This window comes from Crocuta crocuta, unplaced genomic scaffold, assembly GCF_008692635.1.
Source record: "Crocuta crocuta isolate KB4526 unplaced genomic scaffold, BGI_CrCroc_1.0 scaffold184, whole genome shotgun sequence".
NCBI lineage: Eukaryota > Metazoa > Chordata > Mammalia > Carnivora > Hyaenidae > Crocuta > Crocuta crocuta.
Genome location: NW_027530006.1, coordinates 4,810,430 through 4,882,518, shown reverse-complemented (window position 1 = coordinate 4,882,518; position 72,089 = coordinate 4,810,430). Strand labels below are relative to the sequence as shown.

General features: G+C 38.7%; 2 protein-coding genes across 3 annotated transcripts in view; one reads left to right on the top strand and one right to left on the bottom strand.

Moving 5' to 3' along the window:
- The first annotated feature begins 21,200 nt into the window (after positions 1–21,200).
- Positions 21,201–32,055, top strand: LOC144231285 (histone-lysine N-methyltransferase SETMAR). Of its 2 annotated transcripts, none has more exons than XM_077763720.1 (2): positions 21,201–21,384; positions 30,571–32,055. In XM_077763720.1, exons 1-2 carry the CDS (start codon positions 21,268–21,270, stop codon positions 31,354–31,356), a joined length of 903 nt encoding a protein of 300 aa, XP_077619846.1. In that variant the 5' UTR covers positions 21,201–21,267; the 3' UTR covers positions 31,357–32,055. The 2 variants fall into 2 exon arrangements, 1 of the variants encoding a protein (XP_077619846.1); XR_013335029.1 differs by having other exon boundaries at positions 21,293–21,569; positions 30,571–30,657.
- A 22,179-nt stretch (positions 32,056–54,234) lies between these two features.
- The window catches only part of SUMF1 (sulfatase modifying factor 1), a 97,076-nt gene continuing 79,221 nt past the window's right edge, over positions 54,235–72,089 (bottom strand). Inside the window, exons 8-9 of the mRNA XM_077763747.1 lie at positions 65,898–65,957; positions 54,235–55,348 (exon numbers count right to left, since the gene is read on the bottom strand). Of these exons, the coding sequence (XP_077619873.1) occupies positions 55,238–55,348; positions 65,898–65,957 (171 nt within the window). The 3' untranslated portion in view covers positions 54,235–55,237. The remainder of the gene's footprint in view (positions 55,349–65,897; positions 65,958–72,089) is intronic.

Sequence of the window (72,089 nt, the reverse complement as noted above, 5' to 3'; positions counted from 1 at the left end):
GAAACAGAACATGAGCAGGGGAAGGGCAGAGAAAAAGGGAGACACAGAATCCAAAGCAGGCTCCAGGCTCTGAGCTGTTAACACAGAGCCCAATGAGGGGCTCAAACCTACGAACTATGAGATCATGACCTGAGCTGAAGTCGGATGCTCAACTGACCGAACCACCCAGGTGCCCCTCAGTTGATATCTTAGACTATCTGTGACACGATGCTTTTAAGTGGGAAATAAAATGATGGAAAAGGAATTGTTTAATATATTTTCCTATCAATAAATACCTTAATAAGCAAATGCCAATTCAAATACAAAGATTTAACTGACAACTTTTATGTGACCTAGTAGATGTGCTAAGATTTCACCTCTCATGTGTAATGTCTTTAAGAATCAGCTGACAGTCCTTCTCTTCTCTGAAGAGAAGGTTCACTTTTGTTCCTGAGTAGAACCTATCACATTCTTACAACTCCATGATTGAAATTCTCCTATCCCTAAGCCAGTAAGTGAGAGAGTTGCATTCTTTTTCAGATGTCTTGGGCACAAATGTAAAGTTAAACCCATAATCATGGCCAAATCACTACTGTCCATAAAACTGTGTATTCTTAAAGTAACTTGTCTTAACAGCATTTCCTCTTCCAAAATCACTAATAGCAAGGGTGATATGTAATATTTGCATTATTCCTAGAACTGTACCTGGAATGAGCACCTTTACAAAGCACTTTTCAGAACAGTCTACTTAAAATAATGAAGTGACTAAAGCCAAACAACCAAAATATTAATGATGGTGGGTGTTATGTGGAAACTAATTTGACAATAAACTATTTGTAAAAAATTAAAAAATTAAAAAATTAAAAAATTAAAAAAATTTAAAAAAAACCAAAATATTAATGATGGTAATAATTATGTGAAATTTAAAATTACAAGCAATTTTTCTTCTTTGTGACTTCCTAGAGTTTATGAATTTTCACAANTGAGCACTGGGTGTTATATGGAAACCAACTTGACAATAAACTACTAAAAATATTAAATTTTTTTAAAAATAAAAATAAAATAAAAATTAAAAAATAAAATTCTTTTCTAGTACTTAGCATTTTCTTCCATATAATCTATTTTCTTGTGTAGATATGTCATAGATTTCAAGCTCTCTGAGGACACACTCTGGGTAATACACATGTTTGTGCCTCATATTTGGTAAGTGAGAGTACCTCATATTTGATAATTAGCTATTTGAGGAATGAATGCTTCCATGAACTGGTAAAATGTTGAAATACTTCTATACTGATTAGTAAATACTATAATAGTAATAAAGAAATCAGAAAGATAAAAGTATCAATTATAACTTAATTTCTTTAAGGGTGTCTGGGTGGCTCGGTCACTTGAACATCTGACTCATGAATTAGGCTCAGGTCATGACCCCAGGGTCATGAGATCAAGCCCCACTTGGGCTCTGCACTGAGCACGCTGTCTGATTAGGATTCTGTCTCTCTTTCCTTCTGCCCTTCTCCCCTGCTCTCTCTCTAAAGTAAAATAAATATATACAAATAATTAAAAAGTAATAAATAATAATTTAAATTTATTAATTCAAGACAATTCTCAAGGTACATCATGAAAATAAATCCTAAATGGTCCTCCCATACTAGTGAGAGATAAGAAATATAGGCAATAACCACCTGTTTGGCCCACACCACAGTATGCAGCAAGAATATACTGCACAGGGCACCTGAGTGGCTCAGTCAGTTAAGCATCTGACTTCAATTCAGGACATGATCTCACGGTTTGTGGGTTCAAGCCCTGCATCGGGCTCTATGCTGACATCTGAGAGCCTAGAGTCTGCTTTGGATTCTGTGTCACCCTCTCTCTCTGTACTTTCCCCACTCAGGCTCTGTCTCTCCCTTCTTTCAAAAATAAATAATAAACATTAAAAAAATTTTTTAAGAATATACTGCAAAATCTTTACAAGACACTATAAGATTATCATTATCTTATGATATAGATTATCATTCAGTGTATTATATTCCCAAATTATGTAGTTACTTCTATTTTTAAGTTTAGTTTTTTCCTTTGGTTTTGTTGTCAGTACTTCACTCTTTTTAAATAATAAGTGTATAGTTTCTTGGTATTTATACATGCAAAACTTTATAATAAACTATTAGAAACAAGTACTCAGAATTAAAAGACTATAAAGTTAGGATAGTTTCACAATGCTCCTTTTGATTATTATAAATATCAATTTTCTGAATCTATAGGAAAATAAAGCAGAAATCAGATTAATAAAGAACATCTTCACATACTGTACAAAGTGATAATAGTCTAGAATGTCTTTTGATGCTGAATATGAATCAGTGAAAAGTAAAAAAAATTTACATCTGGAATGAAAAATGGATTCCTTGAACAAAAATATGACCGGCTTATTTTCTTAACAAAATTTTGAATAAAAATGATGCTCAAAAGTGTTATTGTTTATAATTCATTTTTATCAGAACATTAACCAAGTTCCAAAAAAGTTTCAAAAAAGAAAATGCAATCAATTAAAGGATACTACGTATAAATTTCACACACTAAAGCATTTAAAATAATTATAAGTTCAAAAGACATTTAATCAGTATCAATAAAGAAAATAAAAAATATTGAGATCTAACATCACATAACACTATGCACAGTAAGTAAAAATCATCAAGCATTTTTACTTATGAAATATTTATACAAAACTCTTAAAAAAAGAACATTGCTATTATATATCGCTACAATCCAAATTTAGATTTTCACTTATTGTAAAAACATATCTATTGCAAATGTCCTCAAAGTATGGCCCAGGGGTCCCTGGGATCTCTGAGACCATTACAGGGAGTCTGGACAGTTAAAATTATTTCATAATACTTGGATGTCATCTGACTTTTGTAACTATCATGCCCTCATTTTCATAAAAGTGACCCCTCCCATCCTTGCATGTCTAAATAAGTCAATATGCATACATTTCTTATAGAAGCATATCCTTGACAAATATAAAAAGATATATGTTAGGTTGCTAATGAGCTACCTAGGAGGGAAATTGAAAAAGTAGAAGGAAGAGTAAAGCTAGCAGAAATAAAATAAAATACATTCTAAAATAAGTAGATGTTTACATTTGCACATTTAGATAACATGATGGGGAAAAAAAATACAAGAGCTTTTCAAAAGAAAAAAAAGCCACCCAAACCAGTTTTTAAAAAGAATTTAAACTATTGGTTGCCAAGGGCACCTTGGTAACTTAGCTGGTTAAGCATCCAACTCTTGATTTCAGCTCCAGTCATCATCTCATGGTTGGTAAGATCAAGCCCCATGTTGGGCTCTGCACTGACAGCACGGAGTCTGCTTAGGATTCTCTCCCCTTCTCTATATGCCCCTCCCCCATGAACCTGTGCACATGTGTGTGTGCTCTCTCTCTTTCAAAAACAAACTTAAACTAAGCTAAAATAAAATAATAAAATAAAATGAAACTACTGGTTGCCGAACTTTTTCGTTCATGGTAACCTTTAATGTTACCTTTAATGTCGTGACTTAATTTTTCATGACATCCTTTGTCCAGGAGAAATACATAAGAGTTCTGCTAGGTACAAGCAACTTAATAACTATTTATGTCCCAACCACTCAATTGCCATTTAGAAGGACAATGAACATAAACTGAAAAAAAGAGTATTTTAATTTTAACTGCATTTACTTACTAATGGGATGCATGTGTCTACTGATCACTGCACAACTTCTCAAGCCTTGGAATCAGGTAGAAAACTGTCACTCTCATTTCCTGTCACACAACGACTGGCAACGGCACTTGCTTTGTAAAACAGTAATCACCAAAAACTCAGCTTCCCGAAGACACTACCTAATCAGAAGGGACATAGGATGATCTAATGTTGAAACTATGAACCATCCCAGGGAAGTAGTTTGTGTTTCACTGTGTTTCCCTTGAACGTTTAAAATATGCTGCGGTACCTCTGTGAGTTGCCTTCAGTGCCCCAGGCACTTCGGCGCATTTTGTGAACAATGGATTTAGAGCTTGAAGTGCTTTTCTTTGTCACCATGGTTAGTTCTGCATTAGCCAATTGTCTATGGTTAGAAAATTCCATTATTAACAACTAAGCAAAGTCTAAAGTAAATTAGCAAATCTTCCAGCACAGGGAAACATGATGTTTGAGAAGATTTTTGATCGCTCATGAATTTGGGTAATTAATTCATGCTGCTTGTTCTGATATACATGCTTGCTTTTCTCCTCATCTTCTGAGATCCCTTTCTCAATTCCACAGTGGTATGAAAAATACAAAGATGATTCCACGTAAAACAGAATAATGACCCCGGGGAGTTCAGCCACCTACTGTCTTCAGTACAGGCCTATGACCATTTAGAACTGCTGCACCAGAAAACACCTAGGGAAGGTGAAGAATATACAATGATATAAACCAAGTTCTTAATTGCTTCATTGTTGATGCATAATTCCAGATCCCCAATCCCAGTGTATATGAGTGAGCAGTACACAAATAGTACTGACAAGTAGAAACACTATGTATACATGGACAGAATTTCCCTCTTGGCATAGCACAAAAATATCATGAGCTTTAGGCTAGGAATAAAAAAGTAGAAATTATTGTTTTGCACACTTTTCCACTAAAAAATACATATTTTAAAGCTTTGACTATGTGGAGGCATTCTGAGAGATTTGCTATGATTGGCTTCCATTGCAAAACAGTTAACTGTTCCTATACGGTTAACATTTGGTTACCCCTCTAACCTGGTTTAGGATTACAAAATAATTACCTCACTCAAAAACTACAAGTTATGCAGCCATCTATCTCTAAAAAAAATTTTAATTTCCACCAACCAAAGAAGGTTTTAAAACTGCAAACTTCCCTTTATTTTGCTCCTTTCTTATTTATTGCTTATCTGTAAGAATCAAGAAGGATCCCAGGCTCACAGAGTGATACTGTTCTATCAACTCTATCTCATTCTTCATTGCTATCCAGCTTTTTCTGCTACAGCATATAGCACAATTTTCTCCTGGTGGGATGTAATGACATTACAATCAGAGTGAGGGCTATTTTCACCTTATCTCAGTCAAACCAGAACTGAACTAGATTAAAAACAACTGGAGAGTTGGGGGTAGAGATGGGGAGGAGGCTAATGACAGAAAGGAATCCTAGGAAACTCCAAGCAAAGGTTGGAAAATTCCAACCTTTGGTAACAGAATAGCTGAAAGCTAAGACAGGCTCACTTGGGGATGGTGGCAGGAGTCTACACATCCCTTTCTCCTCTTTGTGCTTAAAAAGCAGTTTCCAGTTCCCATGTCCCACATCTCCTTCCTAGTTAAATCTTCAGGCCTATCCTATAAGACTGAGGAAACACTCTGTGAGATATTGTGCCACTCTGGTGTAACTGATCACTCACAGATTGTGTGTTAGGGGCCTGTTCTCACATTACTGTTCCAACATTTAGAAACTTGCAATAAGACTGAAAGGAACCTGAGACAGGGCGTAAGCCCTTGCTTTCAAGCAAGTCTGTGTTTTAATCACGCCACTTCTGTTCTTGAAGATTTCCTCGAAGCACTACCCTCCACATTAACCCTCCATCACCCATCCACTACCGTTTCTGCTACTGGAGAATGGATCTACCATCTTCATTAATTTAAACCCATCTTCTTTGGAGCTATCATCCATGTGGGATAAAATGTCTAGCTGTAAAGTTTCCATCCGGAGCACTCTGTGAACTAAATGACCATTTAAAATAGCACCTAGGACAATGGATAACACACAGCAGGTGCTCAATAAACGTGTATCAAATAACCAGCTAAAAAATGCTAAAAATAAATATTCATTGTAAATAACTCTAGTATCAAATAAACTGTGTTCTTGATAAAAACAACACACATTTTAAAACTTGTACTGTATTTGGTTAAGTTACATTTTTGCAGCTATTAGCAGATCTAGACACAATGAGATTCAGATTCAAAGCCTAACAGGTAAAACCATGTGGCATAATGACTGGTACACTTTAGCCATTCAAATCTCGTGAGTGAATTTAAGTTATATCAGATTGGGGTGTTTAATCACAGTGAAGCTTAGACATTAGCAATTCTTAGCTCTCAGACAAAATGCATTCCCAAGGTTAATACCTCTGGACAGTACTTTGTGTCTTTATCAAATTTATTCAGTCTGAATTCCATACCTACTCAAGTTATATCTTGAACATGAAATTCTCTTAGATTGTATAGAAATGAGCAGAAGACATGAATAGACACTTTCCCAAAGAGGACATCCAGAAGGCTAACACACAGATGAAAATTTGCTCAACATCACCCATCATCAGGGAAATACAAATCAAGGCCACAATGAGATACCACCTCACACCTGTCAGAATGGCTAAAATTAACATCACAGGAAACAAAAGATGTTGGTGAGGATGCGGGGAAAGGGGAGCCCTCTTGTACAGTTGGGGGGAATGCAAACTGGTGCAGCCACTGTGGAAAACAGTATGGAGGTTTCTAAAAAGTTAAAGATAGAACTATCCTATGACCCAGCAACTGCACTACTAGGTATTTACGCAAAAGATACAAAAATACAGATTCAAAGGGACACATGCACCCCAATATTTATAGCAGCATTACAATAGCCAAGCTATGGAAAGAGTCCAAATGTCTATCAACTGATGAATGGATAAAGATGTGACACATATATACATATATGTATATATATATATATATATCCAATGGAGTATTACTCAGCCATTAAAAAGAATGAAATCTTGCCATTTGCAATGACATGGATGGAGCTAGAGTGCATTATACTAAGTGAAATAAGTCAATCAAATAAAGACAAATACTATATGATTTCATTCATATGTGGAATTTAAGAAACAAACACAAAAACATATTTAAAGGAAAACAAAGAGAGAAAGAAGCAAACCATAGGATACTCTTAAAGATAGAGAGCTGAAGGCTAATGGAGGGAAGTAGGTTGGGGTTGGGCTAAATGGGTGATGGGTATTAAAGAAGGCACTTGTGATGAGCACTAGTTATTGTGCTCACTAAATTCTACTACTGAAAAAAATATTACACTATATGTTAACTACATAGCAAAAGAAAGTATTTCTCTGAAATTCCTCATTGTAATTCCCACAAGGATTTTTTAACTCTTTCCTTACTGTCAACAGAGAAAAACTTCTTCTGCAGTTATGTAAAATGGATTATTGTCATTTGCATTTAAAATGAGCAAAGAATAGAGTTATCCCACCACCTTGTGGACTGTTAAGGTATTGCTACTTCAGAGCCAAAAGCACATTTTAAGAATGGGAAACATGTGAATACTAAATAGTGGTTTGCTCATGCTTTTCCAAATGCCTGCAGCTGTGCTGTCCCTGATTCCACATCATCAAACCTTCTCATGCCTCAAAACACAGTTTAAATGTCCCCGAATACAGCCTTCCCTAACTGCAAATTAAAATGACAAGAAAACAGCTAAGTAAAAATATATCTCTGCTCTAAATTTCCGTATGACTTATCTGTTTCCTCTTATTTTCTACTTGTATTACATAGTCTTATCTTCCCTACCGGACTTTAAGTATTTTGAGAACAAGTAGACAATACCCTTCAGTGGTGTACTGAAGCCAGTTCACACCTGCTCTTATGAACAGTTTAATACCCAGAAATATTGCAGGCCAGTTGCTAAACTGTTGAAAGCTTGAAATAATCCATGATAGGTATATTTATACAACAGAAATCAGAAAACGAAATCAGAAAACATAACAAATAATGACACTTTTAAAAATTTTTATCAGCTCTAACTTCTCCACATCTCATTTTCTCTACATATAATACATAGTGAGAAGCAGCAATAACTCCTACCATATAGGATTGTTGTAAAGATTAAACAAAACCCATAAAACCTGGTGTAGCAGCTGGCATAGAGTATTTGTTCAACAAATATTATAATTATTCCCCATATTCCATCACAGTGCCTGGCAAGAATAACTCCTCAATATATACTCAATTGTTGAACGACAAATAAAATCAAGAATTTCAATGGGAAATTTTAAGAGACTTAGATAACACTGTTAATAGTCTCAGGTTAACGATAGGACAAACCATTACCAGGAACATAAGCTCATGCTTATAAATAACCCAGACACTTTCTTTCTTTCCTTCTTCTTCCTCTAAATCAATAGAGAGAGAGAGAGAGAGAGAGAGAGAGATCCTTATTTCCTTCGGCATCTCTCCAATTCTCATTTACTCTAAAGTGCCTTCCTTTCTCATTTCTCTTTTAACTTTATTTCATAATGCAAAATAAATAATTTATGCTGTACTTTGTTTCAAAAAAGGTTTGTGGTGAATAATAGATAACTTGGTTTCATGTTTAGTGAAGAAGCATTTTATATCTCTTGAAGGGAAGAAAATGAAGTAGGTTTTTAACCACCTCTTTCATTGATCCCACACTCCTGTTTGGCTCTTGTCAGAAAATGGGTTCTTTATATTGACCTTTGGGGAAGGACAGAATTAAGTTTGCAACTATAAAATTAAAAACCAAATTACCATGAATTCCGGACACTCTCCAAAAGAGGAAGCAAGAAATGACCCTGTGTTTTAAGGTTGATGTCACTCTCTTATCTCTAACCTATCTAATCCCAATCCTAAAATGGTGTTTCTTTAGATATAAGACCAGTAATTAACTCTGCTCAAGGATCGGCCGTAGCTTTACTTGCTTATGAAAATATAAAACCAAAAAATTGAAACAACCAATTAGTTGTAAAAACAAAGAATATTATTTACTCCAGATGGTTTGAAATAAAATTCCAATTGTTCAAATATAAATTTATTCACCTAAACTAAAATTTCCCTTACTTAGATATTATTAACTAGCATGGAATTTTTTAATGGAGAAAAACTTAAAGTCTTAGAATACTACCACTAAGATGACCATTTGCCCTAGAATATATAAATTCTGTCCATGATCATTTCTAGTTTAAAAATACACATAGGTTGAAACAAAAAGCAGGTCCACAAGGCAATGCAAGGCCCTCTCTTTAGTGGAATACCTACGTCAGTGTTGGTCTACATAGCGCCCTTGTCCAAGAACATGTGATTGACAACGTGTGACAGAAAGGAGTTTCCTCCAAGAAGTGGAAATAAGATGGCTGAGTCAGAAATTAAAACTCCAACTAACCTGCAGTCATCTATATTTGAGATAATATATGTTGTTTGACTCACCTCCCAGATTGTTTCCAAAGGACACTGTCAAACACAAGGATTCTTTTTTCCCACCAGCTGTCACCACCAAGTTGGCTATACTTTGTGTTCTCCCTTTGTGTTTGAAAGTCAGACCTAAAGCAGATGGCTGGATTCAGTGCCAGAGCAAAAGTAAAATTGGTTGTCTCACCTCAGGAGATACTGCCAGACTTCATTAAGACAGAACTTCTAGCAACAAACACCTACAAAATCTAGGGTCTGGAAAGCACAAACTGAACCTCCTGTCTAACTTACTAAGTAAAAACAAACAAACAAAAAACATGTGGGGGAAAACTATAATTAATTTGCTAAAAAGTGGTAAGAAAACTCACATACTTCATCTTCAGTGAGATGCAGTTCCTGTGTTCTCAACTCTATAATTTCCATGCTCTGTAAAAAAAGCAAATTATTTTCAATGTTCTTCTAAGCTGAACTCACAGATAAATTCTAAAACATAAAATATAATCTTCCAGAGCTGAAACGTTACTAAAGCAAATAGATGTGAAGCTATTTGACTAAAAAAATACTGCAAATTAAAATTACGGGGGAACTAAATGGAAGGTGAGACTGTACAACTGAGGGTATTAAAACTAGAATCAGGATTAAAGAGGGGAATTCAGAACTTCAAGAAATGACCTGTTATTCATCAACCACAGTGTAATTATATAACTGAGAGTTAAAGAGTTAGGATCAGAATAACACTGAAATACCCCTCTTACAACTGCAAACAAAAGTTTGATCTCCCATAAAAATAATCTTCTGGCCTTCCATTATGAAGCTGAGGTTCCTGAGTTCAAAGAGCCACCTATTTGGCCTCTCCTAAGTGGCAAAGAAATAGACCAATTTGTTGTTCCCATTAACTTATTAAGAATGTCTAAAAGACAAGAAAGTAGAACTAGAAATCACTTTGACAGCCATTCATAAATTGGTGATCTTCTCTGCATTTTTATTACTACCAAGAGAGATGAAATCATATATGCAATAGATTTCTCTTATTCAGCCCCCTATCTCAGGTTACTCAAGACTAGTAAATTTATATAATAGCAGCTGACTGTGACAAGGCAGAGACCTCAGTGGCCTAATTGACCATTTTCAGTAGTCAAGCTTCAAGACTAGGACACCCAGCAGTAAGATAAAGGTTTCTTTTGAGGCAGACTAATTAACCTGATTGTTTAATCAAAGCTCAAGGTCAACAGCCCTTAAAATAAAACTTTTTTTTTCCAGCCCTTAAAAAATGAATCTCTCAAATTACATGGGGCCCTTCACTACAGAAATTACTATACAATTAAACAATGTGAGGGTTGGAGGCACTGACCCCTCGCACAGTTGAAAATCCACACATAAATTTTGATTCCCCGATACTTAACAGTATACTAATAGCCAACTGTTAACTGGAAGCCTTACTATTAACACATATTTTGTATGTTATATGTGTCTTATACCATATTCTTACAATAAGCTGAAGAAAAGAAAAGTCTATTGAAAAAGTAATAAGGAAAATACATTTACAGTACTGTTCTTTAAAATATCCACGTATCTGTGGACACATGCAATTCATATCTATGCTGCTCACGAGTAAATTTTACTTTCAAATAAGATGAAATATTGTATATATTTTTTAATTTCATGATTTCTAAGCCTTTACCTCCTCCACAGAAGCTGGGAGAAAGATAGTCTCTGAATCTGGCTAAGACTTGGCAACACAAATAGTGAGAAAGTCTGTCTTCAGAGAGGCAGCTTCAGATCTGGGCCCAAATCCCACTCTACCACTTGTACATATAGGATACACACAAAAAATTACTTAGTTGATCTGAACTTCGGTTCCCAGATTTTGTCCAAGACAGCAAATATTGCCTACTTCTTGGAGTTGTTGTGAAGATTAAATAAGAAATGTATAGGGGTGCCTGGGTGGCTCAGTTGGTTAAGCATCCGACTTCGCCTCAGGTCATGATCTTGTGGTTCATGGATTCGAGTCCCGCATCGGGCTCTGTGCTGACAGCTAGCTCAGAGCCTGGAGCCTGCTTCGGATTCTGTGTCTCCCTCTCTCTGTGACCCTCCCCTGCTCACGCTCTCTCTCTCTCTCTCTCTCAAAAATAAATAAAACATTTAAAAAAAAAAGAAATGTATAATGTTCAGCATAGTAGGTAGAAATGTAACATCCAATAGAGTAGTCACTGACTATATGTGGCTATTTAAATCAAATTTAATTAATTACAATTAAACTTTTTAATGTTTATTTATTTTTGAGAGAGAGAGAGAAAGAAAAAAAAGCATGAGTGGGGGAGGGGCAAAGACAGAGGGAGACAGAATCCAAAGCAGGCTCCAGTCTCTGAGCTGTCAGCACAGAGCCGATGCAGGCCTCAAACCCACCAACTATAAGAACATGACCTGAGCTGAAGTTGGAGGCTTTACCAACTGAGCCACCCAGGTGCCTCTAAAGTAATTAAAATTAAATAAAACTTAAAATTCAGTCCTTCAGTCACACTAGTCATATTCCAAGTAATCAATAGTCACATGTAGCTCATGTCTACTGTACTGAATAGCATAGATACAGAACATTTTCATCATCATAGAAATCTGTGGACATTGCTAGAGAATGTAGTAAGTGCTCAATAAATGTCCATTTAGTCTGCATTTTTTCCTTTTCCTCACCAATTCCTCTAAGTTCTCAGGATGCCCAAAATATTTCCCTATCAGGAAGGAAAACGGTATGATAAAACAGATATGTGTTTATGACTTCTTTCACTTCCAGGAATATTGGAGTTCTAAAAGAACACCACAGGGAGAAGACAGTGCTTACCACAAAAGGGAGTTTACTTATGGAGATTTCAAGTCTTGCAGTCAGATACTAGAGAAGGTCTTTTTGCAAAAAGAGTATCCACAACATTCAATTCATATCTAAAAATCTACCTATTCACAGCAATGACATTAATTTTAACACATTAACATTTATTGAGATAATGAAAAAGAAAGGAGCTTTTTGCCTTTTAAAATTCATTTCACAATATTTTTTCCTGGTTAGAATATCTAAAAATAAGTATAAATTATCGGCATTTTCCCAGAAATACTTTAACCATGCTTGTTTGGGCATTTGAGTAGAATTCTTTGCATTAGTCTTTTTGTTTCTTTGATTTAATTTCCTTTCTCCTTCCAAGTAACCAGAATTGGAACTGGGAAGCTACTAGAGTGAACATACTGACAGAGATATAGAAAGTTGCAGGAATGTAGAATTATAAAACACTGAAATTTAATAAAACTCCTAAGAAAAATCCTGATGTCAGATGATACTTGAGGGTATCTGGTGAAATTATCTTTAGGTCCTTGTAGACATGGGTTTAAATGTTCTAGGTAGAACATCTCTGCAACACATTTGTGACCTAAACTTCAAAGGATACATGTCTTTGCTTTCAAAACTACAAGTAGAAGAGGCTAGCCTTGTGCCTTATAAATGAAGAGAAAGGAGATGTACTTTTTTAAAAATCATGACCTTCACTTATGCATGGCATCCTTCTAGGTAATATGCAAAGCTACATTCCAAAGTCAAAATGAAAATGTGTAACCTAACTGCTTGAAAGCCTTTTGCAAACAAGGCCAATCTATTCTAATAGCCTTGGTCATAGTACTTGAATACACCTGGTAATTCTCTTCTTTCACATAATTCTCTTCTTTCATCTTTTTTATCTATTATCAAACAATCGTTATTTGATTGTATACCATTATGAGTTATTATTCTATAATCATCATTCCTGGATAGTTACAACTACAATGTTCTGATTGTGATTATACCTTGGTGTTTTTTGTTGTCAATATTAACAAGATGTGGATTTCATTAAACTACAATGTAATGATCAAAATAAAGGACATGAGCAAGTTCTTTATTCTTCTGAAGCCATATATTTACTAGCAGTCTAAACACAAAAACATAAGCCACTGTCTTTTTAAAAGCACAAATAACACAGGATCATAATTTTATAAACTACAACTCTCAAGTTATTTTAATCAATAACCATAATTTTTCTTACTGCAAAATGATCCACATGCCATCCACTTTGACATCAATTTCAGCTACTAAAAAGATACATTTTCTGAACAATTTACTTTCTGTTCTGCAATCATTTCACAATATTGGGCACATATTGTGTACAGTATAACTCATTACTACCCCCTTCCACTAGGTGTAAAATTTATGTTTTTTACCATTGTTGGATATAAATTTCTATTCATGTTATCTTGGTAGGCATTCTTTAGTGAAAACCCATCAGAAAGGCAAAGTATTAAAAATAAAAAACACAACTTACTAACTTATAAAATGAATACAAATTCATAAATATCTACTAGCTTCTGTACAAAGCAAAGTAGCTGATTATCTGGCCTGAACCTTCTAGTAATGATAATGGTAATAATAATGCCATCGTCTTCATGTGGTCAAATTATTTGCCCACAGTAAAAGAAACCACAGTGACTTCACCTAAATCCAAAGGAAGAATTCATTATAAGAATAAAAATATGCAGTGTGGATTAAAAAGGGATTAGAACCAGAAATAGCCTATTAGGAACTAAGAAATCCTCTCTCTTTGACATTTATCTGCCTTATCTCTGCATCTCCATCAATATACCAAATAAAGCTACCTCTTGCTCCCATATTATACATATAACTTTAGCTGCGTTTTGGTCTCAGCTACTCACAAAAAGAATCTTCGTGTCCTAGCCTAAATCAAGTCCTGCATCAAAAAGTCAAAAGCATGAGTTAAGACTTAGGGGTTGTGTAATATGCATATGACTACCAGCAAGCCCATTCCTTGGGATGAGATGGGATGGGATGGTGGGGAGGGGCATGTTCTCAGAAAGGAAAGAGTCAATAAGTTGGGCAGAAACCCCCAGAAGTACCAACAATTCTGCTTTGTCCTCTTCAAAATGATTTCATTTACACAATCTTATTTGATAAGAGGATCCAGGCACCTATACTAGGCCTACTTAACATTTGGTAGCAATAGTTATTATTGGAAAGTTAAGATTTCCAAATTATTCTATTCAGGCTGTCATTAACACTAACAAATATATAACTTCTGCTTACTTTAGGCTTTTCATCACTGGCTATAAAGTATATCCCAGAGTAAACTCAGATAATGGTAGTAAGACTTTAAGGAAAGAATGGCTTCTCAATACAAAATCATGCAGAACTTCACTAAAGCACTGCCAGTATATATATATATATATATGTACATATATATATAGTAAAATTATCTCAATTACAGTCCATTTTTGTTAAAAAATAGTTAAGATCGTATAGTCAAACTCCATAATTTAGCCAAATATCATTCATCTTATATAATGTTAGAGTTTTAGTATACTGAATTATTTTTTATTACTGATCCAAGACTCATTTTTCTTCTGTCAATGAAAAAGCCAAATGAAATTTGAATAATTGGTGTAATATTCGGATCTAAGTCTAGTGATAGCAGTCAATTTGAGCTACTTATTAATGTCCAGGAATACATTTCTTTTTTTACCAAGTAGTTATAATAGTTTTCAGAATAAATTTTGAAGATCATGTTTCTGGTAGTGAAGAGCAGGTGTCTAGAGAAAATAAGATACATTTTTAGACCTGAAAAAGATGAAAGACTGACTGCTTAGCACTCTGAAGACTGAATATATCAGCCTGCAAATATTCTCTCATTATTTTAATCTCACACTATATAAAATACTTTTGGATCCTTTGCTAGCAAGATAAAAACAAATTAAACTGAAGGGCTAACATGAGCTGAATATGTTATTCAGGAAGCACCAACACCAACAGCTTCAGGAAAAAAAACAAAGTGGATCCTTCAAAATATCATTCCAAAGGGCAGATAATACTACGAAAAAAGAGTAAGAAAACAAAAACAGCATGATAGTCACAAATACAGGATAGTGGGTCTTCTCATTGCACCTATAATTCCTTCTACATAACACTCTTATTGTTATAAATTTCTGGGTATATGCAATTATTTGTTTCCTGGAATTGAACTCTCCTTGGGCATCATGGGTACGTTCCCCAAATTGATAAACAGACACTGTGCATATAATCAGTCTTCAAAAACTTTTCTTAAAATGAAAGAATAGCATGGTCTTTAGGTATTTGCAAAATTCTTTGTTTACAATTCCTGAAAAATGAAATGAACCAATCTCCAGCCCATCTGAAGTTACTCTTTTCTAAACAGATCTTTCTCTTTATTCCTTTACTCCTGCTATTCTTTTGTTGGGAATGTTCTCTCCTAATCTTCCTAAATCCTATCCATTCTTCAAAGCCTATAGTAAATAGACTTTTCTTCGTGAAGCTTTCCCTGATCTCCCCAGCTAAAAATAAGTTTTTCCTCTGTTGAAGTTCCATAGTATTTTACCTAAACCTTCCTTATATCCCTTATTTATATTATAGCCAATTGCGTTACATAAGTGAATATCTCTTAAGAGTGAGCAAGTACACAGCCATGTCTGATGAAATATTTACTAGGCAGCTACCTTAAAGCCTATGGCTCTTAGTGGGTGTAAGGCTTCAAATTCAGGATTTTCCCACACTCTACTAATGAGGTTCTCTCCTACTTGGATTTGAGCCATCCTCCAGGAAGACAAAGAAGAATGCTCTAAGGCACCTTTGTAACCTATTGTGTGACTGATTACATGCACTATTCCCACAAAACATCTGAACCCTCTCTGATGACAGGCTGAAACCTTATGAGTGAACCTAATGCTACATGTGGCCTGTGAGAGTCCTGTGAGTCTGAACATGTAGTTAAATCTAAAATGACCCCTGGTAGGCCATCTTACTAAGGTTTCAAATACCTAATTATGGAAATTAAATGAATTAGTACATGGAAGGTTTTTAGTGGTGTCTGGCACATAAAAACAAATAAATAAATATTAGCTACTGTTTCCCATGGTCAGAAACTGGTCCAGTAGAACTATAAACTTAGGCATGCCTGATTCCAGATCCTATGCTCCATTTCTGTGGGGCATTTTCCTACACAGAATCAGTTTCTTCTTTTCTCCTCTAAACTTGGCTCTCAAAAACGAGTTTTTCTGGAAATGCAAACTGGTGCACCACTCTGGAGAACAGTATGGAGATTACTCAAGAAACTAAAAATAGAACTACCCTATGATCCAGCAATTACACTGTTAGTTATTTACCCAAAGGATACAAAAATACAGATTTGAAGGGGTACATGCACCCCAATCTTTATAGTAGCATTATCAACAATAGCCAAACTATGGAGAGAGCCCAAATGTTCATTGACTGATAAATGGATAAAGAAGATGTGGTATATATACACACATATACATATACATATACATATACATATACATATACATATACACACACACACCATGGAATATTACTACTCAGCCATCAAAAAGAATGAAATCTTAGGGCATGTGGGTGGCTCAGTCAGTTAGGGGTCCGACTCTTGACTTTGGCTCAGGTCATGATCTCAGGATTTGTGAGATGGAGCCCTGTATTGCGCTGTGCACTGAGAGCACAGAGCCTGCTTGAGATTCTCTCGCTGTCTCCCTCTCTGTCTGGCCCTCTCTGACTTGCCTTCTCTGACTTGCCTTCTCTCTCTCAAAATAAATGAACTTAAAAAAATGAAATCTTTTGTAATGATGTCTTTTGCAATAACGTGGGTGGAGCTAGAATGTATTATGGTAAATGAAATAAGTGAGTCAGAAAAAGACAAATACCATCTGATTTCACTCATAAGTGGAATTCAATAAACAAAACAAATGAATATATTGGGGGGGAGAAGGAGAAGAGAAGCAAACAAATCACAAGAGACTCTTAACAATACAGAACAAACTATGGGTTGATGGAGGGAAGTGGGAGGAGGATGGGCTAGATGGGTGATGGGTACAAAGGAGGGCAGTTGTTGTGATGTGCACTGGGTGTTGTATGTAAGTGATGAATCACTGAATTCTACTCCAGAAGCCGATATCACACTGTATGTTAACTAAATTTAAATTTTAAAACTAGCAAAAAATGCATTTTTATATCACATATGTATATTTAAGTGCAAAACTAAGTGACTTTCTTATCTGTTCATGGATACACATTATAAGTCTGATTATCTATTCCCAAACCTATTTGGTATGGACTGAATGCTTGTGACCCTCCAAAGTTCACTTGCTGAAGTCCTAACGTGATGGTATTTGGAGGTGGGGCCCCTGGGGGTAATTATGTCATGAAAGTAGAACCCTGATGATGGGATTTTATAGGAGATGAAGGGAGAGCTAGCCCTTTCTCTCTTTCCTTCACATAAAGATACAATGAGAAGAGTAGCCACTGTAAACCAAGAAGAGGGTCTTCACCAAGAAATTGACCATGTTGGCACTCTGATCTCAGACTTCCAGCCTTCAGAACTGTGAAAAATGTTTGTTGCTTAAGACACTCAATCTATAGTATTCTGTTATAGCAGCACACACTAAGACACTATTAATACCAACGGAATAGTGATGAACTATGAGTGTAAACAGTTTCTTCCCTCCAGAAAAACTAAGTGAAACACTCTGGAAAACATGAAAAAAAAAAAAAAGGCAAGTCACCAAAAACTTTTTTCCACAGTTTCTTAGAAATGAGTCTAAGAAAAGTATAAAAAAATGGGGGTGGGAGGGTGAGGCACAGATCATGAACTCAGATTTCTTTACCATCTCTTAGTTCCTGCCCCATATTAAAGACCCAGAACTGGAATTGAGAGTGAGCATGACATGGATTCTAATCAGTATACCCCACACCATCCCCAGGACAGACACTCATACACACACACACACACACACACACACACACACACAAAGACTTTGGTCTTGTATCAAAAGACATGCAAATAAGTGTACCAAAATAAGTTAAAACAAAATGATTCTCTCTCCCTCCTTCTTTTCTATATCTCTATCTCTTCTGTGTATATGTAATTCTTATGACTTTAATAGGACAGTTTCGCCTATAAGCATACGAAAGAGTTTCAGAAACCAAGAGAAATACCTTATAGAGTAAAATGGGAGCACAAAGAAAACAATAACCAATCCTATAGAAATCAGGGTCAGGAAAGATACAGAAATGAAGACACTTGAACTGAGTAAACAGACAGTATGGGGAAAAGGCACTGGAGACACAAGAATAATGTGAACAAAGGCACGGAGGCCCAAGTAGCATGGCTGGTTGAGAAAATGTAAGTAGAACAAGGGGTTATAAATTGAGTCCAAAGAAATAGGCAAAGGGCCTTCTAAGCCAGGATACAGAAGTTGGACACTGAAAGAAACATGGAACAAACACGGGATTTTAATTTTATCTTTTAATTTATTGTCAAGTTAGCTAATATACAGTGTATACAGTGCGCTCTTGGCTTCAGGAGGAGATTCCCATGATTCATCGCTTACATACAACACCCAGTGCTCATGCCAACAAGTGCCCTGCTCATGCCAACAAGTGCCCTCCTCAATGCCCATCACCCACTTTCCCCTCTGTACTGCCCCCAACCATCAACCCTCAGCTTGTTCTCTGTATTTAAGAGTCTCCTATGGTTTACCTCTCTCTTTGTTTAAAACTATTTTTTCCCCTTCCCTCCTGCCCTGGTCTTCTGTTAAGTTTCTCAAATTCTACATATGAGTGAAAACATACATCAGTCTTTCTCTGACCGGCTAATTTCACATAGCATAATACCCTCCAGTTCCATCCACATTGTTGCAAATGGCAAGATTTCATTTCTTATTGCCAAGCAGTATTCCATTATATATATAAACCACATCTTCTTTATCCATTCTTCAGTTGATGAACATTTGGGCTCTTTCCACAATTTGGCTAGTGTTGATAGTGCTACTATAAACATTGAAATACATGTGCCCTTTGAGTCAGCATTCCTGTATCCTTTGGGTAAATTCCCAGGAGTGCTATTACTGGGTCATAGGGTAATTCTATTTTTAATTTTTTGAGGAACCTCCACACTATTTTCCAGAACGGCTACGCCAGTTTGCACCAATAGTGCAAAAGAGTTCCCGTTTCTCCACATCCTCACCTCCATATCTGTTGTTTCCTGAGTTGTTAACTTTAGCCTCTCTGACCAATGTGAGGAGGTATCTTAATGTGGTTTTGATTTGTATTTCCCTGCTGATGAGTGATGTTGAGCATCTTTTCATGTTTGTTGGCTGTGTCTTCTTTGGAAGAGTATCTATTCATGTATTCTGCCCATTTCTTCACTGGATTATTTTTTGGGTATTGAGTTGGCTAAGTTCTTTGCAGATTTTGGATACTAACCCTTTAGCCAATATGTCATCTACAAATATCTTTTCCCATTCCATCAGCTGCCTTTTAGTTCTGTTGATTGTTTCCTTCGCTGTTCAGAAGATTTTTATCTTGATAAGGACCCAATAGTTCATTTTTGCTTTTATTTCCCTTGCCTTCAGAGATGTGTCGAGTAAGAAGTTGCTGTGGCTGAGGTCAAAGAGGTTGTTGCCTATTTTCTCCTCTAGGGTTTTGATAGTTTCCTGTCTCACATTTAGGTCTTTCATCCATTCTGAGTTTATTTTTGTGTATGGTGTAAGAAAGTGGTCCACTTTCATTCTTCTCTATGTTGTTGACCAGTTGTCCCAGCACCATTTGCTGAAGAGACTTTTTTCCATTGGATATTTTCTCCTGTTTCGTTGAAGATTAGTTGGCCATACAATTGTGGGTCCAATTCTGGGTTCTTTATTCTATGCTTGGTCTATGTGTCTGTTTAATACACAGGATTTTAAACAAAGTATAACAACACGATGTACATCCTCAAAGATTAGTGGAACAACATACAGGTAATTTGGGAGAAATGTTAAGACTTGAAGAAAATAACTTCAAGAGTCAAAGGAAGAAACCAGAGCCTAAGACTAAAGAGAAAGAAATGAAAATGTGAAATACTACAAAAGTAGAATCAACAAGATTCAGCCAGGAAGCTCCTAGCTATGGAGGTCTAAAGCAAGGAAGAAATACAGGGAAATGCTTTGGTTTGTTGTGTTAGTAACTCTGGCGATCATGGACAAATTATTCTCCCAGTTCATTTTAAAGAAGAAAAGAAAGACTTGCATAAGAATTTGTCAATTCATGTCATTGCGAGCTCGTGGTGTTTGTAGAAAGTTAAAATATTCAACAATCGGCACCTGGGTGGCTCAGTCGGTTAAGCATCCAACTTTGGCTCTGGTCATGATATCTCGGTTTGTGAGTTCGATCCTGGCATCCAGCTCTGTGCTGACAGCTCAGAGCCTAGGGCCTGGAGCGGGTCTCAGATTCTGTGTCTCCCTCTCTACCCCTCCCCAGCTCACACTCTGTCCTCTCTCTCTCTCTCAAGCATAAATAAACATTTAAAAAAAAATNTATCTCGGTTTGTGAGTTCGATCCTGGCATCCAGCTCTGTGCTGACAGCTCAGAGCCTAGGGCCTGGAGCGGGTCTCAGATTCTGTGTCTCCCTCTCTACCCCTCCCCAGCTCACACTCTGTCCTCTCTCTCTCTCAAGCATAAATAAACATTTAAAAAATTTAGTAACTGTTATAAAAATGTTATAACAGTATTTGAAGCTATGTGGGGAGCTGTCATTACTAAGGAAGCCCAGACAAGATGAGTAAAGGGGCGGAGGGCGAAACCTGAGGGTCACCCACCAATATTTCAGAATCAGGCGGGGAAGGACGGTCGGCGAGAAGCCAGCGCATCAAGGGCAGGTGCCGCAAAAGCTGCAAGGAGACAGGGTTTACAATAGGCAGGACAATAAGGTCAGACAACTCTGGAAATATCCCAGTGGATTAAGCAATTTCGGGTTTTTATCAGAATCTTGTGCCGGGGCAGGGCCACACCAAAACTCCAGGAAAGCTGAGAAGACGCCCTCACAGGCCAGTTGTAGAGAAAAACTACGACTCCCAAGGGGCGGCGGGGCTGCACGACCCAAGATTCCCAGCATTCTCTGCGAGGCTCAAACTCGTCTAGGTGGCGCGCGCATCGAGACGGCGCGAAAGGTCGGTGAAAACAGTAGAGAAAGAGCCTCGCGGGAATGGCGGCGTCTGAGGAAGGGCCTGAGGCCCCGACGCAGCGCCTGGATATCGCGCGGGGCCTGGAGAACGTGCCCGTGAGCGCGTGGCCCCCGGGGGCGGAGCCAGAGCCTTTCCAGGTAGGAGGCGGGGCTCGGCCGCCGCGAGTGCGGCTCGGGGGTTCGGGCACCCAGCCCTCCCCGGAAGCTTGCCCGGCACGAGCACTGCGCGCGCAGCCCCCTGGGTGGGGCTGGCGCCGTCCAGGTAGCGCGAGGAGCTGAACGGCTGCGAGGACCGAGTGCGTTGCGTCCCCACCTGGCCGCAGGTGTGTGGAAGACTCTCATACCGCAAGTTGTCCCCGTACTTCTCGACCTTGTTTCTTACCCTGTCGCAGAGCTGTTTCGCCCAGGAATAGCTCTAAATTGCGCAGGTTTTAGCCTTTTTCTGTGAACCCTCCGTAATGACCCTAATAACAAGAGTATTCCTCCTTTCTGTCCGTAGAAGTTCCTGAAAGGCAGTTCCCTGAAGGGCAAAACCAAGTGTCTCGTGAGATCCCTTGGAAAGAATCCTTGAGAATTCTGGATTTTTTTCCCCCTGGTCTGTCCCCAGAACTCATTGAGAGATCGGGGCAAATCATTTACTTCTCTGGTCTCAGGTGTCTCGTAAGTAAGCTCTCAGCCTAGCGGTAGGGTTACAAACTTAGTCCCTAGAGTGAGAGTTTGCGGAGTCTCCCTCATGCTGTGAGGTCTTTGGCAAATAGAAACTAGCCCCAGCTGAGCATTGGAATCCTCCCGTGTACGATGAAAATAATCGTGCCTGTCTCCCGGATTGCTTTGAGAATTACAAGTAAAGTGCACTTGTGGTTTGCTAAAAGAACTCAAGAAATGTTCTCTACTGTTACCACATCAAAACCTTTTCTGATCTAGCTTTCTCACTCCTGTGACCTTGGACTGCTTGTTGCCTAAATAATGTGAGTAAAAAATAATGATGGAGTGAAAGGAACGCTGGACTTGGAAGTAGAAGAGCTACATTCAGGCCTTAGCCGTCTTAGCGGCTTCTTGGAGCCTGAGCTGCTTCACTTGTAAAATGAAGACAATTAAAAATGTATAACCCTTGTCACATACATTGTCCATATCGAGCCCTGTGTGCCCCTCCTTCCTAGGGTTGTTGCAAAGATGAAATAAAACAGTAGATTCAATACAATTTTCAGAGTAGAGCACGAAATTATGTCAGAAAAGGTTATATTTCCTCAAACTACCTTATGCAGTTTAGGGATTAAACACTAATCCCTAAAAGCTTATTCAATGCCAAACATTGCTGAATGTGTGGTCAGAAACACTGGTAAATGTTTTCTTTATTCACCAAATAATTGAGTGTGTGTAATGTGCTAAGCGATAAGCTAGATATAGAAGATAAAATGATGACAACCTTTCTTTTGAGCTTACAAGACCTTACAGAAAGCATTCAGTTGCTGGGGCGGGGTGGGGGGGAGGTGGAAGGAGGAGAAAGGAAGCCTTATGTTTGATATGTATACCTACAGTTGATGGGTGTAATTGAAAATCTGTAGACTAAGACTCAGTACCACAGTATTCTGGCTGCCAGCCTATATGCAGAGCCCTGGATAGAGTTAGGGTCACAGAAAGAAGATAAGATCTTTCCTCGAGGAGCTTATAGTCTTACCAAGAAGATAAAACATGCTTGAAACATATTTATGACAAGCCTAAAGTGTCTTTAACTAGTTTGCTTTCATATATTCATAGAGCACAAAATGAGTCTATTGAAAGGTCAAAACAGCTTGCTTACCCCAAAACCTCCCTTCATACGCATGTATACATATAAGAGTTAAGACATGAAAAACTCAAGGTAAAAATAACTTTGTATCTAGTTTGCCTTTGAGTACTGTGTGAAAAAGCAAAAAGAACATTCACATGTTCATGCTGGAAACAAGCCTATCATAATGCCATCTGTGTTGAAAGCCAAGTAGAAAGTAAACTAATTGATTTTCTTGAAGTGTTGAATCTAGCCTTTTTACAGGTTTCTGAAACCAGCTTCAAACATATTTTTTAAGATTTCAGCTTGGCCTTGACAAGAATTATCTGGCTCACAAGCTCTTAATAGTTGCTTGGAGCAAAAACAAACTCATGGGGTAGAGGCCAAGTACAGAGATTCATGTAGCTGGTGTTTCAAAACAACCAAAAAAGGAATGAAGATTTTCAAAGCACTTCCTTAAAATTCAGAATCAAGGCCTAGGTTTAAAGCCCAAAATATTATGCAGTATCATACTTAAGTTTCTGGAGCTTCAGTATAGTGTGACTTAGAAAAGTCAGACTTCCAATGAGAAGTTATCAAGACCTGCAATCAAGGAGCCAAAAAATATTTTCTAAGCCAGCTGCCCTGTGCCTAGTACTGTGAAAAGTAACTCAACCCCCATTACCGTGTCATACCCCAAACAACATGACCATTTCCTTGAGACCTATATCTGTTAGGAAGATAAGACTTACGCATTTAGTATTACTAGAGACCCCTACAGCCTATGCCATTTAGATCCCAAAGTTCATACTATTAATAAGTGTAGGTCTAGTTCAGAAAAGAGAGAACTTGAGCCAAGGAGGTGTATTTGCTTTTCAACATGCTATCTCCTGGTTTCCATTTTGGCTTCTTGAGTGACCATGGTTTATAAAAAAGTTTTAAGTTGTGTCAAAAACTTTAAATCTCCACCCAGTTCTTCAAGGATCTGGTTTCTGCTACATTATTTTGCATTGGTCATTTTGCATTAATTCCCAACTCTTGCATGATCAATGTTTTTATTTTGATACATACCAAGAAAAAGTAAAATTTATGTTATTATGATACAAAGAAATGATAAAAATCTCATACTTTGTGCCCTTTTTGTATTTTTCTGACTGGTTCTTTCTAAATTCTGGTACATGCAATAATAGGCAATAAGGCAGTATTTGTGGATGAATGAAAGATGTCTGTGCTGGGTCAGTTTTTAGTCTCCTCCCTCTCAAGATGGATAAGTAATGGAAGACAGGAATATAATCATATGGTCTCCTAGACATAATTTGTGTTGACTCTGTTTGAACCTGGAAATTTTGACTTCAGAATCTGTTGTTTCCACCACCCTACTAGATAGCCTACATTATTCATATTGAATGCTTATGTGCCAGCCACTAGAGTAAGCTTTTTACATGGGTACTTTCACTTTTTTTTTCCTTCACAGCCACCTGTGAGATAGATAGAAAGGAAATATTTAGAGAGATTAAGTAATGTGTCAGAAATATATGATGTTTTAAATATAGAGCCTAGAAATAACATCTAGAAGGATTTAAGGAAGCTACTATTTTAAAGGTATAAAGGGCCTAGCATTGAGTACAGTTAGTTATTTAAATTTAATAATACCTTGTTGGGGTAGGCAGATACAGGTATTATTATTCCTGTTTTATAAGTGCTTACCTGAAGCTTAGATGGTAACTTGCTCTAAGTCACAGTGCTAATAAGAGCATTGTATGTGTGTTTATGTTCTGTATGTGTCTCCTTTAGACATTCCATGGTCTACATTAAGAAGTTCTCCATTGGGGCACCTGGGTGGCTCAGTCAGATAAGCGTTCAACTCTTGATTTCTGCTCTGGTCATGATCTCGTGAACCGTGGGACCGAGCCCTGCCTAGGGCTCTGGGCTGACAGTGCAGAGTCTGCTTGGAATTCTCTCTCTCCTCTCTTTCTGTCCCTCCCCCAACTCGTGCTCTCTCTCAAAAGAAATAAGTAAACATTAAAAAAAAAAAGCTCACCATTGGTTGTCCAGTGTTCCAGGCCTGTCACAGGCGTCTCTGGCCTCCTGCACATTTTTCCTTAGCCTCATCTCCCAGTTGGTGACCTGAATTCTCATTTTCATTTATCACTTTGACTAAATTTTCCAGCCATTTCCTGGAACCATTATCAGCTTCCACCATGGGTATATCAATAAAGAGTCATTTGTTTGTGGGGCACCTGTGTGGCTCAGTTAGTTCAGTGTCTGACTCTTGATTTCAGCGCAGGTCATGATCTCACAGTTCTTGGGATCCAACCCTGCATTGGGTAGTATGGGGCCTGCTTGAGATTTTCTCTCTCTCTCTCTCTCATTCTTTCTCTCCACCTCTCCTGCCTACTCACTCTCTTTTCTCAAAATAAATAAATAAATAAACTTTAAAAAATAGAGTCATTTGTTTGCAAGAAATAAAAACACAATATAAACTAACTCAAGCATAAAAGGAATTGCCTCATAACAGCTAAGTCCAAGAGTTTTAATTATAGGCATGCCCGGATATAAGAACGCTAATGGTGTCATCAGATATTTCTTTCTACTACCTGTACCCTTTGCACCCCTGCTCCTCTTTCCTCTGGTTGGCTACACACTCAGTAGGTCTTATGTATGCAGTAAAACTTGAAAATTCCAGGTGAACAGGTAGAATGAGAATGTCTCTTCTTGATTGTTTAAGCAGATGTCCCAGAATTCTTTTTTTTTTTTTTTTTAATGTTTGTGTATTTGAGAAAGGGGAGGGGGGACAGAGGATTCAAAGCCCGCTCTGCAGTGACAGCACAGACCCCAATGTAGGGCTCAATCCCATGAACTGTGAGATCATGACCTGAGCCGAAGTCAGACACTCAACTGACTGAGTCATCTTGGTATCCCCAGAATTCTTTTTCATTGATCTAGCTTAAGTACTCTGCAGATCCGTGAACCAAACACTGTTGAAAGGAACAAATGATGACCTGATTAGCCAAGTCCTGGCTCCTACTGAACCTGGATCCCCTATCCAAACCACTGAGACAGGAGTGGGAAGGGTTTCCCTGAGAAGTCAAGGTGCTATTATCAGAACGAAAGGAACAGATGCTAATGGATAAAAACCTGTCCTCTGTGGTCTCATTCCTCAAACTCTGATCTCTCCTTGGTTGAAGGTAAGCATCAGAGTCCTGAGGGTAACACTCTTTTTTTCGGATCAGTTTGGTCCTGGGCTTTGTTCCAGGAAGTAGAGGACACACTATGGAAAGAGTTACAAGTTGGGAGCATTTAAGCTCAAGTCAGCTGACTCCCCATTTGTAATGTACTTAACTTTAGCTTTAAGGGGCACCTGAGTGGCTCAGTCAGTTAAGTGTCCAAGTTTGGCTCAGCTCATGATCTCACGGTCCATGGGTTCCAGCCCTGCATCAGGCTCTGTGCTGACAGCTCAGAGCCTGGAGCCTTCTTCTGATTCTATGTTCCCTCTCTCTGCCCTCCCTTATTCTCTCTCTCTCTCTCAAAAATAAATAAACATTAAAAAAATTAAATATATCAGCTTTCAGATTCTCAAAAGTTAACAATTTGTATAACATAATATTTGAATAGAATATCAGGTCTGTGACATCAGATTATTTCTGAAAACCATTTTCAATATGTAGTTAGATACTCAAAAAGATGAATAATAACATAATCATGTTAAATTAGACTGGTTTTCAAAAGATTATTTTTCAGCCATTTTTCTGAGTCAGGTGAAACATCTTCCTGGAGTGGTATTTTACTGACTATTTATGGAAGAGGAAATGGAAATGTATGGAGATGAAATGAGTTGTGTTAAGCATTGGTATTAGGGTTAAGGATTACATCCATCAGGGGAAAACAAATACTCTCTTTAAACAGGAAGTTTATCCAGAGGTCTCTCTTATCTTTTGGAAGGTGTCTGCAGGTCATTTGGAATTGTTTATAATCTGTGTCTCTAAAAGAGCTTAGATTGTGCATCAAGTTTAAATTCCAGAATTAAAAAAAAAACAAAACTGTATCACTAGATTCTCCAATATCTTTTTTGAATATGTAAATAAAAATAAGCAAATAAAAGTATTTTTCTAAACCTCACCATACCCAAATAAATTCAACAAAGAATGATATGCTCTTCTGGTTAAAAAACTGCAGCAAGTCAGACTTGATTTTAAAAGGAATTATCTTTCTCAAAAAAAAATCACTTTAGAGTTTAGCGATTTATATAGTACTTTAAAAATATGTGCACTTTTAAGAAGAAATCAATTGAAAAGAATTCTTCCTGAAAAGTTTAACAAAGAGACAGTAAAATCTTCATTTTACAAGTACTTTTTAAAAATGTCTCATAACCATTTATGTTTCAACCTTGACTCTTCTAAAAACTGGAAGTAGATTCTGTATAAGACAGCAGCCATTGAATTTGACTGATAGGGCATCTTTTTCTAAGCCATTCTTTATCCCTTTAGGACATCTCTGCTAAGCTAAAGCTGTAAGAAATGACACAAACAAGAGAAGCTATTTCCACTCTCCACCCCCAAATCACTTTTAAGCAGAGTGTTGGCCTTCCCCCGCAGGTGCTCCCACTCATCCTCCTCATCTTTCACAGAGGATGTCAATCCTTACCCCAGCTCACCATTTTTTAAAGTATAGGGTTTTGAGCCTAACTGCATAGCTCTACCGAGGCTTCCACAGGGAGTGCATTCACGTTGTTTAATACTTTCTCCAAAGCTTTGTCCAGAGACACAATATTAATGGATGATTGACTGAAAGATACATGGTTCAGACATTCCTCTGGATACTCTAAAGTCTATCCCTAAATTAAAGCCTGTGCAGCTGGTCCCTCACAGTACTGCTCTTACTGACTGTGCATGGGCAGCATGCCAATAGCCTGTACTGAAACTCAGAATGAGAAACAGCCCATGAAACTGCTTTCTGGAAAAGAATGGTTTAGACAGACACATTGGTGAAATTTCCCTGCCGTTTCCATATTGGAAAAGTCACTGCCTCTTCTGAACAGTGAGAATGTTCTTTATGGATAGTGCAAGCCAAAAGTCATATCATTATTTTCCCTCTTCGAAGTGGCTGTGCTCAGAACCAAACATCCAGTTTACTGCTGCTGCACACTTTGTGTGCCTAAGCTCTCTCAACTAGCTTATTGTCCTTGGCCTTACATTTCTTATGTATTGTTCATTTATCTTACATCTTTGTAAGTCTCATTAAATCCTTTTTGGAACAAAGCAGCTGTGATTTTGTGATAAATACATATGTGATCTTTCTCCCCATTCCTGGCATTGAGATCCTAAAACCCTATTTACTAAGTGATGAGTGCATATCTTTTGTTATGTTAATGAGGTAAGTCTTGGAAAGCACCTGAAGGTGAGAGCTGGTTGCCAGTGAAGCCAACTGTGTGATTTGAGGGTTGGAACTTTCAGTATCCTCACCCCCAGCCTCCAGCTACAAGAGTGGCTACAGGTTGAATCATCTGCCAGTAGTCAGTGATGTAATCAATCTTGGCTATGCGATCAAGCCTCCATAAAAACCCAAGAAAACAGGGTTCAGAGAGCTGGGAGTAGAGGTTCTGCGAGTGTGGCATGCGTGCGGAGGGCATGTAAGCTCCCTCTCCCCATACCTTGCTCTATGCATCTCTTCCATCTGGCTATTCCTAAGTTGTATCCTCTTATAAAAAACTGGTGTCTACTATGTAAAATTTTTCTGTGAGCAATTCTAGCAAATTAATTGAACCCAGGGAGAGGATTTTGAGAACTTCTAATTTACAGCTTGTCAGCCATAAGTTCAGGTAACAACGTAGACTTGGGACTGGTATCTGAAATCTAAGGAGGAGGTCATGGGAACCTCCAATATATAGCCCATGAGTCAGAAGCACAGATAACAACCTGAGCTTGGGACTGGTTTCTGAGGGGGTGGGGAGCAGTCTTAGGACGGACTCCTTAGACTGTGGAACGTGATGCTATTGGATAGTGTCAGAACTGAGTTGAACTATAGCATACTGACCTGGTGTCCAAAGCATTGCTTGTTAGAGGTGTGGAAAAATCCCGCCACTACCACCACATTGAAATTGGGTCCAAGAGCACTAGTAGCACATATAAATAAATGAATTAGGTTCCATATAAGCAAGAATGATTCTATACATAAGGAAATATGCTGGGCTTATAAGAGATACTTTAATCATTAAGGTTTGGAAATACGCTTCATTATGCTAGTGAGGAAATAACTGGAGATCAGGTTTCACATAGAGATCGTAGACTTGAGACTTTTCTCTTTTTCTGTAATGTGAGAAACTTTTGCATATTATCTCTTTATCACTTAAATAAAAACTATTTTTACATGTATATAATACCTCTACATTTATTAATATCTATATAACAAATACAATTTTTGGAACTCTGTACTTTCTTGGCCAATTTTGCCTATTTTTAATGTTGTGAAGACTCAAGTAAAACTCTGAAGTAACAGTGTCTTTTTTGAACATCAAAGAATATTTAGGAATTTAGGTAATCTTCAAATTAAGAATTCCTTTAAAAATCAATGGAAGACTTTTTTCCATAGGCCATTTTTCAAATATGACTTTCTTATCCCCTAAAAATATCTGTGGTGACTCAATAAAATACATACACGCAGGGGTGCCTGAGCAGCTCAGTTGATTAAGCATCAAAATCTTGATTTTGGCTCAGGTCATGATCTTACAGTTTGTTTGTTCAAGCTGCAAATGGGGCTCTGCACTGACAGTGCTTGGGATTCTCTCTTACACTCTCTCCCCCTCCCCCACTTGTGTATGCATGCATGCACACACTCTCTCTAAAAATAAGTAGACATTTAAGAAAAATACATATATGGAAACTAATTTGACAATAAACTATTAAAAAAAAAAAAAGTAGAAACAGCCAAAAAAAAAAAAAAAAAGAAAAATACATATATACATTTATATTGTCAGATAAATGTAAAAAGATCAAGGCCAAGGATGAAATGCTTAACGCATTCAAAAATTAAATTCAGCACTGATTTTTCTGATATTTAAAGCTGAGAAGAAAACAAAATGAGTTACAAATCTTTCCATTTCTGATAAGAGAAAAACATTTTTTTCTTTTGTTACCCCATACCTACAATAAAACCACAGAATTTTAAATCTGAAACTTAATCTTGGGGTGCCTGGGTGGCTCACTCAGTTAAGCATCCAATTCTTGACTTCAGCTCAGGTCATGATCTCAGGGTTCATGGGTTCGAGCCTTGCATCAGGCTCTGCACTGACATTGCCGAGCCTGCTTGGGATTCCCTCTCTCCCTCTCTCCCTGCCCTTCCCTCACTCACTCGTGCTCTCTCAAAATAAGTAAAGTTCTAAAAAATAAAAAGTAATCTTATTTTTTAAATTGAAGATGTATGTTTTCAAACAATATTTCAACAGATTGTGCTTTGTTAGTTTCATTTTAATCTATTTTTTTATATGTTGGAATTAGGAAGTGTCTCATCCAAAAGCTGCTTGAAATGTGTCTGAATACATGCCATGCCATGCTAACTTAGAGCATTTCTGTTTCTTGCAGTATACTCCTGACCACGTAGCTGGACCTGGAGCAGACATTGATCCCACACAAATAACCTTTCCCGGATGCGTTTGTCTCCAAACCTGCCTCCCTGGTATTTGCTCGTGTCTCCGTCATGCGGAGAACTATGATGATAATTCATGCCTTATAGGTACAGGATCTGAAGGAGGGTGCGCCAAGCCAGTTTTTGAATGCAACATCCTGTGCCGGTGCAGTGACCACTGCAGGAACAGAGTGGTCCAGCAGGGTCTGCGGTTCCAACTCCAGGTGTTCAAGACAGAGAAAAAAGGCTGGGGACTTCGTACCTTGGAATTTATACCAAAAGGGCGGTTTGTCTGTGAATATGCTGGAGAAGTTTTGGGATACTCTGAAGTACAGAGGAGAATTCAGTTACAGACAATACAGGACCCAAATTACATTATAGCCGTCAGAGAACATGTTTACAGTGGGCAGGTAATAGAAACTTTTGTTGATCCTGCCTATATAGGAAATATTGGAAGATTTCTGAACCATTCTTGTGAGCCAAACCTGTTGATGATTCCCGTCCGAATTGACTCAATGGTACCAAAGTTGGCACTTTTTGCAGCCAAAGACATTTTGCCAGAAGAAGAACTCTCTTATGACTATTCAGGAAGATTTCTTAATTTAATGGACAGCGAAGACAAAGAAAGGCTAGATCAAGGGAAAATAAGAAAACCTTGTTATTGTGGTGCCAGATTATGTGCTGCTTTCCTCCCTTATGACAGCTCACTGTACTGCCCCTTGGAAAAGTCAAACATCAGCTAGGAATGAAAAGTAAAGGAGAAACACACCAGGCCTCTCTCAGTGGGTGAGAATGACAGGGAACGGGACGTGTTTGGCTCAGTCTCTTCTGCGATCCCCTCTTAACAGGCAGGTTAGCCTCCAAGTAAGTCTCTGCTCGTGATAAGCACTTGCCCTTCCCCACAGGGGAGGCCAGTGGTTGCCTGGCTCGGCCTCTGCCTGGCTGCATAAGTTTAACTCAGGAATGTGGCAGAGACTGTAAATTGTCCAGCAATACACTTTCTCCTCTTCTATAGTAGAATTCTCTGTTTTTAGCTGGGTGCTTTTTCCTAGTTAGACAAGGGTAAGTGACTATGTTCTAGCTAATGAGATACAAGCAAAACCAGTGTGTCTTTAAATGGAGAGATTTTTCTTTTTCCCCCTCTTTATTCCTATTGGAGCTGGGGTGTGCATCCCAGCCCCCAAAATAACTCTAGAAAAGGAGGCCATACATAACTAATGAACAAAATTAAAAGGAGTCCAGGTGCCAGATCAGTCCTGTTCTGCTACCTCTGGACTTTAGGTGAGAAAGAATCTCTAGAGCCCTTATTTATGCTACTGTTCTTCTAAGTTTTCTAGCACTAGCCCCAAACCTAATCATAATGATCCAAGAAAACCCTTGCAGCTGTATACCTAAGCCTTGCTTTCTAATCAATTTTATCAGTAATAAAGCTGATATTTTCATTTCTGTCTGACTCGTGCATTTTATTTCTCATTTGCTTAGAAACACAAATCAAGGAAAGGGCATGAGTGATTATCACCTGATAAAACTCTCATAATTACCATCAGTTGTGTATAACCATGACAATGACTGACCAAAAAAGTCAGGAAAGGAAACAAATTATAAAGTTTTCACTATATACTTGGGTACGTTCCAAATCTTGTGAAGTTGTGCCTCAAAACTTCAAACAGCCTCACTTTGTCATGTATTAATAATATGAAAATAACCCCAGTACCACCGCAAAAGGAGATCAGAGCTCTATTGTTCCATTTAAACTTCTGGACAGGCAAACATCTTTAACTTCCTTCCTGAAAGCAAGGTTGTTAGAAAAACAAAGTTAATATGGAGATTTATCAGATATTTTGAAAGCTAAAATAATTATTTGGATCCTATAGGATTTAGTAAATGCATTAATTTCTTCTGTATTACATTTGAACCCTATCACTAGGAGGCCCTACACTTTATAAGTTAAAGGGATCCGTATTATAAATGTGACACTGTACTTCTGGGTGATATCATAAGTAAGATATTTGTTGTACGCTTTAAATGAAATGTATGGTATATGAATTATATCTCAATAAGCTATTAAATAATAAGTATGTTAGGGTTTGCATGTTTATATTATCAGGAATGATTCCATGTGAATAGAGGATAATATAGAGTTCTCATAAAATGTCCCACACTACAAATGTGTTATGTTTAAAACAGAACAAATTTTCCCTCTAATATAAACATTTCTCCCTGCCAACCTGACTCTAGAACTTTGCTTTTTCTGAAGCGGTCCTTGTATTACTCACTTCAAGATAGCCTTTCTTCTAATAAGCACTTCTAATAACTAAAATGCTCCAGAAGCAGTAAGGAAATGGTCAGAAGGAAAATGATTGGCTCACTGTTTGCTTCTACAGATCTTCCTTCAGCCCTTTCTCTATTGAATATCACCATCTGTGAATCAGAGATCCTCACAGAGGACAGTCTTCAGAGGCATGGACATGAATAGTATCCTTTTCTTGGTGCCCTTGCCAAAGAAAGAGCTCACTGAATATAGATCCTTGGAATTTTTTGTCCTCATGTGTTTATTCTTAAATAGCCCATAGCCCTGGAAATCAGATTCCTAACATAAGAGTCAAAAGAGTCCATTCCAAGTCTTTCCTAAACACTAAGTTAATGGCATTTACTTTACTGCCAAGTTTTTAAAAATGGTGACACTTCTATTTTTGAGAACACTAATAGATATACTTCTGTTTAACTATAATATGTAAACATTTTATAATTATAAATTAATGCAAATTAGAAGGTTTAAAGGTAGCATATATCTTTATGGAATTAAAACATAAAAATTGACTTCAATTTCAAGTCAGTTTCCACTGACTTCATTAAGAACGTGGTAATGTGTACCTTGGAAACAATTCTGGCCCAAGAATAATAAAGATCATACTAAGAAAATTAGGCTTTTCAAATTTATTTTTAATGATTTTTTAAAATTCCAAATTAATATTTACAAATTATCAGGGACTAAATGGACATTTTTGCTTTAATTGAAACTATTTCTTTTTCCCTCTAATTCTCAATATTAGGTCTCAGTACTAGTTGGCTCTGAAGCATAAGGCAGGAGTGGATTCAGGACATGAACGGGAGACTAACTTGGATAAAACAGAAGATTTTAAATTCAAGAAGGTCTTGTGAAATTTGCCCAAATTGTTTCCATTGCCCTTAGTGTTCAAAGAGTGTGTATTTGTGTAGCATATTTCTAATTTCAGCTTTGGCACTTTTCAGTGTATTAGGGTTGAGCAAGTTACTGAACATCTCTAAGTCTAATTCCCTTTCTGGATATGGCAATATTGGGAAGATCAAATGAGTTAACACTTATGAAGGGTTTAACACAATTAGTCAGTACTGGGATAGCTATAATAAAAAAGACACAGGGGCACCTGGGTGGCTTATTTGGTTAAGCACCAGACTCTTGATCTCAGCTCAGGACTTGATCTCAAGGTCGTGAGTTCAAACCACACAGTGGGCTTAAAAAATAAAATTAAAAAGACAAAATTACAATGAACAAGGATATGGAGAAATTGGAACCTTCATATATTGCTGGTGGAGTTGTAAAATTGCACAGCTATTTCATAAAGCCTTTGGATTAATTCCTTAAAACATTAGATATAAAGTAAACCATATGTTCCAATAACTCCATTCCTAGGTATGTACCCAAGAGAAACAAACACATGTCCACAGTAAAGCTTGTACACAAACATTCAGAGTGACATTATTCGTAATAGCCCAAAAGTTAGCACACCCCAAATGTCCACTGATTGATGAATAAATAAACAAAATGTGGTATCCTTACTGTGGAATACACCACAACATGGATGAACCTTGAAAGTATTATGCTAAGTGCAAGAAGCCAGACACAAAAGGCTACATATTATATGATTCTGTTTGAATGGAATATCCAGAATAGACAATTCCATAGAGATATAAAGTAGATTAGTATTTGCCAGTTCCTGATGGGGAGGGAGGTATAGGAAGTGATGCCTAGTAGGTACAGGCTGCTTCTTAGGGCAAATGTACTAAAAACCACTCTCAACGGGGGTGTCATCTGTTACGTGATTTATACCTCCATTAAGCTGTTACAAGAAAAGGAAAGAAGACGTGAGTGCCTCTCCCTTGAAAGACAGTAACCAATAATGCTGAACATTGCTCTCAGGAATAACTCTTCAGGTCCCAGAGAAATGCTTCTCCACTCACCTTATGCTCTCAAAACCAAACACAAGCGTGCCTAATGCTGTGATTGTGGCCATTACCACTATCAGAAATGACCACTGCTTCAGAGTACAGTGAGATTTTGAAGAACACAAGTGTTTGGCTTGATGAGAACATAAATGAACCCATTAACTTGTCGGGTCCTTCCTTTCAGATGGCATGAATGCAGTTCTTAAATATCTAAGTGTGGTTCCTTTGTGTTGAATGTCAATTTTTTCACTTCTCTTTCTGATTTGAGTTCCAGAGGTACTCACACATTAACACTGTATTCATTATACTTGCACGTGGAGAACATTTTGCAACATTAAACAATTCATATTACTTTTAAACTTGTTAGATGTGTGGGTCTAGAAGTTTGATATTTGTTCTGCACTTTACTTCACACTACTTGGTTGTCATTACATTACATTATGAAATAGTTAAAATGGCAATGGGATAGTTATTTATTTTATGAAATTAAAATATTTTTAAAAAAATTTTTTAAGGTTTTATTTATCTCTGAGAGAGAGAGAGAGAGAGAGACGGCATGAGAAGGGGAGGGTCAGAGAGAGAGGGAGACACAGAATCTGAAACAGGTTCCAGGCTCTGACCTAGCTGTCAGCACAGAGCCTGATGCAGGGCTCGAACCCATGAACCGTGAGAACATGACCTGAGCTTAACTGACTGAGCCACCTAGGTGCCCTGAAATTAAAATATTTTTTGCAATAATAATAATTCATTAAATGTGATCTCATTACAGTGTTTGAACAGAATAAATAAATTTCATGGCTTATTTTCAAATCCCCCTTTGCAGAATGAAGCTTTCTCAAATTGAAATTAATAATAATAAAAAAAACTATCCAAGAGCTACACTGACTCAAGAAAGATGGTCTCATTTAGTATCATTGTTAATAAAACACCAACTATATGAAAATCTTCCTATAACAACACAATTTATGATTTTACTAAAAAGAAAATAAGAAAAAATAGAGGCTTTGAAATAAATATATAATAATTTATGACTTAGGTCATTATTTTATTATCCATCTAAACATTGCCAGCTCTGTTAGGTGCCCAGGCATGAGCAAGGATAATTAAATTTAGTCATATTTTATATTTTGCCAATTTTCAGTCATATAAATAAAATAACTTTATACATGCTTTCCATTCTTGTGGTTACAAAGATATTTTTGTCAAAGTAGGAAGACAACTTGTCTTATAACTATTAACTATTTCTCTGTATTGCCTGTGGCTCTCCCACAAGCTGCTATGGCCTTCACCCTTATAAGGAAGGGATGAGCTAGCTTCCTTAGCAAAGCTCACATAAAATAATGGATGTATATAGGCTATAATGTACTACATAAATTTAGATATCATTTCAGACCTATTTCTGGGTTAACATTGTGCTATACAGAACAGACAGCATATTATCATGGACATATTTGGTTATATCAAAATTCATTTAGAATCAATATAACAGGAGGTGAATCTTGGTGGTACAGGTTATGGAAATCTAATATAAACTCCTAAAGGAGATCTGTGAATCATTTAAATGAAAGAACACACTTCTTTCATCATTTAAGTGTAGGTAAATTATAAACAAAATCTGAAGTCAGAGTTCCTTTTTGCTTTAAAACTATTAGGGATTTCCCCAGGATAATAAAAATTCCCTCTAGTCTTGTGTCTACTGTTATTCAGTTAATAGTGTTACTTTTCACCTCATTGGCTAAAGCTACAAGTCGTACCTGCCTCTTCTTCCTCCTCCTCCTCACAGCTGATCAACCATGAAGTCCTGCAAATCCCCTGCACTACACGTACCTAAAATCTGTTTTATTCACCCCGTTATCGTTTTGCTCCACACTTCCATCATTTCTTCCCCGCAACAGCCTCTTGGTCTCCAGCCTCATCATCCCCACTGTGCCTTCTCCCCACCTCTAGACCTTTCCATGACTTCTCATCACACTCACAATGGAGCCCAAACTTCTCAATATGGCAGGAAGGCCCCTTCCTACCTTTCTACATCATCTCTCACTTCAATTCTCTGTAGTCCTCTGTGAAAAGCCATATGCCCTCTTTCATCCCTCACCTTAACAACTGGTATTCCCTTTGGGAAGAAGCTTAAGGAAGCAGGTTGCTTACCTTTGCCTTCAGAGAGCATTAGAGGTGTGTGTGTGAGACAGAGAGAGAGGAAATTTACTTTATATATTTTTTATTTATTTTGACAGAGACAACATGATTTGGGAAGGGGCAGAGAGAAAGGAAAAGAGAGGGAATCTCAAGCAGGCTCTGAAGTGTCAGCACAGAGCGCTATGCGAAGCTCACACTCATGAATTGCAAGATCATGACCCAAGCAGAAGTCGGGCGCTCAACCAACTGAGCCAGCCAGGTGCCCCGAGATATTTTACTTTCAATTATTCTTACCCTTGCCTTCTTTGTAGAATACTCTGGAGTTTATTCATCCTGGTATCTTTTTTGTCTATTGCTAGGATTTCTTACACTCCATTTCCCATGCTGCTTATTTACATGTGACTAAAATAACAAGAGAGCCAATGATATATTCTGTTTTATTTCCCTTTCTCTCCCTTCTTCTTTCCTTCCTTCTCTTGTTTGTTTGCTGCTAGCTGGCTATGCACCACTTCCATCAGCCTGCTGTCTCTTTGTCATTCATCTTCCTACCCAGCTGCCCAGGCTTGTCCTCAATGCCACATTCCCATGGCTGAACTGGGAAAATACAAATTACTTGATTTACTCTATAGCCATCCCTGCTGTGTACTGCTTTGCTAACTCTGTTAGTCCTCTGGACCAGACATACCCAATGCTCCCTGCTTACAAGGGCAGCCAGTTACAGAGTGCTGATGCCACTAATTACAACCCCATATGTCCCACGTCCTCTGCTCACCCTGCCCTCTCTCCAGCCAGCCCACACTCCACCCTCACTGTGCATAGTCGGTGGATACAGAAAAGTGCTTCCAAACAAATTTAAGACCATTTCTCCTCGCCTCTATTTGAACATAATTGAATTTGCTCAATTAGAACTTCCATTCACCCTCAAGCAATTCTACAAAGTGCATTTGTATTTGTTGTTTGTCTTAGAGGGGTGTTTGCTTTGTTAGCAATGTGTTCTTCCTACCTTTCCCATCTCATGAAAATAACCTCCTTCCCCTTTCCTCACCTCCTTCTACCCCACCCACAATCCTAGACTCATTGGTATACATCTGAAGCTCTTTCAAGGGTGGGAATTAAGAACAGCTCAAGGACTAATCCTTGACCTCCAACAGACACCAGAACCTTTCACTATCTTAACTGGCCCTGTAGAAATTGCTCCCAGAGGCAGACAGCCTCTGGAAAAGGGTGTGGGCTTGGGTGGGAAGACCAACAGCATTCTCAGCAGCTAGAGAAATAAATCCTTTCATCCTTCAGGGGGCCTGTGGGCACAACACACTGCATTCACTACACTGATTTTCTCAAGTTTTAGCACCCATCAAAATGACCCAGAGGACTTGTTTAAATACAGCTTATTTGGGGCATCTGGGTAGCTCACTTGGTTAAGCGTCCAACTTTGGCTCAGATCATGATCTCACAGTCTGTGGGTTCGGGATCCACTTTGGGCTCTGTGCTGACAGCTCAGAGCCTGAGCCTGCTTCAGGTTCTGTGTCTCCCTCTCTCTCTGCCCCGCCCCCTGCTCACACTTTGTCTCTCCCTCAAAGATAAATAAACTTAAATTTTTTTTAAAAAAACACAGGTCCCAGTCCTAGAACAAAAGCTAAATCAAAAGATCTACTAAATCAAAAGATTTAGAATTTGTATTCTAGAAGTTTCCAGGTGATGCTGATGTCACTGAGCTGCAGACCACATTTTGAGGATTACTACACAACACAGTATAACCACATAGTGCCCAGAAATGTAATATTGCTCTTATCACTTGCTGCCTTGCGCTATGTAATTTGTGTGTGTTATATTTTTCTGAGTCTCGTCCTCCTGAGAATGCAAAGCTCTACAGGCCATGTTATGGTTTATGTTTGTTATGTTATGGACTGAATACTTGTGTCCTCTCAGAATTCAAACATCACAGCCTTAACCCCTAATGTGATGATATTGCCTCCTTTGGGAGGGTTGGGGCAATGTGAACCCACAGGAAGAAGATAGTTGTCTGTAAGCCAGGAAGAGAGCCTAACCAGACGCTGAGCCAGCCGGCTTCTTGATCTCAGACTCTTGAGACTCCAGTAAATATCTGTTGCTCAAGCCATCCAGTCTGTGGCATATTGTCATAGCAGCCCAAGCCAACTAAGACAGTATTTTTCCTGAAAGTACATGGAAAGCCACTAGCAGAGTTAGAGCAGAATGGGGACATGATCACATTTATATTTATAAAAGAAATGGCAGTAGTGGGGAAGGCTGACTTGAATTGAAGGGCAGATGGTTTGTCAGGATCCAGGGACACCATTTAGGAGATAGGAGTCCAAGAGAAACAGGCATCTTGGATTATTGAAGGTAGAGAAAAACATCCTGAAAGGTGTATGTCGGAGGCAGTAGTGACGAGCCTTCCAGATGGACTCAATGTGGGAGATGAGAGAGAGGGAGAAGTCAAGAATGATACTGCAATTTCTGCCTGATGCACCTGGATGTACTGAGGAGCCTTTCCCAACCACTGGGAGGGAATCAGCTTAGAGGACCAAAGGACCTCAGCTACGAGGCTTTTACAAACTAGGGGGGCTTATTTCTAAAGTTACACATGCTTTTAAAAAATGACTCATTAACTTACTTCGTTTTCTTCTTCTTCACCATAAACCAGATTTTTCCACATAATATTCCCAGTGTTAGGAGATGTACATGATGCAGCTTTTGTCTTCAGGAATGCTTCTTTGAATATTTGACCATCAACAACTGGTTTAAAGTCTCCTAAGAGAACATATTCCGAACTGGCTATACCCAAAAACAGTGACAAAGAACATTACAAGGGCTGGCATGATTGCCAGAAAGCATCAGTGTCTTGCCAAATTTGTTCTCCCTTCTCAGATACAAGCTCCTGATGACAGGAGAAACAAGAGAACAATAGGAAAGGATGACAAGGAGCAGAATATGACCAGTGTAGACATCGGGATGCAGTTCAAGCAAACCTCCCACCATGAAGCAGAGGTGCTTAGAATAATGGTACATTTGGGAGACCAAGGGCATTTTGGTTTTCCAAAAGGAATGGTTTTTCTCCATTAAATAATAAGTTTTTATTATTTTTTTCCATTTAAAACAGTTTGTATTACTGTTATTATTTTTATAGAGTATATCTTTAAATGGTTTTTTTTTTTTAATATTTTTTATTTATTTCTAGGAGAGAGACAGAGAGACAGCGTGAGCAGGGGAGGGTCAGACAGACAGGGAGTCACAGACTGAAACAGGCTCCAGGCTCTGAGCTGGCAGTCAGCACAGAGCCCGACGCGGGGCTCGAACCCACGAACCGCGAGATCATGACCTAAGCGAAAGTCGGACGCTTAACCGACTAAGCCACTCAGGCGCCCCTATCTTTAAATGGTTTTAATATTCAATATTTTAATGTTAAATATTTTGTGGAGTATATTTTAATATGACAAGGTGGTAGAAAATAAGCGTGCTCTCAGTGTTCATTTCAAAACCGTAAGTAACATTCTGCAGTGCCTTTTAAATCTATGCTTTTATCCCTCTTTCTGTTTTTTTCCCATTGAGATACAATTGACATATAACATTGTGTAAGTTCAAGGTGTACAACTGTGTTAATTTGAAATATGTTTGTAACATGTTATATATATTGCAGTATGATCATCATCCTAGTGTTACCTAACATTTCCATCAAGTCACATGATTACCGCTTCCTTTTTGTAGTGAGAACATACATTTAGGATCTAGTCTCTTAGCAACTTTGAAGTATGTATCACAGTATTGTTGACGATAACCACAATGCAGTGCATTAGATCCTCAGAGCTTATCTTTTAATACTAAGCATTAACCTGTAAGTTTTAGCTATGAATATATATATATAGCTTTTCTCTTTTTTTAAATTAAGATACCAGATAAAAATAGGAATTTCAATTTCAAAAATCAGAAGACTTATAAGGCTACAAAGCAAGAGGGATTTTTTGGAACCTGTTATTTAAAATAGTTTAAGATACAACAAGCATTCCTTAAACATTTGTTACTGGGCAGGGATCAAATGGATTCACCAACAATTTTTTTTCCCTTTAAAAGGACTCTATTTCTCGGGGCTTTTGGGTGGCTCAATCAGTTAGGCATCTGACTTCGGCTTAGGTCATGATTTCACAGGCTGTGAGTTCGAGTTCCGTGTCCGGCTCTGTGCTGACAGCTCAGAGCCTGTAGCCTGCTTCAGATTCTGTGTCTCTCTCTCTCTCTGTCCCTCCCCTACTCGCACTTGGTCTCTCTCTCTCAAAAAAAAAAAATAAGTATTTTAAAAAATAGGACTCTATTTTTTTTTTTTTTTTTTTTTTACCAGTACACCTATTGTGTATTTGGTATTTCTTTACCAATACGTTTGTGACTAGTTAGGCACATGGTCCACCTCCCCCACCACTGCCACAAGACATCAAGGGTGATGACAAATGCTATTCACAGTTTTTCTTTTAACGGAGAAGAGATGCAGTTGGAATTCTCCAACTGCAGTTTCAGCTTATTCCTTTATAAATAGTGCCACTCTGAGGACGCATAAGGCAATAAGTAACAATTTATTTTCTACCACAAAGCCAACTTGGCTGAGTTTTGCAGACATTCTGGGACCTAACAGTTCCAAGCTCCAAGTTTATATTGCAAAACCTACAGGTCCACACAAAGAAAACATGTGCCAAAGGTAACCAAAAGGCCACACACCATTGAGAAGCTGCTAGCAGGTTGACCTGAGGTCCCCACTTTACACACATGTCAAAAGTTCAGCTTTTAACCAACATTTCTAGAGCACACCAATATATCAGCTATTGTGTAGGGACTCCCACACTACAGGCTACATTTTAGCCCTAGTTACTCAGTCTCCCTGGGAGAGAGCTTGGAAAAGTGCATTTTTTACAATCTCCCCCAGGTACTTCTACCAACCACAACAAGCCAGGTAAGGCAGGGACCCACTCTGAGGACATCAGATGGAGGAAGGCGATGGGTGAGAGGAAGCTGGAGAGATTAGATAACATGTAAGACTCCTGCCCTTCAGACTGATGTTTTAATTTTTCAGAGGCACATGAGATCAGACACATCCTGCCTCCCCACCCCAAGCCATACTTAAGAATAGTCGAAATTAATAACTCAGCGAGGGGCTCCAGGTCACCAGACCACAAGGAGAAAAATAACATAGTCATTAGAAGCAGTTAAGAGGTCACTGTGGAGTATGGGCAGGGGTGGGGGGTGGAAGCAATTTACTGGGTTAATGAAAACTGATTTCATTAACACTGAGTGACTTTTTGCAGACCTGAGTCATTTGCAACCAAGATTGGACCGATTAGTGTGCCCTCGGGTTGTATTTCAGCAACAACCAGGAATGCTCTAGTGCTGAGGCCAGATGAAGACCTCAGTTTGGTTTCATTCACCTCCCCTGACAACTATTCCTGAATCCTAGAGATGAATTTCCCTGATGCTGAGCTACCAGGGTTGTTTTCAGATTCATTTTAATATATATATAAAAAAACACACATCAAAAAGCTGCAGATTCATGGTGCGTGGGATTATAAATTGGTTCAGCCTTTTTGGAAAGCTGTCAATCCATATCCATCACAACTTAAAATAACCAGTGCTTGGATACAGGATTTAGATTCCCAAGAATTTATCCCGCAGAAATATCTGCATAAATTGGCAAAGATATATGTAACTACAAATAGGCTTATTGAAAACATTTTTAAAACTGAAAAAAACTAAATATTCATCAGTAGTGGAATACTTAAATATATTAACTTAAGTAATTTGGCTATTTTAAAAAGGGCTAGACCTATATAGTACTTTCCTGAGATGTACAAAATATATTAAATGAATAGTGTTTATAGTAGAATTCCATTTTTTATTTTAATAAAACAATTTTTTAAGTTTATTTATTTATTTTTAGAGAGAAAGCACAAATGGTGTAGAGGCAGAGAGAGAGGGAGAGAGAGAGACTTCCAAGTAGGCTCCTCGCTGTCAGTGCAAAGCTGACATGGGGCTTAAACTCACGAACTGTGAGATCACGACGTGGGGTAAAACCAAGAGTCAGATGCTTAACTGACTGAGCCACCCAGGTGTCCCTGATTCCATTTAAAAAAAAAAAATTCTTTTTTGAGAGAAAGAGCGAGCGTGAGTGGGAGAGGGGCAGAGAAAGAGGGGGACAGAGGATCCCAAGCAGGCTCTGTGCTGACAACAGCGAGCCCAATGTGGGGCTCGAACTCATGAACCATGAGATCACGACCTGAGCCAAAGCTGGACTCTCAACTGACTGAGCTACCTCGGTGCCCCAGTATGATTCCATTTTTTAAAATAAGAACCAAAAATAAATTATATATGCTGTGCCTGATTTCTTTGTGCATACATGTATATATATAAATTGTCTATGTTCAACACATATCAGTATGTACATGTATGTCTGTAAATGCAAAGAAAAAAAGCCAGAAAAGATACAGTAACTGTCAATAATAGTTACCTGCTGGCATAGGTTTGGAAGAAGACTGGAACCCATAGGACAAAGGGTTTCTAAGGATACTCTGAGTATTTTTTAGATTCTCTAGTTTTACCCTCCACATTTTGCTGTTCTTATATTAAAAAATAACAGTAAAAAGTTTTCTAATGACATTTGATGGATAGTTATAATAATAATTGTTAACAAAGGCATAGGAATTCAGAAAATAATCAGAGTAAAAAGATGAGAGGTGATTCCAAAGCCTTTCCTCACTTCTGTAGATCACATTCTCCACCTCCATCTCCTGTTTAAAAAGCTAAAGATTGGGGCGCCCAGCTGGCTCAGTCAGTAGAGTGTGCAACTCTTGATCTCGGGGTTTTAAGTTTGAGCCCCAAGCTGTGTGGAGAGATTACTTAAACTAAACACATAAAATCTTTAAAAAAATTTTTTTTAAAGATAAAAACCTAGAGACTGGAATGGACACTTTAGAACAATTTTTTCCTATGGAAAAGAGGCTTGCATTCCCCTTTTTTACCCCCTCTCCCTCACCTTCCCAAATCTAGAGTACCCCTGAATAAAAGGTTCTCTCCCACTCTAGAGATGATTTGTACAAAAATATCAAAAACCACAAACGATCTGGCCACTAGAGGGGGAACATTACATATAAAACCATTGTAAATTGCCACTTCACATAAAAACGTTCCCACAGATGGAGGTACGAGGGTTGGCCCCAAAAGAGGTTGTCCAAAGCTAATAGCCCACAAGCAATAATCCACGTGACTCAGCCTATTTCTTGCCTAATCATGTCCCGAAGCAAAAGGTTTTGTTAATAAATAAAAAATTACACATGTGAATGTGGTTCCCATATTAGCAAGGTTTTTTCCCTTCCCCACAGAACTGAGTATTTACAAATGTGCTGGAACAGAGGCAAAAATTGAGTTGGAAGCTGCCCTGAAAATGCGTCCAGTTTTTAGCCCAGCTTTTAGCCCAGCAGCACAGTTTAGAGAGAGTGAGAAACTTTAGCCTAGTTTCTCAAGGACCAGGAGATTTTATCTTATCAAGGAAGTCCTCTCCGGCTTTTTCACAGTGCTATTTAACACGCCTGGTGCAGCATACTCTTCTCAGCAGTCTTTATCAGCTATATTCTTTTCATGGACTTGAGCCTGGCACAAATGATCTGAGAATGCACGTTTTGATCATTATTTCCAGGGGATTAGTGTTTCCCATATACGCAAGGCTTTCCCACCCCCTGCCCAAAATCCCCTTCTTTATGTGTACATAATAATTTTATGAAAAGAAGCGACACATTTGGGGGTGGGGGAGATATGATGAAAACATGCCTTTTGAAAACGTGTAGCCTTAACCTTTGGCATCTCATTACCATGTGGAGAATAATTACTGCATCAGTCTTCAAAGTTAGAATGGACACAAAGGAGGTCAAAAGTTTAGAGGCAGTAACACTATTCTGAAAATTTTAAACCTTTCTGCCTCCGATTCTAACTTTTCTAAAAGTACTTCCACTTCATTTTCAATATCAGAAAAACAAACAGGTTTAGTAACTTGCTCAAAGTCACAATACTAGCAAGTGGTAGGACAAGAATTCAAAGCTAGACAATCTGGCTCCAGAGTCCATGTGCTTAACTACTAATCCATTTCAACTTCTTGCTCTTTGCCTTTTTTCACCTTGAGGCTACCCCCTGCTCCATTATGTTCCCCTGCTCACACCTCCCCACGTCACACTCATGATGGAACCGTGGGTTTAATGGTACAGTGGAGAGAACAGAAGTCTCAAAAATGGTATGAGTTGCTGCTTCTGCCTCATTCAGCTGTGTCGCCTTGGTACCTTGCAAATACTGTGAGTCCTAGTTTTCTAAGTGCACATCGGAAATGCTACCCAAAAATAACTGGTTCCTCCCAAGATTGCCTGAGATTAAATTAGATCAGAAAGCACCCAGCACAGTACCCGACTAAGGGGTGCCGGAAAGTGTTGGCTGGAAGACAAACCGGCCAAGAAAAGAGGCAGAACAATCACAATTTATGGCAAAATGAAGACAAAATCCACTAGGAGAAAGAGCTGATTCATGAAAGTAAAACTATAATCTTTGCCACTAGCTTTTTAAAAAAAATGTTTTATTTATTTCTGAGAGAGAGGCAGAGTGAGCAAGGGAGGATCATAGAGAGAGGGAGACAACAGAATCCGAAGCAGCCTCCAGACTCTGAGCTAGCTGTCAGCACAGAGCCCGACACAGGGTTCGAACCCATGAACCGTGAGATCATGACCTGAGCCGAACTCAAAGACTTAACCGACTGAGCCACCTAGGTGCCCCTCCCTCTAGCTTTATAACATAACCACCATCTGAGGAGGGAGATGTAGGTGACATGCAGGATCCCACCATCATGACACCTCGGGCAGAGGCTGCAGCAGTGGGAGAGGGTGCTGGGATCTTAAACTACATGTACCTAAACTTGTGAGGCCCTTTTAGAGAGTTCTATATCAAAGTGCTTCCAAGTACCGGACTGTCCACACAGAACGGTCTTTCAGAGGATCTGGTCCATGTCACCTCTGCATGTGATAGATCTCCCCAAATGAACAAGAGTGCTTCTTAACAGTTAATTTTACTTTCTCTTGTGGTCATTTAACCTCAATTCTTCTTGACCATTTTCAAAAGAGATGAAGAAGAGCTGATCATTATTCCCCAAACAAATTCGGACACCATAAAGACTTTGCTTTTCTCCTAAATCAGCAGCTCCCACACTTTTTGCTTTCAGGACCCTTTTACATGTCTACAAATTACTGAAGACGCCAAAGAGGAGCTTTTGTAATTGAGTTAAATCCAAAGACACTTAGCAGATTAAAAATTAAGACTAGGACATTTTTATTGTTTTAATGTTTATTTATTTATTTTTTTAAATTTTTTTTTTAATGTTTTATTTATTTCTAGGAGAGAGAGACAGCGTGAGCAGGGGAGGGACAGAGAGAGAGGGAGTCACAGACTGAAACAGGCTCCAGGCTCTGAGCTGGCAGTCAGCACAGAGCCCGACGCAGGGCTCGAACCCACAAACCGCGAGATCATGACCTAAGCGAAAGTCGGAAAGTCGGACGCTTAACCGACTAAGCCACCCAGGCGCCCCTGTTTTAATGTTTATTTTTGAAAGAGAAATCACGCAATAGAGGAGGGACAGAGCGAGAGAGAGAGAGAGAGAGAGAGAGATTGAAATGAGATTGAAATAGAGAGAGAGAGAGACTGTGAAGCAGACTCTGCAGTGTTGGTGCAAAGCCCGACAGGGGGCTCAAACCCATGAACTGTGAGATCATGACCTGAGCCCAAGTCAGATGCTCAACCAACTTAGCCACCCGGGTGCCCCAAGACTAGGACATTTTAAAACATAAAAACATAGAGGCTTATATTCTATGTAGTCTCTGGAAAACCCCAGGATATACTTGTGAAATAATGAGAATAAAAAAGGCAAATAACATCTTAATATTATTATGAGAATAGTTTTGACTCAATACCCTTCAAGGGAGTTAGAGATCTCCAGGGGTCCACAGAACACATTTGGAGAACTGCCCACTACACTAATCCTGATGAGCGCTGTCTGCCAAACCCTCAACTATTCTCTTGTGGACATAATGATTTTTATTTTTATTTTTTAATGTTAATTTATTTAATTTTGAGAGAGAGAGAGAGAGAGAGAGCGCAGATGGGAAGGAGAGGGGCAGAGAGAGAGGGAGAGATAATCTCAGGCAGGCTCTGTGCTGTCAGCATAAAGCCCTATGCAGGGCTTGATCCCCTGAAAGATCATGACTTGAGCTGAAATTGAGAGCCAGATGCTCAACCGACTGAGCCACCCAGGTGTCCCTGATTTTTAAATCCAGTAAATTTGAAGTCAGACTCTAGATCCTGGGCCAACAATTTCAAAGAAGGATTAAATGAGAAAGAAGAATTTCAATGACTAAGCAGAATTTCCCAAACAACTATTATCTAAAACTGAAATGAAAATTGTTTTCTATAGCATCAAAAACACCACAGAAGCTGTTAACAGGCTAAGATATTGCAGGCCAAGTACCCTCCCTTTTCTGTTTTCCTTTTAATTTTTCTTAAGAATATTTATGATATGGCAATGAGAAACAATGAAATCTGGCCATGTGTAGCAACATGGATGGACCTTGAGGGTGTTATGCTGAGCGAAATAAGTCAGGCAGAGAAGGACAAATATCACATGTTTGCACGTATAGGAGGATTAGGAGGAACTTGACGGAGGAACAAGGGGGAGAAGAAGGGCGGAAATGGTGGGGGAAAGGGAGAGAAGCAAACCATGAGAGACTCTTGAATGCTGACAAAAACTGAGGACTGATGGATGTGGGGGGAGGGGGGATGGCCATGGAGGAGGACACTTGTGGGGATGAGCACTGTTATGTGGAAACTAATTTGACAATAAACTATTAAAAAAAAAGAATATTTATGATAATTATGATACCCAAGAATGATACTTTCATTGGTATTAAACACAGCAGAGATTCTTTTATTTGCAAGGCAGATTAAGAGGAAAAGCTTAAGAATTATACGATATAGGTAGCAATAACCAGATCTCCTTTACTGAGAACTTTATAGGACAGATGGACCAGGTAATTGCAGGCTATTTTCAAATTCAAGTATTAACAGAGATTTGGGGATCTATCGTGTGGGCTTTTTTTTTTTTTCCAAAGTTTGAGACAGAGGTCAATTTCCTGCTTTTTATATTCAGCCTCTTTACTCTTTCTTACTTCTGGTCGACTATGTTCTCTGTGCTACACCTGGCTGAGCAGAACCATGTATAGTATCTTCTTGCTAACCACTGATAGTATCTTCTTGCTCTTCTACCTTTAATAATCATATCGATAACAGGAACAAGAACCTAGTAAACATTTACCCCGTACTTTATTTTTTGCCTTATTCCATATCATTCCACAGCCCTCAGAGGTAGGTACTCTTATCATCCACATTTTACCTGAGAGGACGTTACTTGCCTACAGGTCGCACACAGTTAAGTATCCGGTGGGGTAATCCCAGACAATCTTATTCCAATGTGATGCTTAAGTAGCTGAAGAGATTAAAGGGACGATTTTCCATGTCACTTAAAAGTAAATAAGCAAAATTTTATTTGGGAGTGTCTGGAGCAGAGAAAAATTGTGGCCTTCAAAAAAATCAACCACAGGGGCCTTTCCTCATTAGCACCAAACTCAATGGAGGTGAACCTTTTATCAGCTCCACCTGGCAAGGTACAGCTTATCTCTTTTCCTGATAGTTAGCTGGTTTCACTTTCCACCCATGTGTTGATTCAGAGCTTTTAACGTTACTCTGTTGAGGTGCCAAATTGACATGTTGGAAAGGAGTTGCTCTGATCAGTCTTCCATTCCCTCAACAAAGAAAACAGGAGTGTGTCAAACATGGCCCAGACCAGGAGGTAGGAGAGCAATCCTCTCTGACCTTCAATTATTCTGAAAAAGAATCACCTTCTTTCCTGACAACTGTGACTAATTCCAAAGGCCCAACCAGGCTTCTCATAATGATGACTTTGGGTCAATTACCATTTGGGGGCAGATTAGAATCTGAAGCTGAAACATTCCACCCTTCAGTGCTAATCCCCTGAATTTTCCAATCCTAAATAGGCCAAGTTTCAGAAAAGAGCATTTCTCACTTTATAGCCTACCTGAATATTATCTGTAATGATTTTGCTTAATCAAAAAATTAAACTCCTTCTCTAATGGTCTAAACATAAGAATCAGAGGAAGGAAGAAGTTCTGGCCAGCTGCCAAAGCTCCATCTGAGGCTCTAGGGTTAATAATTTCCATGGTGTTTTAAGCCTTTAAAACAATAAAGGCCAGCTTTCACTAATAGCACAATGGATTCCAATAAATCTACAAATATAAGGCTTACTCTAGGATAGTTTTTATTATAGAAAAGTAAGTTTCAATAAATGAAACGAAAACCTAAGTCAGGAAAGTGACATTTCTGCTATTCTCAGGTGCTAAAGATGGTGGGAAAGGACTGTCAGGGGCGCTGCTGAGCCTGCCTGTGTCTGTGAAGTGGTTTCAAGGTGGGATGGGCTGGGGACGGAGGAGGAGTCTCATAAGGCCTTTCTAGGTAACATGTCTGTGGGCCCAAGCCACTGCCCTTCCTCACACTTTTCCAACTGGTGTCTGATCAGTATTTTTCAGATAAAAATACACGAGATTTTCTGTTCTATGAAATGAATCAAATTTTCATAATCCAGGTTGAAAAGCGGCACCCCCACAGGCCAAATCTGGCTACAGAAACAATGTATTAGGGGGGCACCTGGGTGGCTTAGTTGGTTGAGCGTCCGACTTTTGCTTAGGTAATGATCTCGCGGTTCGTGGGTTCGAGCCCCGCGTCCGGCTCTGTGCTGACTGCCAGCTCAGAGCCTGGAGCCTGTTTCAGTCTGTGACTCCCTCTCTCTCTCTGACCCTCCCCTGCTCACGCTGTCTCTCTCTCCTAGAAGTAAATAAAAATGAAAAAAAAAAAGAAACAATGTATTAGGTCTTCACAGTGTTTTTTTTTTTTTTAATATCTGAATTGGTTGCCAACATAACTCAAAAAAAGACTTCACATGAAAAAGCAGGTGTCCAGCTACCCTCAAAAACTGGACAAATTGAGCAACTCTGGACTTGTATCTCTTTTCTCTTGTTTGATTAGAGAGAGAGAGGCAGAGGGGGGGAGAGAGAGAGAATCCCAAGCAGGCTCTGGGCTGTCAGTGCAGAGCCTGATGCAAGGGCTTGATCTCATGGGAAGTGCAAGATCATGACTTGAGCCAAGACCAAGAGTTGGATGCTTAACCACCCAGGCACCCCTGAACTTGTGCTTCTGATATAGCAGCCCCTTTAGAAAGGGTATCACTCATACGCAGCCTGCATCTTGCCTCGCCCCATTCCCACAAGGGCCCCGCTCTGTACCTACAGCTTTCCTCCTAATAGCCAACCTGTACGTTAACTCCCTTATGAGAAACACTGCCAATGGTAACATTAGTATTTGTTGGAAGGCAGGAGAGAGGAAGAAATACATGCAAAATATCATGTTCAAAAATAAATCCCTTGGAGCGCCTGGGTGGTTCCACTGGTTAAGTGTCTGACTTCAGGTCAGATCATCATCTCTCGGTCTGTGGGTTCGAGCCCTACATTGGGCACTGTGCTGACAGCTCAGAGCCTGAAGCCTACTTTGGATTCTGTGTCTCCCTCTCTCTCTGCCTCTCCCCAGCTTGTGCTCTCTCTAATAAATAAATAAACTTTAAAAAAATTAAAATAAATAAATAAATCCCACACCAGTCTCTCTTTATGAACTTCCTGAAGTCTCCGAAGAAAAACTATCATAAGTCCATGTGTTTTTCAAAATATTTCTTTCACTGTCAGCTATGGATTTTACCACATGCAATAATCTGTGTAGCTTGAAAACATGATCTACTCTGATCTATTCTGAAAAGGTGAATTCTGAGATTCTCATGGATCACAGGCCAATTGCCTTATTTTACATCAAAAACAGAATTCTTGGTAAAGAAAATCTGTGGAAAATAGAATTTACCTATAACACTAGTTGGGAACCACTACTCTACCACACCTCAAATCAATACTCACTAAAATAGCACCTTCTATTTCTTTAGTTTCATAGTGACAACAGAAAAGCTTTGTACAAAGCAGCAGCAGCAGCAGCAGCGGAAGACAGGAGAGGAAAAGGAGTGTCTGGGTGGCTCAGTTAGTTAATCATTCAACTCTTGATTTTGGCTCAGGTCATGATCTCACAATTCATGAGTTTAAGCCCTACATCAGGCTCTGTGCTGACAAGCAGGGAGCCTGCTTGAGATTCTCTCTCCTCCCCTCTCTCTGCCCCTCCTTGTTTGCACTCTATCTCAAAAATAAATAAACATTTATAAAAAGAGAGGAAGAAAATGTCTGAACTGATGCAGATCAATATTCCATTATAAGCTGAAACACACAAAGTCTGAGGCATCCATGTAATGTGATATTTTCCAAGAGGGAAATGTCACTCTTTATCACTATCGCCTTCACTTTCTTTCTTTCTTTCTTTCTTTCTTTCTTTCTTTCTTTCTTTCTTTCTTTCTTTCTTTCTTTCTTTTTTTTTTTAATATTTTTATTTATTTCTAGGAGAGAGAAAGAGAGAGACAGCGTGAGCAGGGGAGGGTCAGAGAGAGAGGGAGTCACAGACTCTGAAATAGGCTCCAGGCTCTGAGCTGGCAGTCAGCACAGAGCCCAACGCGGGGCTCGAACCCACGAACCGCGAGATCATGACCTAAGCGAAAGTCGGACGCTTAACCAACTAAGCCACCCAGGTGCCTATCACCTTCACTTTCTATCCCCTCCCCCTCTAACCATGTTTACAAGACTTTAAAAAAGAAGAGATCACTTACTTCCCACTCAGCTCATCAAGTACAGTCCTAAAAATAAAGATCGTCCAGGAATGAGGACCAAAGCAGATTGAAGAGAAAACCTCAAATTCCCTCCATCCCTCAACGGGACAAGAAATAAGAGTTATAAGCACAGACCTAACATAAGAGCTCCTTAAACATAAACAAAACCTAGATTTTCGATACTGGTAATAGCACATCGACCAAATAGTCTGTAATGCTACAGTAAATATTTCTTTAATGCAGAATAAGTGATCAGGAAACAGACAATGGAGGACAGTAGAATGTAGAAGTCATGCTGGGGCATATGCAATTTGAAGTGTGCCTTGTGATAATCAGGAGTAACTTTCTTGTAGTTTAAGAGAAAGCCTTGGTGATATATGAAACTTGAAGGAAAAAGAAATTAAAAATCTCCTGAACTGCAAGCAGTGGTTTATTTACTGGCTTCAAGAACTGCTGTGACTTCCACCACTTAATTAAGCTCTCTGAAAAGTTGAGGATGCATAGAAAGATGTTACAAAGACAATGCCCAGACCCCTTAAAAAATGAGGGATCAAGAAGTGTACACCTCCATTATTTTGACTTTTGAACTGGTCTCCATTAAAAGCAAATGTCTTGGGGCTCCAGGGTGGCTCAATCAGTTAAGCATCCTACTCTTTTTTTTTTTTTTTAATGTTTATTTATTTTAAGAGAGAAAGAGAGCATGAGCTCATTTGAGCTGGGGAGAGGCAGAGAGAAAGGCAGAGAATCCCAAGGAGGCTCTGTGCTTGGCTTAGCACAAAGCCCAATGCGGGGCTTGATCCCACAAACTGTGAGATCATGAGCTGAACCAAAATCAAGAACCAGACCTTTAATTGACTGAGTTATCCACGTACCCCAAGCATCCAAGTCTTGATTTCAGCTCAGGTCATGATCTCATGGTTCGTGGGATGGAGCCCCACATCAGGCTGTGCACTGACATTGCGGAGGCTGCTTGGGATTCTCTCTCTCCCTCTCTCTCTGCCCCACCTCAGCTCACATGCACTCATGCTCGCACTCACTGTCTCAAAATGAATAATAAAACTAAACATTAAGGAAAAAGCAAATATGTTTCAGAACTTCTATCTTGGAGAACAAAGAAGGAATCCCAGGGCATAAGGCTGCAAAGAGCTGACTGGCTGTGATGCTGGCTACAAATGCCAGTGGAAATTCATAGGATACTTATTTTTGTTAATGTTCTAGATAGAAAGTTCTGTAAGTTTTAAGTGGTCTGCCTAGCCATATTTTTCCCTTTTAGCCCCTGTGTTTCACATGCAATTTTGCAGAAGGGGAGTTTTTTCACAAATGCATCTATGGCATTAAAGCTGAATTACTCTATTGCCGTCTTATTGGTGTGTTTACGTGTCAGTACGCAAGTGTGTGAAGTGTAGTGGTCATGGCTGTCTGTAGTTTGGTACAGTTGTTGGTTAATAACCTAGAAATGTGGTTCTTATATGAAAGCCTTGTTAGGATTTACTTTTAAATGCTTTCCAATATTATGCTGCTGTTAAAAATGCAATTGTGAAGACTAAGCCAAAACACACCCAAAAATATTTATGCTATACAAACATTCATTAACAAGAATCCAAATATACACACTAAAAACATAACCGTGTTAAAAAAAACTCAAGCAGGTGGGAGGTAACAAGTAAAAACAAAAACTGTACTTGAGTAGCGGTGACTTTAATAAAATACCTTATTTTTTACATTAGCTTTCTCAATTAAGCAAATGCATTTTTGTTTGTTTTGCCTGGAATTCATCATCAGTTGGTAAAAGTTTGCAGAGAAACATTTTGTTTCCACAAACTGACAGATCAACAAATATAGCTGAACACCTCAGCAACATGACTATTTTTTAAGACAAGTATTTTAATGTTAGGAGGCTATGCATGAAAGTAGCAATCAAGTGTTGGTGGAAGACTTATGAATACTATCTGATCTAATTTTTGAACAACCAACATAAAGATGAGCCATTTCTTTCAAATGACATATCTTTTGGAGCCTTCAAGGACTGGGGAATCAGTCCTTGGGGATCCTGGTGAAGGGACATCTGGTTGAGAGCCATCGCTTTAGAACAAGGTGCTCTCCTGACAAGCAAAGCTGTCGGGTTTTATAGGGCCACCAACTGAGGTAATCCCCTGCCTCTGCCCCCTCTACTGAGGCACAAAGAAGCAAGGTTATAATAAGGTTCCTGGGCAAACAGCCTTGCTTTCCGGAATAAAAATTCCTGCAAACTGCTCACACATCAAAGTTGTCAAGTAGCTAATGGACATGAAAGCTTTATAGCAAACAAAATATATCCATGTCACAAAGACAGTTCTTTAAAAGAAAACACAATGGAGAGAAACAAAGGGAGAGCGAAGCCTGCTTTAGCAGATACCAGTTTATTCGACATAGTGCATGATTCAGAGCATCTGATATTCTATAGCCAACAAGATGTCCTACTTCCCTGTTATAAAACACCAGACACTCTGAACAGAGTTAATTCAAGGTTCTCGTTCCTCTTCTCCTCCATCTAGAATTAAACGTTTCTTTGTGTGGTACACATTTCACATTCACCGAAGGCTTTGGGGAGAGGGGGGAAATAGGGCTTATAACCGCCCCCCCTGAACCAAAGGCACTTAATGTTAAAAGATAAAGCACAGTAGAGTCACCCCACAGACATTCCTGCGTGCTCAGGCTGCTGAACTTGAGCGCACCACCGGGGGCCCACGTGGGATTCATCCTAACAATGTAAAAGACACTGATTTCCTTGAAAACACAAAGTGCAGTATGAATATAAAGACTCATCACCACCAACTTTTCCACCACCCCATCCTTTTCTCAAAATAATACATAAGAGAACTCTTATTTTACATGATTAGTATCACCCAAGGTTCACACATGGAAAAAAAATAGCTAAAAAATAATCTGTCATAAACTCTTACTATGAAATCACAATAGAATCTAATATACGCATAGAATTTGTTGGAGAAGGCCTCAGAGATCATGCTGTGCATCCCCCTATTGGATAGATGAGGTCACCGAGGCTCCGGAAGGTCAAGTGTGGGACCCTGAGGTCTAGCCCTGGTGGCAGAGCCTGGGAAGAACCCACGCCTTCTGAAGTGTAGCTCAGGGTCCTCCACCACCTTCCTCTTTCAAAGACTCTCCAAACGAAAGCACAGCGACAACCGCCAGAAGGCGCCACACCTTAAAGCACGTGCTGACGCAGTCAGCGGTTTGGTCCCACAAGGCAGTTCCTTTGGCCACTGGGTGGGTACGTAACCCACCTCGGAGTAGGGATTCTTCACTCGAGGTTGTTCAGCATTCTGAGGAAAGCCAAGGGCAAGGCAGACTCGACTTCTCGGACTGGGGAAGGCTCCTCCTGGTTCCTAGCCCGTGGCGGGCTGAAGGTCGGCTGCACAGCGGAAGCCCAGGTTGGAAGCAGAGCTGTCGGGTGTGTTCTGGCTTCGAGCAGCACAGCGGTATCGATAGCAGTAGGACTGTGCAGAGACAAAAGAACGGAGAGTATTCTTGGTGTCTCGGGTAAAGGCTCTAAACTGTCAGATGCATGTTGTACCCGAGCACCAGCTACTGGGAAGTCATGCCTACCTAGAGACAGGGCTTCCCCCCTTCACCCCAGGCATATTTAGCATGTATGTTTTGAAAAGGGCAGCACATCCAGAGATCACCGCATACTATCCAGTATTTGCCTTACAAACAGACATAGACACGGTGCAAAGACGCTAATGCCAGCCTTACTTTGAACAGTTAAAACAAATGTAACAGCCAATGATGACATAAGTTACGAGGTTCCACATGTTGGATTCTAAGCAGATATGTAAAGTCTTTTTTTTTTTTATGTAACCCTAATAACCTAGGAAATTCTTGTGATATGCTGTTAAATGAAAAAATCAGAATGCAAAACTGTATCTGTGGTAAGATTTCAAGCTAAACAATTATATACGTCAAAGAAACAAGAGCCCTGTGTCGAGCTCTGTGCTGACAGCTCAGAGCCTGAAGCCTGCTTCAGATTCTGTGTCTTCCTCTCTCTCTGCCCCTCCCCCACTCATGCTGTGTTTCTCTGTTTCAATAATAAATAAACACTAAAAAAATGTTTTTAAAGAAAATATTATGAGCAACATTAACATATTAATTATTCAACAGATTGGCAACAATTATTTTATTATTTACATTTACATTCTAGTTAGCATATAGTGCTATAATGATTTCAGAAGTAGATCCCAGTGATCCACCCCCTATGTATTAACACCCAGTGTTCATCACAACAAGTGTCCTCCTAAATGCTCCATACCTATTTAGCCCATCCCCCGCCCACAAACTCTCCAGCAGCCCTGTTTGTTCTCTAAGAGTCTCTTATGTTTTATCCCCTTCCTTGTTTTTATATTATTTTATACATATTTATATAATTATATATTTAAAATGTATAATTATATCTAAAATATATAATATATATTTATATTATGTTCATATGCTTCATATCTAAATTCCTTGTGAGTGAAATCATATATTTGTCCTTCTCTTACTGGCTAATTTCGCTTAGCATCATACCATCTAGTTCCATCCACGTAGTTGCCAATGGCAAGAATTCATTCTTTTTGATTCAGATTGGCAAAAATTAAAAAGCAAGCCTAAGAACATAAAAAGTAGGAAAGGCTGTGAAAAACACTTTTTGAAATACATTGCCTTTGGATTAGCTATAAAGCTATACATTACGGTGTGTGGGATATTTTGTATCTGTTTTATTTTATAGGAGCAGAAAACACATTTCTACATGTGCAGAAACACACACACATGCAGACACTGAATATATGCCAGGCATGTAGACACTCCAAGTGTTATTTCATTTAATCATAACAGGACAGGGGATTTAAATGGGTTATCCAAGATGACACAGTTTTTGAAGGAAGCAGAATTCGAACCCAAGTCTGACTATGGCGCATGTGCCTCTGAGTGCTTCGATACTCCTAGAAAGATATCTCATGCTCCTTTCCCATCTCTAATGTGTTCATCCTGGACATATATGCATACTTGCACAAATAAGAAGGACTAACACTTATGGGTGGCCACCTACTAGGTATTCAATGAATAACCACGGCTTACTTAAACTTATCAAAAGTTTCCATATTCCAAAAACAACCATGCATGGAATTCTTATATCCTAGAATTGTACTTTGATCCAAAATAACAGAGAATGAAAATAAACTAGTTACCCCATGCAGCAGGAGCATTAATGGTGAGTTGGCCCAGTGAAACTAAAGTCCCCACCAAGTGGTTAAAGAAACTGAACAAAGNAAAGAGGCTGTTTTTATTTTTTCTTAATTCTTATTCTTCTTTCTCATACAAAAGGTGAGTGCTTCTAACCTGCATAAAAATGATCTCCTGGGGTGCCTGGGTTCCTCAGTTGGTTAACGTAAGATCTTGATTTCAGCTCAGATCACGATCTCACAGTTATGGGATTGAGCCCCTCATCAGGCTCTGTGCTGAGCATGAGCCTCCTTGGGATTCTCACTCCCTCTTTCTGCCCCTCCCTCGCCCTCATGCACATGTGCGCACACCTTCTCTCAAACATTACAAAACTTTTTTTAATTTAAAAATAAAAACAGTTATCTCCACAGCTGCCTTAGAAATTCTCCAGAGTACATCTATCATAAAAAGAAAGACACAGTGGTTGGTCTTCTATAGGTAGTGAAACAGTAGCAAACAATTTTCTCATTTTCCCTGTGGCCAGTCAAGAATATAACATGTTACCAATATTCAGGGAGGCAGAGGGAAAAGGAATAAAAAAACTTACTTGAAAGAGTGAAAAGCTTGAAGGCACCTGCTATGCTGCCTGTGCCTGGCATGCAGTGAAGGCTCTAAAATGCCCAGAGTTCATCACATAGGGGGATACAGCAGAAGCCTCATCCCACAGAGGCCCTACTCGCCAGGATGCTGTGAAGCTGTAGTGCTTTGGCATATCTAGAATCAAACTCCAGGGGATAATCCAACACCCTGTGCTACCAAGTGTGTGTAGTGAATTCGACACTGGAACAAGAATTGAATTCAGGGAGAGGCACGCATCTAGACATGGACATTCTTGTTCCATAACTGCAATGCACAGGGCAGAAAACAAGCGCTTCCCAACTGCCTGCTGTGCACAGCCCAGGGAAGCCTGACTGTAGGCATGGTCCTGTCCCGCTGCACATCACAGGCTGACTGCGGAAACGACGACTGCACATCAGTTATAAAACAGGCGAGGGTTAAAAGAGTCTGAGGGTTTTGTTTTTTAACTAATTCAGGTGAAGGGAACTGTCCCTTGTAGAATGCCAAAGTCTTCGGAAAGACTTCTAGAAGGTGCAACTGGGCCATGTCTGGATTGACATAATTAGAGCAGTGGTCTTCTGACTTGAGCTTACATATAATAGCCTGAAGATGATCAAAAAGAATGAAATCTTCCCATCTGCAACAATGTGGATCGAACAAGAGTGTATTATGCTAAGTGAAATAAGTCAGTCAGAGAAAGACAAAGATCATACAATTTTGCTCATATGTGGAATTTAAGAAACAACATAGATGAACAGAGGGAAAGGGAAGCAAAAAAAAACAAAAAAACAGAGAGGAAGACAAGCCTTAAGAGATTCTTAAATACAGAAAACAAACTGAGGGTTGCTGGAGGGGTGCTGGGTGCGGGGATAGGCTAAATGGGCAATGGGCATTAAGGAGGGCCTTGTGGGGATGAGCATGGGGTGTTAAATGTAAGTGATGAATCATTAAATTCTATTCCTTAAATTGTCATTACACTATATGTTAACTAAGTTGGATTTAAATTAAAAAAAAAAAAAAAGCCTAAAGAGATTAAGTACCTATTCCTAGGCCACACACCCAATGGTTCTGATTCGGTAAATTTGATACAGAGTCCAAGAATCTGCATTTCTAACAAGCTTCTAGGTGCTACTAATGCTATGGGACCCAGAGGCTGCAGTTTGAGTAGCACTGATTTACAGAATTTAGAAAGGAAGAAAGAAGGTGTATTAAGTAGAGAAGACAATGACATCAGAGGCATGGACATGGAAAACTCGGGCAACTTAAGGGGATAGTAAGGCCATAGCCTGATCATGTCAGAGCATGGTTTATCTATTCATTAAATACTTGAGGTTTCACAACATGCTAGATGTTATTCTGGGCACGAGGGATAAAATGCAGAACAAGACAGACAATGCATCTGTCCTCAGGAAGTTTACATTCAACAGGGATTAGTTAGATAATAAATAAATGGATAAATGCAGGATGGTTTCTGGTAGTGTCAGCTTGGAAGAAAGTAAAATAGGGAGAGAGGAGTGGCAGTGACTAGGTGGCTACTTTAGACAAGGTGTCCTGGGAAGACCTCCCTGAGGTGACACCAAATGAGCTGAGTTGCCCAAAGGTTTGGAGTACAATAATTCCAGGCAAAACAATCACTGTATAAAGACAATAGGTGACAAAACCCCAAAAAATGGGTAAATAGGATGGAGTTACATTACAAGTAGTCTTCTCACCAGAAAGAATTGGGCTTTAAACAAATGGAAATCATGACCAATATTATGCTACTTTACTTAAATCCAAGACATATTAGCAAATTAACGTTAGGTAAAACCCTTTCTCCGTCTGTCCCCTCATCAATGAAATGGGGCTATTAATGGCAAACTGTCAAAATACTTCATCTTGGGGCATCTGGGTGGCTCAGTCTGTTGACTGTTTCATCTCACAGTTTGTGATATCAAGCCCCACATCAGGCTCTGCACTGGCAGTGTGGAGCCTGCTTGGGATTCTCTCTCCCTCTGCCCCACTCATGCTCGCTCGCTCACTTGCTCTCTCTCTCTCTCAAAATAAATAAAATAAATTTAAAAAAATTTTTAAAATGCTTCATCTTATCTTTACATAAAAAAGCAAAGCACCAGATGCATGGAAGTTATTGTAACTGTTACTTTATAATGAACATAACCCTCTTAATTATAGAAACTAACTTTCTCTTACCTGACATTTTAGGGTTAATCTACTTCCTTACTAAAACAAAAGCAATAGCCAGCTTCACCACAGAAGATAATACTGCCAGTATCTGAATGTGGATTTATAGCTGACCCTTGAACAACATAGGTCTGAACTACATGGGTCCATTTAGGTGCAGTTTTGCAGTAAGTACCCAGTACGTGCTGTAAATGCATTTCCTCTTCTCCTTATAATTTTTTTTAATGTTTTCTTTTCTGTAGCTTACTTTAAGAATATAGTAAGGGGCACCTGGGAGGCTTAGTCAGTAAAATGTCCAATCTCAACTCAGGTCATGACCTCACAGTTCGTGGGTTCTAGCTCTGCGTCGGCTCTGTGCTGACAGCTCAGAGCCTGGAGCCTGCTTTGAATTTGGTGTGTTCCTCTCTCTCTGCCCCTCCCCTGCTCACACTCTGTCTCTCTCTCAAAAATACATAAACATTAAAAAATTTTTAAAGAATACAGTATATAATACATATAACACACAAAATGTGTGTTAACTATTCATGTGATTGATAAGGCTTCTGGTCAACAGGAAGTTATGAGTAGTTAAGTTTAGGGAGAGTTGAATGTTTTATGTGGCTTTGTGACCATGTTGGGGGTTGGTGCCCCTAACTGCTGCATTGTTCAAGGGCCAACTGTGTATTTGCTACATAAATGTGAACGGTATTTGCTACAAAATTGGGGAAGATGAGGAATATCTGTGGTAACTAAGGCATGGGGCTGAGGTCTTTGTTAGATGGCATATTTCTAAATGCAGCTTCTCTCTCAAATTATATAAAAAAGTATTTTAAAATAAGATGTTGTCCATATGCCACAAAACAGGCTGTAACAACTCTGACAAACTGTGCCTGCCCGGGGCACTGTGTTGAGAAGGATTGTGAAGCTGTGACATAAGATAGTAGAAAAGACATCCATGATATGTAAGAGAGTTTTATAATAGCCATATCTGAAGACCCTGGCACATAAAGAATAATTCCATTTTGGGGGGAAAAGAAATACAGTGCACCAAAAAATGTGGGTAAAATACTATCAACAGATTACTTCAGGAAGCAAGATGAGTGGTTTTTATTTTCATATTTATGTTTATTATTTATTTTCTAATTTTCATGCAATGAAATGTTTGCTTTTATAAAACAAAGAAGCTTAAAATCAGTGACAACAAATAGAGATCACAACAGTCTGTAAAATCTTCCATTAACCTAAATGACTGTGAAAAATTAAATCCTGAAAAAGGAAGTCTCACCATAAGTTACAATTTGGGAGGTCAGGACCACCAGACAAGAGTCAGTTCACATCATCATTCCATTTCAAGTGAACTCATTCACTCAGCAAACATTTATTAATAAGCAGTTCATTTTAAATTCCAATAATGGGCAACTAATGGAACACATAATTAAAAAGGAAAATGGCCTGATTTTAAATGTCCTCATTGCTTTCCCTTTTTTTCCAACTCTACTTTTAGCACCAAAAATGGTTGTTAATGATGTTAGGTCTTTGAGTGGCTGAAATATGGGTCATTTTACTAATTAAGAACAGAGGTAGTGGGAAGGACCTGTTTTAGCCCCTTTTCCTCAAAATGGATAATTACTGTGTGAAATTGATCTCAATATCTATACTAAGAATGTGAGCCTGGACTCAGGAACAATCTATTTAAGATAATGACTTATCAGCCTTGGGGCCCTGAAGTCAAATGGGACAGCAATATGGTTTTAAGAGAAGACAACTTTCAGGAATAAAGGGAAGTTTTAAGGAAATTGTAGCTCATTGTGAAAAAAATCATTATATAAAGTTACCACAGCAGAATCCCGGGCTCTTGATTTCAGATCCACTACTCTTGCCATTGACACTAAATCAACTCCTCAGTAATCTTGGTGCAAAATGGCAGGAGGGTGAGGATTACCCCACGTTATGAGTTGGGATAAAAACCCCAGAGGGATTAATCTAACAACATCCAAGAATAACAGCTAAATTTTCTGGAGTACTTACTACATGAACTGTTCAAAAAAACTCACAGGTATTAATTCACTTAATCTTCCCACTAATCCTGTGAGGAAGGTAATTCACATCTGCATTGTATACACAGGAAAAATTGAGGCGCAGAGATGCTAATAGTGTGTCTAAGGTCATCTGGTTTGTAAGTGGTGGATCCAAGATTACAGCCTTCTCAATCCCATTTCAGAGTCTGGGCTCTTAACCCAATGCCAAGTTGCCTCATAGTTTTTCATTCCGTGTTCTCTTCTCATTATTGAAGCTGTACTTCAGATAGACTTTCAAAAAGCTACAAATAATTATCAGAGCTTACTTTAATCTTGCAAACTAGCTCTGACCCATGATCAAAAGTAAGTTCCCTTCTAAGCAAGGTGATTTTTTTCAAAATGAATTATAACATTTTTTTTCTTTACAGTGATTTCCTTTCTTTTACTGATTTTCATCTATGCCAAAAGAATCATTTCAAGGATTCTGCCTCTCTAGTTAGTTCATTGGCTGGCTCCTTATTCAAAAGGAAAGGGGGAAAACCAATCTAATTATGACAAACATTATGGTTAATGATGATGGTATTAGTAGTGCTTATATACTTGGTCAATTCTTTACTCATAAGAACCATACAGTAGGCGCAATTATGTTGTGCATTTTACAAATGTGAAAACTGAGGCTGAGAGAGGTTAAGTAATTTTCCTAAGATAACAGACTAGCCAGAAGTTACAGAACTCCAACCCAGATCTAATTTCAGAGTCTACAGGTCAATAACTTAATTATAGCTGCCACTCTTAATCTAGTGGAAAGGATAAGTGCTCTGAAAGTAATTCACATCCAACACTGTGCTGTTTTCCTGACATCACTCAAATATCAGACTGATGTTAAATACCTCCATCATCTATAATTAACTTGACCAAGATCCTGGAGCTACTACTATTTTATTCTGAAAAAATCCCAGGCTATTCTCTCTTCTAGAATACTCTCTCCATCACTCTGAGCATAACTAAATTAAAATGTATCTTGCAAGTAGATTAAGAAAATCCTAAAATGTATAATATAAGCTCTAAATGAACCCCTAAAATTTTGAAACAAAGAGTTTTAGCTAATAAACCAAAGGAGAGAGAATGGAGCGACAATTAGTGCTTAACCGAAAGAAGTCAAAGAAAAGACAGAAAAGAAACAGAGACAAAAAAGACTACAAATATCAAGAGGGCAAATTTAAACTCAACTATGTCAATAGTTACATTAAATGTAAGTGGCACAAAAAGAAGAAGCAGAGATTATGCCAATAAATTTAACAACTCAGGTGAAATGAACAAATTCCTTAAATTCCCAGAGTTTAAATCAAGAAGAAAGATAATCTACATAACCCTGTAGCTATTAATTAAGTTAAGTTCATGGTTACAATTCTACTCCTAAATGGTTTCCCTTGGGTGGGGGAATTCTATCAAACATTTAAGGAAGAAATACTGCCAATCTACATGAACTGTTAGAGAAAATTCAGGATGAGGGAATATTTCCCAATTCAAAGTATAAATCCAGCAGTACACTGATGCCAAAACCAGACAAGAAAACAACAGACCAATAACCAATCATGAATATACATGCAAAAATGCTCAACATTTTAATAAACTGAATCTATAAATTATAAAAAGGATAATACATCATACCTAAATTGGCACACTCTAGGAAGGCAAAGTAGGTTTAATATTTGAAAACTGAAAATCAATGAATGTAATTTACCATATTAACAGACTGAAAAAGAAAAACCATAAAAATATCTCAATAGCTGCAGAAAAGGCATCCAGCAAACTGTATATCCATTTGTGATAAAAATTCTCAAAAAGCTAGGAGTAGAAGGAAACTTCCTTGAACTTATACAGAACACGTCTGAAAACACTACAGCTAATTTTGAAAAGTTGAATTTTTAACCCCTTAAGATAAAAAATGAGGTAAAAACGTCTGTACTTACCACTCATATTCAAACTATACTGGAGGTTCTAGCCAATGTAATACAGCAAGAAAAAGTAATAAAGATTTTAAAAGAAGTAAAATTGTCTATAGTCACAGATGATATACACAGCTATGCAGAAAAACAGAATCTACAAAAACATCACTAGTACAGATGAGTTTACAAAGGCTGCAGAACACAAGATAAATCAATTATACCACATATATTTATTTATTAAAAGCATGTATTAGGTTAAAAATATTTTAAAACAATAAACTGAGAACCTTATCAAAATACAAGCTTAAAATAAGCAAATAATATAAAATGTTAAAGTAAACACATTCATATGCATGGCAATGGAATACATTTAGTGTTCATGCTTCAATGTTTTATATAAGCTTCGTTTTCTCTTATTTTCTTTAGGGAAAATCTTCTGGTTCTCAATTCTTACAGAGTAAATGGATTCTCAATTTTTAAAAGTGCTATATGTCAGAAACACAATTGGTAGTAATCAAGGTTTTGAGATACTATTCTGCAAAGAGAAATTCACCTGTTTTTCATGGAAGTCCATTTCCCCAGTAAGAGGATTCAGATATACTTGTAGTAACAGCTTGAATGAGAGAAAAAACCTGGGACTGAAGATTGTTACATATGTGAACATTTAAAAGTACTAGACGGCCTAGGGCAATGCTTTTATTTCAAGTAAAAATTAGAATTGTAAAGATAAATTTGTATGCATCTTGTTATTAAATGTAGGTGTAAAGCATAAAGTAAACTCAATTATAAGCTTCACTAAAATAACTGGATTAAAATTTTTAAGAAATACCACACACACACACGCGCGCGCGCGCACACACACACGCACACACACACACAGTCTATAGAGATTCTCTCAAAAAAAATTTTTTTATGAGAGAAAGACAGAGTGTGAGTGGGGGAGGAGCAGAAATACAGGGAGACATAGAATCTGAAGCAGGCTCCAGGCTCTGGGCTATCAGCTCAAAGCCCAACACAGGGCTTGAACCCACAACCGCAAGATCATGACCAAGCCGGGGGTCGGATGCTCAACTGACTGGCCACCAAGGTACTCCCAGAGATTCTCCTTAGTCCAGTGTTTTCCAGACTTTGCAGAATGTTTTCATCCCCTTGACACTTTTAAAATCTGGATGTCCAGGCCACACTCCAGAGAAATCAAAATGAGTTGAGTGGGGGAACGGGCAACAGTCTTTTTTATAGATCCCAGATAATTATAATATGCAATAAAGTTTGAGAACTACAGTTTTAAGGTAAAGTTTGATAATATATCCATCATCAAATTAGTTGCTTAATGTGGAGCCCTTAAAGGTTGTTTTAAGTCTCTAACTGCCTGGACTGACTGAATTACCATGGAAAACTTCTTGTAATAACCATCTGCAAAATGCCATCTTTGCATAGGGATAGAAAGAAGCTAAAGTGTTGGAGATACTAAAAATACATGATTTAAAGAAAAAGGGAGAGGTGGTATTCAATTTTCAAACTCCTTAAAAAGGTTATTCATGAAACACCAACTCACACTTACTACCCAAGAACAACCAGTTCTGACACTGAAATCATAGCCCAAAGAGCAGAAACACTCTCTGAGATTGATGTTTATTTCACAAAGCACACCATTATACCTGGAACATTTGTGATGTCTCCATTCCAGTACACCACAATCCACCATTTCCAACTCTACCTTAATCTCCACAGAGAATCCAGGTACAATCTCAAATAAATTAAGGGTGTACTTCCAGGCATACACACTGGAAATAGTATACAGCCCACCCTGGTTCATGGGACAATAAAGGTCTCTCAAAGGGGTCAAGATCCAACAGATGGAATTTTGTTAACAAAAGATCATACACAACCAGTGCTACTTTTCCCCATGCCTGTGTCCAAATTTGAGATGACTTGTGTGTGTGTGTGTGTGTGTGTGTGTGTGTGTGTGTGTGGTGTGTGTAGTTTTGATAAGGGTAGGTATGTATTTGCAGAAGTGATGGGACATTTTAGGGCTAAAGACAGTGATTCTATTAATGGGCTGTTAGTACACCAAAACAGAGTTTAATGACTTGACTTACCTTATGGCACATGTAGGATCCACCTTTCTTCACCCGATCTTTCCCAGAAGGGGGGCCTTTCTGTGGATGAAGCGAACTTGTTAGCCTAGAGAACACAGATGCTCCTCAGAGACTGGCAGAGAGTTCATTTTAGTCCAACCAGCTCTTCATTGGCTGTCTTAACTTTAGACATGCTTTTCCACCCCTGGGCAGAAAACCCATGAACCCATGCACCCTGAACCCATGCACCTCCCCAATTGCCCACATCTCCAAATCTTACCCAGCCTCCAAGGTCCAGCTCAGGTTCCCACTTTGATAAAATCTTTATGACTACAGTAAGCAATCTCACCTCTAAACCCCTGTAATAGTATTTCTCACCTAGATGACTAACAAGCTGCTTGGCAGTATCTCTTATATCACCTTCTCATGCTGATACGCAAATTTATCCTGCAAAACAACTGGCTTATTCAACTAGACTGGCTAGCCTCTTTGAATTATGTTTTTATAATCCTACTGTGCAACACCTAATAAACCCTTTGCTGGCTGAAGGAATTTGCTTTTATTTATTTTTTTTTAATTTAGGGCAGATTTATTGAGGTATAATTTACATACAGTAAACCTTAACCTTGTTAATTCTTTTAAATGCACACATCTGAGGAGTTTTGACAAATGTATAGACATGTAACCACTACCACAATCAAGACAGAGAACACAGTTTATCTTTTCCAAAAAGATTTATATAGTGCTTACTATGAACCATACACGGATGCAAATATTAACCCATGTAATCTCCATAACAACTTTTTAAAAAGGTTTTTAAATGTATATTTATTTTTGGGAGAGAGAGAGAGGCAGAGAGAGAGAGAGAGAGACATAGAATCTGAAGCAGGCTCCAGGCTCTGAGCTTGATATGGGACTCAAACCCATGAATGGTGAGATCATGACCTGAGCTGAAGTGGATGCTTAACCAACTGAGCCATCCAGATGCCCCCATAACAATTTTTTTTAAAGATTTTATTTTTAGGTAATCTCTATACTCAACATGGGGCTCAAATTCACAACCTCGAGATCAAGAGCTACCAAGTGAGCCAGCCAGGTACCCCTCTCCATAACAAAATTTTTTTTTTAATGTTTATTTATTTTTGAGAGAGACAGAATGTGAGCAAGAGAGGGGCAAAGAGAGAGGGAGACACAGAATCGAAAGCAGGCTTCAGGCTCTGAGGTGTCAGCACAAGGCCTGACACGGGGCTTGAACTCATGAACCATGAGATTACGACCTGAGCCGAAGTTGGATGCTTAACCAACTGAGCCACCCAGGCGCTCCTCCACAACAACTTCTGATATAAGTTAAGCAAGTGGAAGAACAAGGATTCGCGTCCAGGCAGCTGGCTTGAGTCCATACACTCCCTGTTTACAGATCAGGAACAGAGGAAATTGGGCAATGCCTAAGATAACACATAGTGACTACCACTGTAATGAAAATCAAAGCCAGAAACAGCCAGCCAAGAGGTAAGACTATTTTTTCTAGGAAGGGCTTTGGATAAAAGTGCACTGGAAATGAATATCCTAAAAGTTTGGTTGCCAGGATAAGGGCCTCAGTATCAGATTAGCCATGCAAACAACATCTGAGAAGTACCAATGGCCTCCTATAAACCAGAACCACATATGGGAAGTTTGGGGACCACAAGGATTTTGTTGTTGTTTTTCCCTTATTATGCAAAACAAAAAAACAAACAAAAACCCTAATCATACAGCTGCCTACTTTTTGTCTACTGAACACAGAGAAGGTTAAACAATGCTGCCTGTCTTAGTTTTCCTTCTTCTTGACAACTACTTGTCTAGTGTCAAGGGCTCAGATATAAGTGGCAGAAGTTAAAAGAATCATGTTTTGTCCAAGCACAGTTAACATATTGACTTGCAAATTTGAGCTATGTGGTCAGACACCCATGTTTTCTAAGCATTTCTAGGCACTTAGAAACAGTCACAGACTAAGCCACTGTCTATTCTCCATTTTGCTGCAGGGCCACAGTATTTCCATGGCCTTAAATGCTGAATGTTATACTAATAAACTTATAGGGCATGATCTCAGCAACTGTCAGATCATGACCTAAGCCAAAATTCAGAGTCAGTTGCTTAACCCACTGAACCACCCAGGTGCCCCCAAAATTGCAAGTTTCTAAATGTCTGCCCCAATAATCCCATAAGGCCAAGGTGCAGCTAAAGTCCTCAGTAAAAGAGATAAAGAAGCAAAGGTCTGAGTGTTAGTGCAGGGAAATATACCTTCATTCAAAACACCTAGGAAAGCATAAAAGCCCTCAACAATGAAAAATCCACACAAGATACCACAGGACCCTCATCAGTACGACTGGCTTGTTGAAAGAGAAACAAGCCTGTAGGAAAAAAGGGGGCCAGCCTGTTCAAGACCTGCCAAGATGTGTTTCGTAAGACCATGAACAATGGCAGCTTGTGTAGTCAGGAGAGGTACTTCCCTTCCACTCTTTTCATACTCAACATGATGACAAGGAAAGCAACAGAAGGGACAGAGTTTGACAAATTTTCATCAGTCATCAAAAAGTCAAAAAGCACTACTATGAAATATGTCTGATAAAGTCCACAGTGCAGACTACTAAGCAGCTATTAAAAAGAATGAGGTAGGAGGCATTTGTGTAGGAGTATATTGCACTATCAGTTTTGCTTAGAAGTTAATATGGAATGAAGCATTTATTCTGATTTTCTTCTACACTGTGTCTCAGTGGGGAGTTGCTTACCTGGAGCGAGCGTCTGGCCCTGGGGCACAGGAGAATGCCACATGGGCCACTCCTCACTGGCACTGGATTCATCCACATTTTCATTCTCATTCAGTTCAATGCACTGTTTGATTTACCTTGAGGCTTGCCCTATGACCCATGGATTATTTAGCTTCTAAGTGTTTGGAGATTTTCCTACTTTATTTCTGTTATTGATTTCTAGTATGACTCCACTGTTGCTGGAGAGCATACTTGATACAATTACAACTTTTAAAAATGTACTGATGTTTATTTGATGGTGTGGGATATGGTCTCCATTGATATGTTCCATGACTACTTGAACAGATATTCTGCTGTTGTAGGGTAATTGTTCTAGAAATCTTGGTTAGAGCCTATCCACTGATTGCATCACAGAGTTATTTTATATCCTTGCTGATTTCCCATGTAATTATACTATCAGTTGTTGAGAAAGGGGGGTGAAAGTTTCCAACTACAATTGTGGATTGGTCAATTTCTCCTTTGAATGTTTTGTTAAATTAGTTTTTGCTTCATATGTCTCAGCTGTATTCATTGGTGCATACACATTTAGTATTACTATTTCCTGAGGTGCCTGGGTGTCTCAGTTAAGTGTCTGACTTTGGCTTAGGTCATGATCTCATGGTCCATAAATGTGAGCCCTGTGTTGGGCTCTGTGCTGACACCTCAGAGCCTGGAGCCTGCTTCAGATTCTGTGTGTGTCTCTCTCTCTGCCCCTCCTCTGCATGCTCTCTCTCTCTCTCAAAAATAAACATTAAAAAAATTCTTTAGTATTACTATTTCCTTTTGTTGCATTAACCATTTTATCATTACAGAATGTCCTTCTTTGACTCTGGCAATTTGCTCTGCTTTGAAGTTTACTTTATAGGAGTGCCTGGGTGGCTCAGGTTATGATTTCACAGTTCATGAATTTGAGCCCTGCATCAGGCTCTGTGCTGACAGGTCAGAGCCTGGAGCCTGCTTGGAATTCTTTGTCTTCCTCTCTCTCTGCCCCTCCCCTGCTCACACTATGTCTGTCTCTCTCAAAGATAAACATAAAAAAAGTTTTGAAGTCTACTTTATATGATATTAAAATAGCCATTCCTACTTTCTTTTGATTAATGTTTGTATCCCTTGACCCAACATTTTCTTTTCTTTTCTTTTTAAGGTTTCTTTATTTTTGAAAGACAGAGACCGAGTGCTAGTGGTAGAGGGGCAGAGAGAGGGCGAAACACAGAATCCAAAGCAGGCTCCAGTCTCTGAGCTGTCAGCACAGAGCCTGATGCAGGGCTCAAACTCACGAACCATGAGATCATGACCTGAGCCAAAGCTGGACACTTAACTGACTGAGCCAACCAGGTGCCCCCAACATTTTGTTTTCAATCCACTTATATCATTACATTTTAAATGAGTTTCTTGTAATCAGTATATAATTAGGTTACATCTTATAGACCCCACTGCCAATCTGCAATCTCTTAATTGATATATTTAGAGCATGTACTTTTATGAAATTATTGATATGATGGACTTAGATCTACCATTTTGTTGTTTTCTGTCAGTTCTCTATGATTTTGTTTCTGTTTGCTTTCTCCTGCCTTCCTACAGAGTACCTGAATATTTTTGTTAAGAAATCCATTTTTATTTACCTATAGAATTCTGAGTGGACATTTAATATATACATATATATATGTATGTGTATACATATACATGCATATGATCACAGTTTATATCTTATCATTTATATCTACATTACAGATAGATATGTGATATATAAACATACATATAAAACTGTCATGATTTAGAATCCACTGGTGTTATTTTACCAGTTCCAGTGAAATAGAGAAAAACATATCTCCTTTTATATCCCTGTCACCTCCCCTGTTTATAATGTAATTGTATGGGAGCACCTGGGTGGCTCAGTTGGTTAAGCATCCAATTGGCTCAAGTCATGATCTCAAGGTTAGTGATTCTGAGCCCCAGTTGGGCTCTGTGTGGACATCTCGGAGCCTAGAGCCTGCTTCAGAATCTGTGTCTCCCTCTCTCTCTGCCCCTCCTCCTCTCTCTCAAATAAACATTAAAAAACTATAATGTAATTGTATGAAATACTTCCTCTAAATACATTTAGAAACACATCAGACTATATGTTATAATTTCTGCTTAACCATCAAGCAAAATTTTTTAAAAACTTGAGAGAAAATGCTTTAAATATATCATGCCATTTCCTCTAGCCTTTATTAGGATCTCTGATGAGAAATCCACTGTCATTTGATTTGTTTTTGTTTTCTCTATAGGTAAGGTATTATTTTCTCTGCCTTCTTTCAAGATTTTTGTCTTTTATTTTCATTAGTTTAATTATGATGTCTTGGTATGGATTGCTTTGGGACAGTGCTGTTTAGGGTTCATTTAACTTCTTGAACCCATAGTTTTGTCTTTCCTCAAATCTGGGAGGTGTGCAGCCATTACTCCTTTGAGTACTCCCTCAGATCCACCGTCTTCCTCCTCTCCTCCAGGACTCCCATGACACAAATGTTAGATCTTTTGTTATATTCACATAGGTCCCTGAGGCTCTATCCATTCGTTCACTTATTTTCTATTTTTTCCTCTGTTGTTCACAATGGATAATTTCTTTTATTCTAGTCCCCAGTTCACTGATTTTCGGTGGTGTTGTTCTGTCACTCCCATTCTATTTTTGAGCCCATTCACAAAGCTCTTATTTTGCTAATTCTATTTTTCAGTCCTAAAGTTTTCATTTGGTTCTCATATCTTCTACTTCTATTCTGAAGCTTTCCACTTTTCTTTCATTTGTTTCAAGCATGTTGTTAATTGCTCACTGAAGAGTCTTTATCATGACTGCTTTAAAATCTTTGGTGGATAATTCTAAGCCCTCTTGTCATCTCAGTGTTAATATCTATTGTTTCTTTCATTTCATTTGGTTCTGGATATGATTAAATGATTATTCAATTGAAACCTGAATACCTTTGTATTATGTTACAAGCCTCTGAATCTTATTAACCATCCTGTTTTACCTGGCTTTCTATCACCCACACTGGTGGGGGAAGTGAGAGAGGGAGCCAACCATCTCATTATTGTCAGGCAGATGCAGAAATCCAGGTTCCCCGTGTGGCTTCCACTGACACCTCAGGAGAAACTCTCGTTATTTACTGCTACATGGAGGGGAGAGCTCGGGCTCCCCACACACTCCACTCATACCACAGTGAGGGTGGTGTCATTACTCCTCGGCAGTGATAAAAGGCCTCGTCCTTACTTTACCTTCTCTGATGCTACCCTGGCAGGGGTCTTACAGCACTTCAACAAAGACTTATGAGGGTGCAAGTCTAGGCTCCCCACCTGGACTTTGCAGGCTTGGACGAGAAGACAATTTTTTCTGTGGTGTTTGGATGAAGTAGAGTGGTTGTTACTGCCTATAGGTTTTCTGTATGGCTAGACTATC

Coding starts and splice junctions, on each gene's coding strand:
- LOC144231285 (XM_077763720.1), top strand. CDS start 21,268: ATGGCGGCGTCTGAGGAAGGGCCTGAGGCCCCGACGCAGCGCCTGGAT. Junction 21,385..30,570: donor CGGAGCCAGAGCCTTTCCAG/GTAGGAGGCGGG, acceptor TGTTTCTTGCAG/TATACTCCTGACCACGTAGC.